This window comes from Oratosquilla oratoria, chromosome 34, assembly GCF_046742065.1.
Source record: "Oratosquilla oratoria isolate Oo_2021 chromosome 34, ASM4674206v1, whole genome shotgun sequence".
In the NCBI taxonomy this organism is placed as follows: domain Eukaryota; kingdom Metazoa; phylum Arthropoda; class Malacostraca; order Stomatopoda; family Squillidae; genus Oratosquilla; species Oratosquilla oratoria.
Genome location: NC_134810.1, coordinates 38670926 through 38732789, shown reverse-complemented (window position 1 = coordinate 38732789; position 61864 = coordinate 38670926). Strand labels below are relative to the sequence as shown.

The 61864-nt window shown below is 40.6% G+C and overlaps 2 protein-coding genes across 4 annotated transcripts in view; one reads left to right on the top strand and one right to left on the bottom strand.

The window, feature by feature from the left end:
• Positions 1-1904: 1904 nt before the first annotated feature.
• Positions 1905-5234, top strand: LOC143018388 (uncharacterized). The gene is made up of 3 exons (XM_076173745.1): positions 1905-2441; positions 2649-3131; positions 5199-5234. Exons 1-3 carry the CDS (start codon positions 1905-1907, stop codon positions 5232-5234), a joined length of 1056 nt encoding a protein of 351 aa, XP_076029860.1.
• A 31273-nt stretch (positions 5235-36507) lies between these two features.
• The window catches only part of LOC143018209 (uncharacterized), a 462052-nt gene continuing 436695 nt past the window's right edge, over positions 36508-61864 (bottom strand). For all 3 annotated transcript variants that reach the window (XM_076173410.1, XM_076173409.1, XM_076173408.1), the window contains 5 exons: positions 50407-50619; positions 48143-48555; positions 44326-44526; positions 42711-42816; positions 36508-39616 (listed from right to left, as the gene is read on the bottom strand). In XM_076173410.1, the coding sequence (XP_076029525.1) occupies positions 39533-39616; positions 42711-42816; positions 44326-44526; positions 48143-48555; positions 50407-50619 (1017 nt within the window). In that variant the 3' untranslated portion in view covers positions 36508-39532. The remainder of the gene's footprint in view (positions 39617-42710; positions 42817-44325; positions 44527-48142; positions 48556-50406; positions 50620-61864) is intronic.

The window sequence follows — 61864 nt, the reverse complement described above, 5'->3', positions numbered from 1 at the left end:
GTAAGCTTCGTCCTGTATCTTACATAGGAATGACGACCACTTCTCTCTCCAGAAGATTAACGTGCCATCTACAAGCTGGTGCCCCGAAGAAACATTTTTCGGAAAAACATAACTCCTCCCTGACTAGAAAGATCCTGGTGGAAAATACAAAGATCATCGACTCCGCACATAATTTTCATCGTCTGGAGATCCTGGAGGCCCTCCATATTCGAGAGAAGGCTCCATCCATAAATGTACAGGGAGGTACAACCTCCGTGGCTCTAGCTTCACTGGGTGGACAACTGACCCTCCCAGCACCCCACGGAGTGCCACGGACGTAATTCCCACATAAGATCTTTGATCTTTCTTCACTATTTTGTGTAAGCTTTCCCAATTCACCTATTGTCATATATATAAATTGTTTCTATTACCATTTAAATGTACTTGAAAATGCTCTAAGAAGGGCGAAACGTCGTATAATACACAATATGAACTTCGGCAATCTTTTATTCCGACTTCATGAAGAACAAAGAAGCACTATTAGAAAGGTTGAATCCTTCAACAAGAAGCTTATTCTTGCACAAGCAGCGGTCAAATTTAATTCTATATGTATTAAGGAAGATCTGCTACCTACCTTTACGAATATATATATATATACATATACATACACACATATATATATATGTATATATATATGTATATATATATTTATATATATATATATATACATATACATACACATATATATACATATATATATTATACACACACATATATATATGAATATATATATACATACATATATACAGACACACAAATATATATACATATATATATATATATATATATATACATATACACACACACATATATATTATATATATATATACATATGTATGTATATATATATATATATATATATAAATATATATATAAATATCTATATATATATAAATATATATATATATAAAGTATCTATATATATATTTATATATATATATATGTATATATATATATATATATATGTGCGTGTGTGTGTGTATATACATATATATTCATGTATATATATGTATATATATATATGTCTGTATATATATATATGTATATATATACATATATATTCATATATATATATATACATATATATACATATATATATATGTATATATATACATATATATATATGTATATATATATGTATACATATACGTATTACATATACATATAAATATATAAATATATATATATATATATATATATATATATATGTATATATATATATATATATATATATATATATATATATATATATATATATATATATATATATATACATACATATATCTATATATATATTGGTTGGCATCCAAATCTATGAAGCGCCTCCCACAGCAATTCCCTATTTATAGTATCAAAGGCTTTCGTCAAGTCAATGAAAACCATATATAGATTGCAATGTTGCTCAATGCACTTCTCTTGTATCTGGCGTATGACAAACACCATGTCGGTTGTGCTGCGTTTTTTTTTTCTGAAACCGCACTGGCTTTCAGATAAAACATTCTCAGATATTGTCTCAATGAGTCGCAAGAGCAGAATTCTGGCTAATATCTTGCCAGCGGTTGATAGGAGTGAAATTCTTCGATTATTATTGCAATCAGCTCTATCACCTTTATTCTTATAAATGCTGATGAGATCCGCATCTTTCCATTGTTGTGGGACGCAGCCGGAGTTCCAAGCTGCTGTGATTAGTGTGTGCAAGGCTCGGACAACAGCCTTCCCACCATGTCGAAGGATCTCCGCAGGAACTGCATCAGCTCCTGGAGGTTTATTGTTTTTTAACGAGGCCACTGCGTTCGAGACCTCCTGTATTGTTGGAAGTTCATCCAACTCCTCTAAGACCGGTAACTCTGGTACATTTTGTATGAATGAGGGGTCTACAGGGGTGTGCCTGTTCAGTAACTCTTAGTAGTGTTCCGCCCATCGTGCAAAGTTCCCTAAACGTAATCAAGGCCCTTCATGACGGTGCAATGGTGAGAGTCCTTGGTGACGGTATTAGATCTGATCCTATCAATGTGTGCACCGGTGTGCGACAGGGCTGTGTCATTGTTCCTGTAATTTTTAACCTGTACCTCGCAGCTGTTATGATCGCTGCTGCACAAGGCATCAGCCCAGAGGACGGTGTGTCACTTTCCTATCGATTGGATGGCAATCTCTTCGACCTACGACGACTGAAAGCGCCCACAAAAACTACTAGAGATTGCGTGGTTGAGCTCCAGTATGCGGATGATGTCGCAATTGTGGGATGCACTTCTGATGGCCTTCAGCGCAATCTTCAAGAACTGGAACAAACCTACACACGCGCGGGCCTTGTAATTAGCACCGACAAAACCGAAGCGATGACCACTTTGCAGCCCAATATTGAACCCGCCACCTTCAAAGTGTACAACACATCGATCAAAAATGTGAATAGTTTTAAATACTTGGGTTCAATTATCAACAGTAAAGGTAATATGACTGATGAAATACATCGTAGAATCAGCCTTGCCTCGACCTCTTTCGGAAAACTCTCAGGGAGAGTGTTTTTTTGTAGGGACCTCACTGTACGCACAAAGATCGCAGCTTACAAATCAATCTGTCTCTCAATTCTGCTCTACTCAAGTGAAACCTAGGTCCCTTACCGAGAGCACATCAAGAAGCTAGAGAGGTTCCACATAAGCTGCCTGCAGAAGATTCTTGGCCTTAAGTGGTGGCACCGCATACCTCACACGGAGATACGAATGAGGGCGGGTGTAGATTCTCTTGAAGCTATGATCGTGCGGAAACAGCTCAGATGGATTGGACACGTGTCAAGAATGCCGGAAAATAGACTCCCAAGGCAGATTTTATATGGAGAACTCGCAGAAGGACGACGATCAGTGGGTGGGCAGCGCAAACGGTACAAAGACTGCTTGAAGGCTAACTTGAAAAAGTGTGGCATCCAACCTATGCAACTAGAAACACTAACTGAAGACAGAGATGAGTGGAAGGCGACCTGCCAGTCGGGAATGACCTCATTCAACCAAAATTATGACAGAGTGGCTGAAGAAAGACGAGCTAGGCGCCATCGTCCAGCTCTCCCAGGTGGAGAGTACGTGTGTGACATCTGTGGACGTGTATGTGCCGCCCGCATTGGACTCGTCAGCCACCGCAAGACCCATCAACGCTGAATTTCTTTCATCTTTCAACTTCTTCGCATGGAGTGACGTCATCGTCGAAATCGACGGACAGCTTTAAGCAAGTAAGCAAGCATATATATATTACATATACATATATATGTAATATATATATATATATATATATATATATATATGTGTGTGTGTGTGTGTGTGTGTGTGTGTGTGTGTGTGTGTGTGTGTGTGTGTGTGTGTGTGTGTGTGTGTGTGTGTGTGTGTGTGTACAACAACGAATGGGTCCCAGTGAACAGATATACATTTTTATCAATCACAATACACTTTAATTCTAAGCCAACACCGAGAGAGACTCGAGGAGGCCAACATGCAGAAATTGAAACGTGATACGGCCAAGGACTCTAACCGGGGCTAGCACGTGAGAAGTATTAGTAACTTAACAGATTACGCCATCAAGAGAGATATAAGTTGAACGTGACTTTTCTTATATGTTTGTATGCTCGAGTTACATACAAGTACACGAAATTTTGCGTTCAACCCATCTCCACTATGATAGTACAATTGGTAAGTATACGAACGTGGGAAAGTATTTGTACAACACTGAATAGTCTCAGTGAACGGATATACATTTTTATCAACCATAATACACTTTAATTCTAAGCCATCAACATCGAGAGAGACTCGAGGAGGCCAACATTCAGAAATTGAAACGTGGTGCGGCTAAGGACTCGAACCAGGGCTAGCTCGTGACAAGTGTTAGTAACTTAACCGATTGCGCCATACAAATATATAAGAAAAGGTGCGCTCAACCCGACATCCATGAGGAACCAGAAAAAGAGGAAGAGGTGGTAATGGTAGGGGAGTTTGTGGGGATGGAATAGGTGGGAGTGGTTTTTATGCCATTTTTTAAGGGGGGAGGCTACCTACCTTGTAAGGGGGAAAAAGCTGTTAGCGCATGTATGGTATATGTATGTACACACATACACACGCACACAAAAATATATGCATATATTATATATATACATATATATATATATATATATAAATATATATACATATATATATAGAATACAAGCTTTGTTGAAGTCTACAGCTGTAGTGGGTGGCATTATTCAACTTGTAAGAAGTACTCTCGATATTTCTAATGAGAGAGCGAAGGTTGGAGGTCAGGGTATTGATAGAATCTCCAAGGTACACGTTGTTTACTCTAGACGTCTTTCCACCTTATCAGAGTTCATCTTCAGGAGTTACAATATACACAATGGTACAAGAAACAGGAATGACATATGGGGGGGGGGGGGTTGTACCCGTGAAGAAACTACCCACGGAGCGCCAACGGGTTGTCCGTAGGCTGGTGGTAAGATTTCCTCAGTGATGGGAATGAAACTTCAGGTTGTAGCTGGATAATGGTGGCTGGTTTATCAAGACGAGTAAAAATTGATTATGGCATTCTTCATCTCCTTTTGTCTTGTTCTCGACACAGTATCGATGTTTGTGTTTCTAGTTGTTGCCTGGTGAGGGAGTGTCCATGTGTATTATTAGTGTTGCGGAGTATGGCCCCGTCCTGCAAATGTGCCGCCATCTTTTTTGACAAGGTGGTAGTGGTTGAACCTACATACCGTGAAATGAGATTCACCTCTCGTAATGGCCTTGCCTATGGGAGGCAGCCATTTTTCATTATGAGGTTTGATGTCCTTTTTGTTTTGTAGAAAATTATAAGCTTCAGTTGGGGCATGTAGGGGTCACATGGTTGCAGATGATCTTTTTTTTTTATAGCCTTTTCATCTTCTCTGTATGCAGAAGACATGAAGTTCGTGTAGTAGAGGGAAATATTACCGGGTGGATAAACCAGCCATCAATATCCAGCTACAACCTGAAGTTTCACTCCCATCAATGAGGAAACAATACCAGGAACCCTCGGGTAACCCGTTGGCGCTCCGTGGGTAGCTTACGGACCTCCTCTCCCAGGGTACAAAATCCCCCTTGCCACACCCCATATGTTATTCCTGCTTCTTGTGCCATTGTGTATATTGTATATTGTAACTCTTGAAGATGACCTCTGATAAGGTCGAAAGACGGCTAGAGTAAACAACATGCACCTTGGAGATTCTATCAATAGCCTGACCTCCAACCTTCGCTCTCTCATTAGAAATATCGAGAGTACTTCTTGCAAGTTGAACAATGCCACTACAGCTATAGACTTCAACAAAGCTTATATATATATATATATATATATATATATATATATATATATATATATATATATATATATATGTGTGTGTGTGTGTGTGTGTGTGTGTGTGTGTGTGTGTGTGTGTGTGTATGTGTATGTATGTTGAGGAAGGGAGAAGGCAAGATGGAGAATGGTTATATTGGTTATGTATGGATGATGCTGTGATGCATAGATGGGAGTGTGTGGGGGATGGTGGGATGGGAGTTAGGGGGTGGTTATGTGTAAATCATATTTTGACGCAGCCCGAAGGGATTTCCCCCGTCTTCTCTTCTTGTGCATGAGGAAATATTGCATGCGTGGGCGAGCTGCCAAGAGAAGGTTGCCCAAACACGGAATTATTGCCTTCCTCTTTATTGGAAGTAGCTGTGAATGGTGCCGTGGTGAGAGGCCGACCGCTGGGGGAGTGTCCCTACAGGCCTTTGACCCTCGCCTTTACAGGATAGGCTACCATCCGTTGCCTTCAGTCCCAGACATCTTCCTTCTTCTCCTCCTTTCTCCGTTTCCTCCTTCTACACTTTCTCTCCTAAACTAATTCTCCTATTTCTTTCAACGAGTCCCTTCGCTACAGCCTTCGTGACTGGAATCGAACCCAGTTGAGGTGTTTTGTACTGAGGCTTCTGGCACTGAATATCCTGGACTAACTGACCGTAGGCCGCGTGGGTTTTGGGCAGCTTGTGGCGTTTGGGCTTGCCTTGCTTGACTCGGAGTCGTGTAGTCCTTTGTCTGATCAGTGTTTCACGTGGTTCCTCGCTCCATGCTGGATGCTTCACCACGATAGGATCGGAGAGGGGACGGGGGTCGCCGATTAAGTGAAGCGGCCTTGCTGTGAGCGCGCTGTGTCTTGCTGCATTTCTTCTGACCTAGGGCAATGGGCAACATGCAGGGATGATCCGTCATCCAGGAGAGAGAGAGAGAGAGAGAGAGAGAGAGAGAGAGAGAGAGAGAGAGAGAGAGAGAGAGAGAGAGAGAGAGAGAGAGAGAGAGAGAGAGAGAGAGAAGGGAGAGAGAGAGAGAGAGAGAGAGAGAGAGAGAGAGAGAGAGAGAGAGAGAGAGAGAGAGAGAGAGAGAGAGAGAGAGAGAGAGAGAGAGGGGGGAGTTGAGTGGGTGGGGATGAAATGGGTGGGAGTGGAATTATGCGTTTTGACTAAGCTCTCTCCCTTGTAAGGGGGAAAAAGCCCATGGCAACTGTATGTATGTGTGTATATATATATATATATATATATATATATATATATATATATATATATATATATATATATATATATGTATGTATCTATACTCGTATATATAAGTGGTGTGGAATACAGAGGTGGGTGAACTTGAAGCGACGACCGAGGTTGAGATGGATGGATGGGGTGAAGGGGGCGTTGAGAAAGGGGTGAATGTCTATTGAGCAAGGAAGGGAGAAGGCAGGATATAAAGGTGAGTGGAGAGTGGCTATGTATAGAAATTGATACGGGGTGTTTATGTGTGTATGATATTTTGACGCAGACCGAAGGAATTCCTCCCCGTCTTCTCTCTTTTCTGCATGAAGGGACGGAGAGGGGTGGGGGACGCCGATTAAGTGAAGAGCCCTTGCTGTGGATATACTGTGTCTTGCTACATTGCTTCTTATCCAAGGCAATGGGCGGGATACATAGATGACCCGTTATCCAGGAGGAGCTAACATGAGAGAGGCAGAAAGGCTGGTGGAAGTGAGTGGAATAGATGGGAGTAGGTACGTGCCTTTGACTTTGCTACCTTCATGATAAGGAGGAAAAAGCTCTTGGTATGTATGTATATATATATATATATATATATATATATATATACATATATATATATATATACATATATATATATATATCACAGGTGAGAAATGTAGTATCACATTTATAAATCACAACTAACACCACAGTCGGACGAAAGAAAGAGTTGCGTAAGCGGAACTATATATTTCGATTGCTACCTGCAATCCTCTTCAGTAGTACAAAGTGGCAGGGAGGAGGCTATCTTAAGTAGCAACCTCTTACAAAAGAAAGGGAACACGAGAAAATACAGAACATCACTGCCCCAGCCCTAGTTGACCTGAGGCTGACACGAGGTCGGGTCAGGGGGAGGGGGAGGAAGCTTGTTGACAATATTTTTGGTGATGAATAGTCATGAAATGATGTCTTGGTTCAATTGACCCTTGGAAATATTCATCGTGGGCAGATAATCAATTAATGTTGATTCCACCATTTTCCTTCTGAACCCACACCCTGATTTGTAAATGAGATCAGATTTCTCCCAGTCCAACCGGTGATTAAATTTATCAACGTGTTGAAACACTGCTGAATTTATTTGGCCATATCTAATCGACCTTTTGTGTTCATTTAATCTTGTCGGTAGGTCTCTTCCCGTCTGGCCAATGTATGAAAGGTTACAATATTTTCATGGTAGGGAGTAAACACCTGGGATATGTTCTTCCTTCAACCTCTGGTGAACATTAACAACTTTTTTATTAATAGTATTAGGGTAGTTATGAATTAAATTTACTTTCTCTTTGGGAAGAAACTTGGACAATTGACTGATGGACTCTGAGAAGGGGATGACTAGGGGATTTTGTCTCTCTATATATATATATATATATATATATATATATATATATATATATATATATATATATATATATATATATATATACATCACGAACTCCCCTCTATTAGGAGGCTAGGACGATGGCCCTTGCAGAGTTTTTTGCGGTGAGGAATTTTAATGACCCATCCCCTAGATCCAATTCGCTCGCGGCAGGGCTCGAACCATCGTCATCTCGACCTCCGTCGCAAATAGCGACGCATATACTGTACCCCTTTTGGCCCCCATCTATACGTATATATATATATATATATATATATATATACATATATATATATATATATATATATATATATATATATATATATATATATATAATCTTACTGATTTCTAATACCGAAACAAACTTCGGGATACAACGGATCTGTCCGGTATTCCCATAACGGATATAACGGATCCTCGGCTATAACGGATCTTCAGATATAACGACTGACGCCTGTCCCCATATCGTCCGTTATATCGAGGGTTTACTATATATATATATATATATATATATATATATATACACACATATATATATACACATATATACATATACATATATATACATATAGACATATATACATATGTATATGCATATATATATATGTATATACACGTATACATATATATATATACATATGTATATACATATATACATATGTATATACATATATATATACGTACATATATATATATGTATATATATATATATATATATATATATATATATATATCCATAAATATATATACATACATGTTTAAATATAACTCACAGTCGGAGAAACAAATCAAAAGAAACAAACGATCTGTATATTTCGACCACAACTGTGGCCCTCTTCAGCAGATGAGGATCACAGTTGTGGTCGAAATATACAGATCGTCTGTTTCTTTTGCTTTGTTTCTCCGACTGTTGGTTATATTTCAACATTTTACAAATGTGCTACATTTTGGTTTTGTGTTTTATATATATATATTGGTGTGTTTTATATATATATATTGGTGTGTGTGTGTGCGCGTGTTTTCAGGAAATTCTCCGGCGTTGCGGAATACATTTCGAAGGGAAGCGGTGACGCGGAAGGGACTGAGTGACCGTAAGTAGTTACAGGTATTTATTTTCTGACCGCAACTTCCTTAAGGTGGCATCACACTGGGCTATTGTTCCTCCAATTTCCGATTAATCGGCGATACCGCCCACCTCCAGGTCTTTTTCCGCCGTCAAATAGCCATGGCAAACTATTTTATTTTCTCAATAAAAAATACAAAGAATGTCATTTGATATGCTGGAGGAAAATCGTCTTCCTCCAGCATATGAAATTCCTTCCCGAAAACTGTGGGCCGAAAATTTGCTCCAGAAGTCGGAGGAAAAATAGCCCAGTGTGATAACGCCTTCGGGCTGAAGGGGGAAATCCTGTGTGGCAAGTTGGTGACTGTAGGAGTCGGAGGGAGAAGGATCCGGTTCCTGGAGGAAGAAGAACCTGCGTGGCTACATTTCCCCACAGCGAGCGAACTTTCACCCCTAGTGGTCACGTGACTGCGCGAAAGTGACATTAAAAGGAGAATAGTACAAATAGAATAATATCCTCTTTATGTGGCGTTGTTCTTAGTGGATGCGTGTTTCGGGTGGTCGATTGTATGTAGCTTAAGCAAGGGTGGCGAAAATGGCCCGTCGATGCGCTGTATGTCAACTAAAACAAAAACACCATTCAAAGCTTCAAAACCAGAGGCATGTTCAACATCGCCCTCCTATCATCCATCTGTTACCCGCATTATACAAATGTATGAAATGTCCCCCTTAGTCCACTTCAACAAACTGTCCGAAATGTCATCCTTTATCTCCACCAAGTCCCACCCGTACACCAAGTCCCACCCTCCTGATAACCTCTCCCAGTTCCTTCCCCGTCGGCCTATATGTACTCAGTGTTTGCCATATGTCTGTACTTGAAAAAACTGTAACAAGCGAAACGTCGTACCAATAAAGGTTTCGATCTCACACGGTGTTGATTCTCACAAAAACAAAAACGGAAAAGAATATTTATTTTTTGTAAATAAATACGTTAGTTGTCTTTTTTTTTGGGGGGGGTCTTTTGTATTTTGTGTTTTGGTAAACAATTACGTTGGCTGTCTTTATTTTTTGTCTGTTCACTGTATTGTGTTGTCATTCATTTATTTTGCCCGCTGTGAAAAAAATGTGATCTTTGAGCTAAAGGAATGTATTCTTGGCTCAAACGGACTCTCGATCTATCAAGACTACCTTCAAATCAGCGTCAACTTCTTATCGATCTATCAAGACTACCTTCAAATCACCGTCAACTTCCGTCAGTTGCAGTAGATTGCCTGTCTCACTGGGGCAAAACTTGTAAGTTCGTCTGTCTTTTGGAGCGATGGGTTCCGTCATTATTGTGACTTACTGTACAACTTTGTTGCAACAAACGACCAAAAGTTTAATCGATATTTGTTTGCTTGTTTATCTAATCATACATATATTACATACATGCATGCATTCATACATACATACATTAATACATTCTTTCATATATTCATTCATACATTCATAGATTTATACATACATTCGTACTCGTATATTCGTAGTCCTATATTCATTCATGCATTCATTCATACATTCATACACACATACATTCATTCATTTATTTATTTATTCGTTTGTTTATTTACTTATAAACTTATTTATCTATTAATTGATTTTTCATTTGTTTTTCTTTATATATTACCCCTTCAACTTTAAACTCAAACATTCCATCTCTGTTCGACTTGTCATTCACAAATATGTACAACAACTTAGGTTCATCTTTATATTTATCAACTGCACTCCTTTCATAAATTCATTTTCTCCTCTCTTCTAATTCTAGTGTATTTGTCTCTAGTACTTTTGTATTCTTTTGGATTCGTTATCTTATTCTTTCGTGCATACATCTTCACAGACGTTCCTCATTTCTGCATAATCAGTTGTATCTTCTTTATTTGGATAATTCTTTTTTTCTTGCAGGTTTCCTTACTACAAGAATGAATTCAATTGTTATATGATCTCTTTCATTTATCGAGTACTATTATTTTTTTCACCTCTGCTTCTTTTGTTAGCATGAAGTCCAATTTTGATGGTATGTCTTTGCTGCTGTAACTTGTTGGTTCTTCAATCCACTAGGATATTATTCATTGTTGTATTCATTTATGGCCTCATGGTTCTTCTCTTCTACTCTTTCATTTTACTTTTCCACAGATGAAATCTTCCACCAGTGTTACTTTTTTTTTCAGTCGTTCGGATGTATTCATCATTAATTTTTCATGATTTGCCTCACTCCACACCCTTGTCTTTGGTGGAACATATGCCACAGCAAGTTCTCTTTCCACCTCCTTCCATTACATTTTTCTCATTCATTATCTTATTCATTATCTATGTGTGTGTGTGCTTGAGTGGGTGTCTGGGAATAAAATGACAAAACGTGCTTGTGTGTGTGTGTTTGAGCCACTTGTCAGGTACCGTGAAATGTTCCTCGAATCTGATAACCACAATTTTCCCCAACTTCTTTAATGTGTACGTGCGTCGTGCCACTTGTCAGCTGATGCAACGTGAATGTGATGCATGAGTTCACCAGTTCATCAGATTTCTACTGTCATTCTTTTTAGTATTGGTTGACACGAAAATGTTTCCATCTGTTCATGATTTCGCGCATTTTAAAATCGCATGTCTTGTAGTTATACTTTTCATGGATTAAAAATCAGACTTTATCATATGTAGGTTAGCATGTCCTTTAAACTCATTATGGTGGCCAGTACTAAGCCGACTGCCGACGTGACGTCACACAACCTTCGTCCTCTCGACGACATAAACATCCTGTGATTTTAGGATCACAGCGTCCAATTTTTCTTCATCATCTTGAAATATATCTAAACTATATTTTCTTTTGAATTTATCTAACAGAAGCAGTATGTTTAGTAGGAGTTACCATAAAGAAAGCGGCAACATGAACATTTACTTATTCTATTCAAAGAGCCGGCTGTCCTACAGTCAAGTCCCGGCGCAGCAATCAGATACGGTTTTACCGCAACAGTTGCCTAGTCGTGAAAATCGTTATTTTGTACGTAGGTGACAATCACTGTGGTTTGGAAGGCATTCCGTAAATATTCCCAGCTGTGGATCTGGAGGCTCTACCAGGATACAAATCTGAGGTATACCACACGTGTCACAGCATTTACCTGTTGTAGGTATCATATGTGTAGGATGAACAGCGGGCGTTTCCCGCAAAAAAATATTCAGACAAACCAAACGCAAAATCTTTGACACTGCTAGTCGCTAGTTATTTGATTTAAATCTGATCCATAATATGACTCTTCAACCTTTTCATGCTGGTGAGTGAATATACAAATGATACGATGTAAATCTTGAACATATTTATGTACCGTAGCCCAAATAAAACTCCACCAAATTCTAATGTAAACAGATTCGGTCATCAAGGTGAGTGTTCAGATGGATACGATGCATGACTGCAGGCATGCAAGTCAGACTGCATGATTATTTAAATATCTGAGAGCAGACTTGCATTTCTCTGTTGATAGCTTGTTAATGGCACAAACGCATGTCACTGTTTCATTCAGAGATTTTTGAACGAGATAATGGATATAATGGCTATGATCTACCCAGTCTATTTGAGCGAGCCCGCCCGCCTAATGCACGCAGACACGCGCGCACACACACATGCACGTATACACACACACACACACACACACACACACATTTTAAGTTGCAAAGGATCGGAGGAAGGAGAACATGGTTTGTTGTAGTTGTTGTTGGTTTTGATATAAGACGTTGGAGTGTAATAGTTTATATAAATAAGAGAAACAAATAAAAACACAATGCAGAAGTTAAATGAAATCGTAACTTGTTAATCATGGTGACATGGGGAAAGAGGTAGTATTACTGATTTTCATACTGGCACTAAGCAGGAACAATACAGTGATTACGAAATAATTACGATACAAATAACTTAAAATGACAACAACAAAATTATAATAGCCACGCTAATGAAATGCTGAACAAGGTAATGTGAAATATGATATAGACAATTAAGAATATTGAATAAACAAGTAAGTGACTAAAGAGTGAAAACAAGAGAATACCATGTGATATGACGGTTAAGAAATTCAGAGAATTTAAAAAGCTGAAAGAACATGACAGCTTACAAAAAAAAATAAGTTTGAGGAAAAATTGAATAGAAAATGGGAAGGTTAAGGAAAACAAAGAAAATATAAAGGATGAAACAAGGACAAAATTATACGAAGCTTTGAGTAATATGACACAAACACGGTCCTGGTCCCTGACACACCGGAAAGAAAAATTGTCGGCCATTGTCTTCTCTCCCCGCTCATCCCAACCCCGGTTTCCCGCCTCACAAGTGGACAGTAGTTCTCACCACAGACTTTACATGGAGTGTAGAGAGGTAACGATGGAGATGGTGGTAGTCTCAGTGGTGGTAAGATTAATGGTGATAGTAATGATGGTGGTGACAGATGCTGACGGTAATGTAGAGGTTGTGATTGATGATGATGATAATGATGATGATAATGATGATGACGATGATAATAATGATGATGATGATAATAATGATGATGATGATAATAATGATGATGATGATGATGATAATGATAGTGGTGGCGGTGTCAAGGAAGGACACGTCCCGCTGGCAACGTTGGCGTTTAACACCATCCGCCCCTTGACAATGCAGTAATTTCCTGCTGCATACACAACGGACGGACGAACAAGTCTCTCGGGTTGATGTTCACTATAGCATCGAAAGCAATGGAAGTTCGATCTGATTTTTCATTCAGCAAATAATTAATTAGAGCCAAAGTGTACACAGTGTTAACGTAAATCTTGTCGGGCCCAGCTGTGCCTCGCTGCATTGGGTTACAGTATTATAGACTTCCGTAAGAACATCTCAATTTGACATTTAGAATTTTGAATAATAAAAGATCGTAACCGAAGTCGTTTATTCTCAAACGAAGTAGCAAAAGCAAGTAGCATGATAGCGAGAAATGTGTGCCGTCTCCTTAAGGGGAAAGGGCCTTTGGTATATATTATACAAGTAGAGACCGTTGGCCATCTTCATTGAAAAATTCATGTCTGTTGAAATATTGCAAGCAAAGAAAGAAACTCGATCAAATACGATACCTGTTGCGTGAATTTTCCGGGTGAAGTATTCGAGCCGCCCACATCACGATGTCCCCCACCCTATCCTCAGCAAACGTGTCCGGTCTATTGTAAATCGACAACACAGAATGACGCCACGTCGCTCTAAAACATTTCAAATCTTCTGCGGATCTTGTACAAAGCAAATGATCAAGAACTTTTTACACTAGACTGGTTTTCCTCATTAAATACCCAGAATGCAATAACGATATAGCATATTTGAAAAATAAACAGTTAAATGATTATATTCTCTTCACAATTTTGGAGAAATTACATTGTAAAGGTTTCGAAACTCCGTCTTGAAGCCTCAGAAAGGAAATTATTGAAGCTTTAGCAAAACTTCTTGTGTCAATAGTTTGAGCATTAATTTCTATACACAAATATGAATCACTCTGTATCAAGAAATATGTTCTCAGCCGAACACAATCATCTGAAGTTATCTAGTATAAAATACTTCAGCCAGAATAAAATGTCTACATTGTAACACGAACACGACTCAAGTTTATCTAAAGGGTTTATGAACCGCATTCAACTCTCTAAACAAACCGAACCTTTTCAATTACGGAGGTTCTTTACAGCTGATTTAAGATAAACCGGGTGGGAGCTGGAACAGACTAAGGCAAAATGCAGCGAAATGTATTGTGTCTAATGACTCACATATTGCAACTTAATTAATGGAATTGTTTAATTCCTCTCCAGACAATTCTATTCAGTTGATCAAGCCTTACCGTACCTTAGGGTCATCATGCTGGGGTTCCACTGGCTTCACCACTTCACCAGTGACGACAGTTCAGAGTTCGTTTGAGTAAAAACGACTTCGGTTCCAATTTTTTTTTTCTTCTTTCAAATCTCCAAATATCAAACTATCTTTCCGTCATATGTGACAAAACTGAATGATAAACTAAGATTGTAAACCTATAAAGATGTTAGACATACTGTTGAAATTTTCTTAGAGAAGTCTAGTTGTCTTTAAGCGAAGCCATACTCTAGTTATTCAAATGGAGGTTGGAGGTAGGATATGGGAGGAGAAAAGCCCTGTATCATAACCTCTTCAGTGGGATAAGGTGTCTCAATAATACTTTCTCTGTGTTGGTGACTTCTACGTATTAAGCTTCGCTAAGGAATTGACATCGTTTTAAGGGGATTAAAACTGCTGTGTTCAATCAAAATGACGACATTTTGATATTTCAAATAATCCCAAATGCCACTATGTCTGTATACCCCGGTCCCCTTCCACCTTTCTTGACCTATTAACCTTCCTCTCTTTCTTACTCCCTTCCTCCCTCCACACGTGCTGTCTATCTATCAAAGAAACGATCTTGGATGAAAATAAGATAGGAATGTGTTTGGGGAGGGTAGAAAGAAGAAAGGGAGGAGGGTCGTATTAGATATTCAGTCAATAAATCGATGGAAGGTAAATGGCAGGTGGTGATAAAGAGGCGAGGAGGAACGGAGGGAAGAAGAGGAAAAAAAAAGAGAATGGGGGAGAGATAAGAGGGGTGAGATAGTATGAACAAGCGAACGTGACTTTTGTCGCGTAACCAAACAGTCGACCGGAAAAAGGACGACGACGCTACCTGCATCTCACACGACGTGCGTGAAGATGTTGCGTCATATTATATTTATACCGGGGGTGATTTCGTCATTGTGCAGGCTATACAATTCATAGGAACTGTTTCGGTCTACCACAGGCAAGGAGGTTATGCTCCTGTTGAGTATAACATCAAGTAGAATATGCAGCGCGCTAAGGTTACACGGTATAGCATTTTTGTCACTGTAGAATATTGCGTCATTTTTGGGGGTTTTATCCAGAAGATTATTGCGTCATTGGGTTGGGGAATAGAAGCTCTCACTGGCTGGTATGCTTAGGGAAGAATGGGCAGTGACGTGCCTTCGTCTGAGTGGTTACTATACCATGGGAAAGTGTGACGTAGTATCGTCTGATTGGTTTATTTGTTAACGGAGCCAGGGAACGCATGCCAAATTCATGGTTAGTTTTTAATGTACAATTAAAACAGACTGCATTACACTTAATACAAAATAGAATATGCATTATTGTATTGTTATGTGGTTGGCATAATGTAGTATTTACTGTAATGACAAAGGTATATAACTAGCGTTTCAAACATGGAAGTTACATGGGGTCACCCAGTAGAGAATAAAGGCTATGACGCATCCATGACGTCACAAAAGAGGGCGGAGCGACACCGGCTTGCCCAGCTGCTCGATTGCCGTTGAATGTTTAATCGATATTTATTACCAAATGTAGGACATTTACTACAACGCGAACCTGTATTGCCTTTTTCTAAAGATGATAGACGAATCAAGTTGTTTGCTACCAAATGGGGTGCCACACAACCGAATAGAGTAGGCTGACAGCAGCCTGAATAAAAGGAAAAGTTTAGTTAGGTACGGAAGCTGCCCGAACTTGACTCATTGTTGAACATTTATCAGTTTGGTGAAATTTCAGTAGGTCATATATACTCCTTTTGGAATGACATTTCACCTCGGATTATGCTTATTTTTCCGGTTGTCAAACTATTTTTTTTTCTATTCAGCTGAGCGAAACTTTGTCTTTTGAAGGTTGAAACCAGTCCCGGTGGGTGGTTACACGTTTTGCGTTCCTGGCATCTGTCTGTCAATTTTAGTCAGCCAGAGAGAGAGAAAAAAAATATTAGTTTAAAAGATCACAGTTCTTGGATCAACTGAAGAATTTCCCCCCCAGACCCACCCGGGGGGGAGGGGGGGAGATTCTTCAGTTGAATGCAGTTGGGGGTGGAAATTCTAATTTAGTTGATCTCACCCGGTGATCGTGTCAGGGGGGAGATTCTACAGAATAAATATGCTAAAACCAAAGATGGTTATACCTGGAAATGCCAGTACAAATATTGCACAAAGTATAAATCAACAATAACGATAAGATTTGGATCGTTTTTTCACCAAAACCATCTTGTCACGTCATGGGTTCATGCCATGTATTTGTGGAGTGAACGTGCTAGTGAAACCATGGCTTACCGTCAGGTTGGTGTCTCCGAGAAGACTATGATTGACTGTTACATCTTTTTCCGAGAGGTGTGCAGTAGATACCTTCAAGCAAACACGTTAAAACTTGGTTGTCCAGGAGTGGTTGTACAAGTAGATGAATAGTGTTTTTCCCACAAACCGAGCTGCCTAGTGTAGGCCTTATGGTCTCTTGCCGTCTCCTTCATTCTTATGTTCTTATGAAGCATTATCGCGGCTGAGTCCCTCACACTCCAATATGGGTCTTTGTTGTCCTCGATGCCAGCACCTCGCCACGTATAGGATATATGGAAATTGTGAACAAAAGGGATGCTGCCACCCTTCTCCCCATAATACAGTCAGTCGTGCAACAGGGATCAATAATTCACAGTGATGGATGGAGGGCATATAATAATATCCAAGGACATGGCTTTACACATAGGACGGTTAACCATTCTCTCAGTGTTGTTGATCGGCAAACTGGTGTACACACCCAGGCGATTGAATCACACTGGAATAAATATAAATCACATATAAAAGACGATGCGAGGATACAGGCGGAACATGTTGCATGAATATCTTCAAGAATTCATGTGGTGAGACCGGTTCTATAGGAATGCTTTTGACAACCTATGCAATCATATTTCCCCTCAGTTTCTAATGTAACTGCTAAACATGAACTGAAATTAACGATACAGTTGCCTAATTAGAATTAGAATAATTAGAATAATCATATTGTCTTTGCTTTCTCTTCATATTTCCCCTCTTCTATATAATAAATGCACGGTCTTGAGTCCGGAGTGGAGATTCTTCAGTTCATCTTAGTTCTTTTTCTTACCCTGTACTACCGAGAGTCTTCGAGAAAAATCAGAATTGTTTGACATTGAACAGAATCGCATAAATGAATCGCCCTGGAAGGGTGGGTACCGGGTATCTGCGTTCTCTCAATTATTTTTCTCAGTGTTGTTGTCGTTCTCTAGACAATCGGGCTAAATGGTCCCGTCTCTCTGAGGAATGGATCAAAGGCTATAACAAGGTTGATGCAAACAAGGTCATCATAATAAAACAACAGGGCAGGACTCGCAGTAATGGGTATAAACTGGACAAATTTAGATTTAAGAAGGAAATAGGCAAGAATTGGTTTACTAATAGGGTGGTCGATGAATGGAATAAACTTAGTAGCCATGTAGTAAGCGCTGAAACTATCAGTTGTTTTAAAAAACGATTAGACAACTTTATGGATGGGGATGACAGGTGGTGATGGATACGGAGCTGCCTAGTGTAGGCCTTATGGTCTTTTGCAGTCTCCTTTATTCTTATGTTCTTAATGCCATGAATGGTACGGGGTTTTCCCACAGATCCCTTATAGAATGTATATTGTGCTGGCGTGGATAATTGTGTACAATGCTGCCTTCCATATTGTTTTACAACCTGATGCAGCCGCGTCCTCGCCGTGGGGCCAGACCGTCATAAGCTCTTGCCACCCTAAAGGCGTTCTCACTCTGGGCAATTTTTCCTCCGATTGTTAGAGCATATTTGCAGCCCGCAGCTTTTGGGAACGAATCTGATATGCTGGAGGAAAATAATTTTACCTCCAGCAAATCAAAAGACATGCATTTTTGTCGAGAAAACTAAATATTTTGCCATAGTGATTTCACGGTGGAAAAAAGTTCTGTCGGTGGTCGGTACCTCCGATTAATCAGATGTTGGAGGTAAAATAGCCCAGTGTGATAACCCTTTCATGGATGACACGCATCTCTGTGTTGCGTTGTGTGGTAAAGTCCCTCTGCGCAATGCACCTGCCTGGCCAATGAATGTAGGTTATATGGGACTAATCGATGCTGTCTCAGCACAGTTCAGACTGCACAAGGTCTAACAAAGGACAGCTCTTCTCGTCCCCAACAAAATTTGCTTCTAGTGTCAAAGGGTTATTACACTGGGCTATTTCTCCTAACATATCCTACCTCCAACCTCCATTCGAATAACTAGAATATGACTTCGTTTACAGAAATCTAGACTTCTCTAAGAACATTTCAACAGTATGTCTAACATTCGTATAGGTTTACAATCTCTTAGTTCATCATTCAGCTTTGCTATATATGACGGAAAGATAATTTGATATTTGGAAATTAGAAAAAAATATTATATTGTAACCGAAGTCGTTTTTACACAAACGAACTCTCAACGGCCGGCGTTGGTGAAGCCCGTGGAAGCTCAGTGAGACCCCTTCAGACATAGCAGAGTCTGTAAATTTCGTAAACATTGCAAGTTACTTTCTTTTTCTCTCGCCAGGGTATAATTGTTTGGTTGAAGGAAATTCCCTCTTCATTTCAGTTATAAACGACAATCTGGATCAACCAGTCAGCGTCGATTGGCTTCCTTCTGTGTTTTCCTGTATACCGCGCAGCAATTTTCTTCCACTGGTGGACTCTCTACGAAGCAACAAAGCCTCCGCCCCCCATCCCCGCCCCCACCCTGCCCCTGCTTTCGCTAAAGCAGCGGTTCCTAAACTGCTGGTAACGATCCCCAAAAAGGTCATGACCCTTTATCTAGGGGTCATAGATACTGTGTGTACATTCAGCCACACAGACCAGCATATTGATTTACTTACATAACAAAACAAACGCGCCCTTCTCCATAAAACACATGAATAAATCAATACCTGTTAATAAACGTTAATAAACAATAATGTTTTTTATTTCTCTCTGCTGTGATTAATCTTTTTGATTTTTAGAATGCTGTATCTGCGATATTAGAAAATAGTATGTTTGGGTCATGGTAGATTTGGTACTACTGAAAGAAGTCACGTACTGGAAGAGTTTGGGAAACACTACGCTAGTGTCATCATCATATTTACAGTATTTATCCTGGTCACTGCTGGGAAATTCTCCCAGATGAACAGAGGACACACCCTCACTGCCCAAAGAGTTTTCATTCATGGGCTGTGAGACACCAGAGGTTACCTGACACCATCAGATGGAAAACGTAACGATGGACTTCACAGAACGAAAAACATCGTGGTCCGCCTACGTCTCAATAGTATATTATAGTGGTTCTCAGCCTGCTTTGCCTCTTCCCCTCCAAGCACCATACTCAAGTGTTATCCTTAGTCCATCCCCACACCATACACACACACACACACACACACACACACACACACACACACACACACACACACACACACACACACACACACACACACACATTATATCAACTGGTCCTACTCAAATGGTGAAATGTTTCCTCCTAACATGATGTGACATTTAAAAGAAATGTCTTATAGGTTATGTAGATCGCAGAACCTTTAGGATTACGGTTTGTAGAAAGATCAGTATTTCGACAGATTGAGTCTGGTCCTGAGGTTCTATTTCATGAAACCGAATTTATAAAATATCCTAACCCCTAAGTCTAGACATAAATCTTCAAAATGGAGGAGATTTTACCTAAATCACTATGACGGCGACCTAAATACTTATGTCTAGACATAACCTCGACATAGCACAAAGTCTAGTGAGGAATAAACATAGGGATTTAGGTAAATTCTCCGCCATTTTTGAAGATTTATGTCTAGACTTAGGGATTAGGATATTTGATAAATTCAGCCCCAGGGACTTGTGGAATTAAGGTGCAAGACCACAAGACAACGCCCAACATTGACGTCTACCGTTGACTGCCACTTGCCCCATTGCCCCTAACACATAAGGCAAAGGTGGTGTTTTTCTGTCACAACTAAATGTGGCGGCACACTAGGCTAGCGTGTTACTTGCTTTTGCTACTTCGGTTGAGAAGAAATGACTTCGATAACAATATTCTAGATTTCCGTAAGAACATCTCAGCATTATGTATAACATTCGCATTCTAGGTTTAACATCATTTAGTTCGTTATTCAGCTTTTCACTATATGACGCAGGAGTAATTTGACAACTGGAAATTTAAAAAAGAAAAAATCGTAACTGACGAAGGCGATGGAAACAAAGCTAAGGAATGCACATAGGAGAATGGAGAGTAACGGAAATAATGCTGAGAGACCGAAAGAGAGCAAATTGGGTAAGAGAGCAGACCAGAGTGAATACATTGAGGTGATAAAAGGGGGAAGTGGAATTGGGCAGGCAAGTTAGTACGAACGGCTGATGAGCGATATAGCAAGTGTGCTACTGAGTGGACGCCGCGAGATGTGAAGCATGGAAGAGGGAGACCAGACAGAAGGTGGAGAGATGAAATTGAGAAGTTTGTAGGAGTGACATGGCAAATGTTGGCGGGGTTGTGTGACTCATGGAACAGTTATGGGACCTTGGACAGTTCCCAGTTTCAGCAGCGGCCAATATATTGAACCTTTGATCTCTGTATCCCATCACAACCCTGAGGACTGTCATAAGACTTGGAGCGAAACGTCATGCAATTAATCTCCCACTTTGAGTCTGGTGTTTATACCTCTCCCTTTCATCATAGATCCCAGACTTATATATAGACCTTTATATATATATATATATATATATATATATATATATATAAATGTATATATATACTGTACATACATACAAAGGAATACAAAGGATTACAAAGGCGGAGCGTGCCGACAAGAGACCTTTTGGTCCAAAACTAGGTCGAATGCGAAAAAATATGTATAATAATGATAAAAAAAACTAGAACAAAATAAAATAAAAACAAGTAGAATAAAATAAAGATTATAACAATATAAATAATAATGAAATAAATATATATGTGGAATTAAATTATACTGGGATTCGAACCCTCGTCTGAGCAGCTTGCTTATTATAGGACGAAGGCCGTACCATCGTGTCACGACCCTTTATTGGAGGTAAACTCATCAATTGTCGAATGGGAACAGAGCAGAATACATTTGTCCCACGAAAATATTTTCATCCCTTATCTTTCAGGGTTAACGTAACAACCCTGACCCTGAGAACCACAAATATCGAATGACGTCATCGACTGTGCACAGAGGACCGGAAATGACGACATTGAATGACCTTGTGTGCTTGCCGGGCAGAATGCACGTGGAGCGTAATTCTACGAGTACGTGCAGTTCGTCTCGTCTCAGTTTCCAAGCCGACGCGGCCGACTCCATGTTCACCTCCTCCTTCCCCTCCTCCTCCTCCTTCCCCTCCTCCTCCGTTTCCTCGCTAAACCTGCCGCGAATCACGTCCACTCAAAATATGGACTTCAATACCTTTAACTCCCTTTCCTCTTTCGAGATTTCCGATTTTCTTCTGCTCCTCTTGTTTTCCTCCTCTTTATTTTCTTTTCTTCTTCTCTCCCTCTACATCCTTCCCCGTCACCTCCTCATACGTCACATCCTTCTCTGTCGCTGCCTCCTTCTACTCCTCTTCTTCCTCCTCCCATCCCTCTCTCTCTTCTCCTCCTACTCCTCCTTCTTCTCCTCCCACTTCTGTTTCTTATCCTCCTCATTTTCCTTTCCCTCTTCTCCCTCTTTCTCCTCAACTATCTCTTTTTTCCTCCTCCTTCTTTCGTTTCCCTCCTTCCTCGTCTTTCTCCTCATCCACGTATCCTCTTTTTCCTCCTCCTTCCCTCTTTCTTCTCCTCAACTATCTCTTTTTACCTCCTCCCTCCTTCCTTTCTTTCTCCTCATCCTCCTACCCTCTTTGTCCTCCTCCTTCCCTCTTCCTTCTTCTCAACTATCTCTTTTTACCTCCTCCCTCCTTCGTTCCCCATCCTTCCTTTCTTTCTCCTCATCCTCCTACCCTCTTTCTCCTCCTCCTTCCCTCTTCCTTCTCCTCCTCCTCTTCCTTCTCCTCTTACCAAACGTACACCGCGTCCACTTTGAACAAGATCCATATTCCTTCTAGGCCCCTCTCAGCACAGCCTCCTCACTGGTGTGTGTGTGTGTGTGGGGGGGGGGGTAGGGAAATGAGTGGGCGAATCAGGTGTGGTTGATGAAAACCCGGCCTTGAGGCAGGTAATAATAGGTCACGTGGTAACAACAATAGGACAAACAAGACTCACCAGATGACGAAGAAGCCTCAGCGTGTCGATGGAGAGTGTCAGTGTTCAGCTGAAGGAGTTTCACCTCTCTCTAAGGCCAGGGGTCACCTAACTACGACACGCGGGCTGGATCCGGCCTGCGAAGTCAGTTTGGCTACGGACACACGAGAGGCTGTTTAGCCGCTCAACCGCTGCGGCTGTTTAGCCGCTCAACCGCTGCGGCTGTTTAGCCGTTTTTATAGAACACACTACTTTTAATGGAATTGCGCGCATTAGTTACTTAACCGCTAATGCGCGCAATTCCATTAAAAGTAGTGTGTTCTATAAAAACGGCTAAACAGCCGCAGCGGTTGAGCGGCTAAACAGCCTCTCGTGCGTTTCATCCTTTTATCTGACCCAACGCCGCACTGTACGTTTGGTGGCCCTTGTACTAACTAGACAGGCAGTTTGAGGTGTGGAAATTGCTCTTGTGGGTTCCCTTTACACCGGCCGCTTCTTTGGACATAATAGTTCCGTCTACCAGACTGCCTATGTAGACTAAGTACCAATCAACACCTTTGCTATCGAAAGTACCAAAGATATGACGAACTTAAGGACCCAGTCACACCAAACTTACGACCTGTTTCCGACTACCGGTGGTCGCCGACCAGTTGCAGGTAGTCTTTGGAAGTCGCTGGTAGTCGGTAATAAAATAGATAAATAGATGGATCGATAGATAGATATATTACGACCCACACTGAATAGTCCCCAGTACGCAGATTTTCATCTTATCAACCACATTAACTTTTTTCAATTTCAATTCCTTGCATAGGTTTTGTGTCGCCGACCGATCGCTGGATTTTCGGTCGAAGGTGGTCGGAAACAGGTCGTAAGCTTGGTGTGTGAAACTAGGCAATGAGTCCCAAACTATTTTTTTGTGTAGCTCCCTTTTGGTCTCCAACAAACCCACAATCCCCCCTTTTTTTTGTATTCAAATGAAATTATATATATATAAATATATATATATATATATATATATATATATATATATATATATATATATATAGATATATATATATATACATATATATATATATATATATATATATATATATACAAGTATATATATTCTATTTGTATCTTAATAAAAACGACTTGGGGTGATTGATGGAATTATAATTTACACGTACGGACGGATGTCTGCAAGGGGCGATTCAGCGAAATAGATGTCAGAATGAATTAATCATCCATCTGCTACCCATCTCCAGTGCCTACCAACACCACCTCGGTCGGAAGGAGCAGCCCCGACGGGCTAGCACTCGATCACCGAATCGGGGCTCAATTTTCTCATCAATCGAATGGATTATCTTGCCCCTCTCCTCATCACACGAGGAAATCTGACAATTGGTGATTGCTCTCCTTCTATTACAACAAAAAGGTTTCAAACGAAGAGCCCCATGCTATTGCAGTAAAGACATCAGTTCGACGCTACGCTCTTGTTCCGGACCGTAGCCTCGTAAAAAGAAGAAGAAAAAAAAAAATAGAGGCCTTTGTCATCGCAGACATTAGATAAACTCTGTGCTATCTGTGGCAGCGCTATCTCTCCGCTTCGGCCAGACAATGTGATTCAGCACTGGGTGTATCTCCTCCAACCTAGTAACATGATTTATGAATTTCTGTTCATCCACTTCGGCCAGACAGTGTGATTCAGCATTGGGCGTATCTCCTCCAACCTAGTAACATGATTTATGAATTTCTGTTCATCCACTTCAGCCAGACAGTGTGATTCAGCATTGGGCGTCTCCTCCAACCTAGTAACATGAATTATGAGTTTCTGTTCGACCCAGACGATCTCATTCAGTCGAGGGACACTTCATTTCTTCATCCTCAATGATTGAGACGAACTCGATGGATCCTTTCCATCCAGGGATAGAGTTGGAAGACTGAGTTGCCAACAATTGATTTTTCCTTTCCCTCCTCTTCCTCATACACAAATATACTACAGATTTATCTTGCTAGCGTGGATTAGTCTTATCATTCTAGAATGTACTTTGGGTACTCTATTTCCCAGAGAGTATTAGCTAGAATTCTAGATCAAGTATTCTCAACCTGACTTCTCGCGTGTATTGTTTTTGTTCTCTAGTCTTTTGGAGACTTATGAAACTCTGTTCCCGTAGGAGTCCACTCAAAACCTAAGCGCAAACATACGGTGGTATTCTTAAAAAAAATCTTTACCGTCCAAGGTTTTGTATAAGATTTATGTAAGGACTTTTTTTTTTTTAAAGAATGCCACCGTAAGATTCTTACGTTAGTATTCTCAAAAAAAATAATTCCCTTCCAAGGATTTATATGAGATTTATATAAGGAAAGATTTATACAAGGAAAGATTTTTTTTAAGAATACCACCGTGATACGCTGACATGTGAGACAGATGACGCAGCACAGAGAAAAGTACATTCTGAACTTCTTTCTCAATTGAAATGTTAAGGATGTGCATCTAGAGGTATTTCAAGTAAGAGGGAAGTTCAAACTGTACTTCACTTCAGCAACAGAAAGTCTGTCTTTGATCTGTACTGTGTCGCCTGCTTCTCAATTTGTGCTCAGGCTAAATCTTTGCCAATCCAAAGGATTACAAAGGTGGAGCATGCCGACAGGGGATCTTTCGGTCCATAACAAGGTCGGATGAAAAAAAAAAAAAAAAAAAAAAAAAAAAAAAAAAAAAATATAAATGAAAAATAATACAAAATAAATAAAGATTATAATAACATAAATAATAATATATAAAATAAATGCATGTGTATAGTTAAATGATAAACAAACAAGTTAAATAATAATAAAAAAACACGGTGCGATATAGTCCTCAAGTACAGAAGCGCTGGCTATTACTGACAAAATGCAGTTCATGGGAATCCTCGAATCCTAGGCTGAGAACCGCCAATCTAAATGTCAAAATAAGATAAACTTTCCGTTATGTAACGAACCGACCAAGGACATAGTGTAGGTCCTCTACGAGAATTGTTGTGAAAGAAATCAGGAATATTATGTCATCGAACCTCTCTAGGTCTAGCGAACCCACGAAAGCTACAGGAAATGCTTTAGACCACAACTGTCTTCCCTGAGGGAGTTGATTGATTATCATCAATTAGGGGGCATACGCCAGGGGGCGCCTTGCTTCACTCACACGCCGGCTCCAGGTTCCACGATCTCTCCGAGCAAGCTTCCGTGCAGACACCCTCCCATCCCATTACAAACAACTCTCAACTGGTTCGATCATCTTGCCCCCAGCCATGAATTCTTCTGTGGTCGTTCCCTTCTTCGCCTCCTCCATCGAGGGTTGGCTCTTGTGGAAAAAACGCTGAATAGGATCACCATCTGGGAAACGTGCCACGTGATGCCTATAGAGACGGAGTTGACGTTAATCAATTTGGGTGAATTTTATTTCCTTCAGTCTCCGGAGTTGACGCTCATCAATTTGGGTTGATCTTATTTCCTTCAATCTCTTCCCATTTATCACACTTTAGTTCGATTCTGACGGCTTCCGTTGATTACCACAAACTCCGGACATTTGATCAAATATGTCAAACGAGTTTAACATATTATAAGTTTTGCCATGGATGACGTCAACTGCCTTGTATCAACTGAGGACAGGCCCCCGTGTTCATGGAGTTACTAATCCCCTGTTCACACTAGCAGTTTTAACCGCGCGGAAACCGCCGCGCTTCCGCATGATAAAAAAAAAATGCACGGTTGTGTGTGACGACTTCCACTGACTTATGTTGTAATTGAACAGCCGCGGTTCAAATCGCTAGTGTGAACAGGGCGCTCTTTACAGACTTGATTCTGGTTAACGCCTACCGTTATCACACTGAGCTATTTTTCCTCCGACTGTTGGAGCAGATTTGCAGCCGGCATATGCTGGAGGAAAATATTTTTCTTCCAGCATATGAAATGACATTCTATGTAAATTGTTGAGAAAACAAAATAGTTTGCCGCAGTGATTTGACGGCGGTACCGCCGATTAGTTGGAGGTTGGAGGAAAATAGCCTAGTGTGATACTGTCTAAGGGAAAGGTTTGCGCAAGAGCAAAATCAAGTAAGTTTGGGTGGAGGATTTGGGCTTACGAGATGAAGGATTACAAAGGATTACAAAGGAAGAGCATGTCGACAGGTGACCTTTTGGTCCATAACTAGGCCGGATGTGGAAAAAAAATAAGTAAACAAATAAAATAGATAAATTAATAAAACAAACTAATAAATATGGATAAGGATACTCATGGACTTTATATTCCATTATCGGAGAAAAGAAAGTTGTACGAAGATGTGTGTATTACGATCACTGTCTGTGGTCCTCTTCATATTTCGTCACTAATCATCTAATGTCACAAATAATCTTAACGTATATCTATATATTGATTTCCTGTGTTCAAATACACCATAAATCTTTTCATTACGGAAACACGTCAAAAAAAAATTTCTTTCCATCTATAGTTATGACACGTTAGATTTCTTTCTCATTTTCTACCACATGCTCAATCTCAACACATGACTAACTCTGGCAGTCTAAACACGTAGGGCAAAGGTGATTTTCTATTGTGATATATCTAAATTGGACAAATCTAAGTTAAAGAAGGAAATAGGCGAGAACTGGTTTACCAACAGAGAGGTTAACGAAAGGAATAGACTTGGTAACGTTATAGCGATCACTGAAACAACTGATCGTTTTAGGAGATTAGACAGCTTTATGGGTAGAGATGGAAGGTGATGTAACTGCCTAGTGTAGGTCTTATGGTCTCTTGTAGTCTCCTCCATTCTTAATGAGGCACCCAGGGTTAGTGGAGATTGAGACCAAGATTTCGTTTTGATCAATAACAAAGGATTATAAAGGGGGAGCATGCCGACAGGAGACCTTTTGGTCCATATCTAGGTCGGATGCGAAAAAAAATCAATAATAAAATAATAAATAAACTATAATAATGTAAATAACAAATAAAATACATAAATGCATACGTATAGTTAAATAATAAACAAACAGGTAAATAGTAAATAATAATAAATTGACATATAACTAATAATAAATGAAAATCAAACAGACAAATGATAACAAATAAAAAACAAATAATATAAAATAAATCATAATCATTACAGCAACTTGCTTAGGTGTTTATCTAAATTATCTGCCCCAAAAGTTTGTTCAGAGTCAAAAAGAAGAATCACAAAAATGGTGCTCTGGGTATATTGAATTGGACCAAAACTACGAACAAATACATCGTAAATGGCAAAGGACAGAAAAAAGCAGCAGTTTATAGATTCTAAAAAAAAAAAGAGGGAATATGATCCAAAGACGTTATTTAATGGTTAGTAAACTGAAATGGAGAGTTCTTTATTATTAAGACAAGATATAACATACCTTTTGTTTCTAATAGGAACCAAAGAAGACAACTGATGACATTTTCTTTTTAGATTCGCAGCAGTAGACCAAGACTTTTTTTCTTATTCATACAGCAAAAGGAGAATTAAAACACTTCTTTTGATTGATAACATTTATTTGTCGTAAGAATGATGTGAGCACTGAAACGCCGAGGGATGAAATAAAGACGAGCGAGGAGAAATAACAATGGAGAAGAATAGGGAGAATCGTTGAGAAACTTGAGAAGAAATTATCGAGACGTTGGAATAATAATAATAATAAAAAAAAGTGATATTCAGTGTAGGGTAAGGACTGGGCATATGATCGGCGACGGGAATTATAGCTCCTTGTCTTACCCCTGAAGATTTTCGCGTTGCTTGTCACTACTGAACCAGATTTGTCTAAATATTCTGTGGAGCTTGGCAGCTGGTGGTGCGTAGAGTACGGGGTATGGAGCAGTGAATGAAGAAATTTAAGAAAATGAAGTTGAAGAAGTGAAGGAGTGGGGCAGAGACTAAAAGGATGTAGAGGATGGTGAAAGGACTAGATGTAGCGACATATGAAATAATGTGAAGGAAATAATGTACAATAAGGATTTATTTTCTTCTTTTTTTCCCCGAGAGCAGACGCTTATTCGACTGGCAAGTAAGTCTGCCTTATCTGAAGAATTCAAAGAAATGGACAAGTCAGTCATGTGTGCATGGCACGTGCTTGTAGATACTTGTGTGCGCGTGTGCATGTGTATGCACACATATATTTGTGCACATAGAGGCGTCCAGAAACAGAGGGGCATCCCCTCTACTTTTACTGGTGTCGAGTTAAAGATGGATCGTGAAAGGCATAAGTGCCTATATATATATATATATATATATATATATATATACATATACATATATATACATAAATATATATGCATACATATATATATATGTATATATATATATATGCATATATATATATATACATATACATATATATGTATATATATATGCATATATACATATACAGTATATACATATGTATATATATGCATATATACATATATATATGTGTGTGTGTGTGTGTGTGTGTATGTGTGTGTGTAAAAGTGGCGGTGATGCCCTCTGTTCTTTTATATGGGTGGATTTGTATATATATATATATATATATATATATATATATATATATATATATATATATATATATACATATATATATACATATATATATATACATATATATATTGTTTGTGTACGTACGCACGCGTTTATGTGTATATGCACAGGTATATACGTGTAGATGTGTGTACAGTCCCCTGCTCGAGATTCTTGGAGAAACACGTGAGAGGACCTACCTGTAAGAAGAAAAAGAAGAAGAAGAAATAACCTAATTGTGGAGTACCTTGGGTACATTGGCGCCCCACTTGCCAAATTCTGTTTGGACAAAAGTGAAGCGATTTGTTTTGAAGAGACTCCGTGCTGCTTAAAGAACTGGTGAGTTCGAAAGAACATTTCGGTTTTTTTAGCTACAAGAAAGGTTAAATACCCAAGGGGAAATAGTTGAGTTGTGTGTGCATGGATGATTGGATCCATCTCTATGAGGTACAGGTATATACTTATTTAGGTGCTAATTTAGACGCCCATTTATGTGTGAGCGAACGTGTATATGTTATATTGTTTCCATTGTAAATGTCTTCGACGTTGTAATGTGTGTGTGTGTGTGTATGTGTGTACGTGTGTGTATGTGTGTGTGTGTATGTGCGCGCGCGCTTGAGTGACTGCACATGTGCATATGTGTACATGTGAAACTATGCATAAAAAAAGGTGCGCACACATCCTTAGAACAAATGCCTTGGCATCGTCAGTGGGCGGGGGGGCAGTGTTTACCGAACGCCGAAGAACAGGAGTTCGACCGTGTTACCATGGTAACCCCAAGACACTACTCTCTACGCTTCGTTTGCGATAAACCTGATGGAAGGAGCCTCTGCAACAAGTTCTTCGTGCACCCTCACGACCTGAGCTCGACTCCTGCCTACCCACGGCTGACGTCAGGAAGGGGGGAGACCGCCTGAGGCAAGGGCTACAACGCTCCAACAGTCCTGAATAGGGACTCTTCCCCCCGAAAGGAGCACGCCCAGAGTCATCAGTAAAGCCTGATAGGGGAGTATTGCCGCAAGCGTTTGGTCGAAGTCGGCAGACAGTATAAAACATCATGGAAAAGACAAAGTGGTACAAAAACGTGCGACGATAAGTACGAAATATAAAACAGCTGTCGGGCAGGGAAGAGGGAGGGGGACTTTCTGTCTGCCTGTCTACCTGCGTGGCTGTCTTCTGTGGATGGTTATATGTCTGCTAAGCTGTATTGGATACATTGGTTGACAGTAGACTCTTGACTGTTCAGTGACACTCACGTTTCTTTCCTGGATGTTGCCAGGTGAGTTTTCCGGTTGAAGGTGCGCCTAAAGACGTTATCACACTGAACTATTTTTCCTTCAACTGTTGAAGCAGATTTGCAGCACGCAGCTTTCGGGAAGGAGTCTGGTATGATGGAGGAAAATCCGAAGTTAAGTGATATTCCATGTAAATTGTTGAGAAAACAAAATAGTTTGTCATAGTGATATTACGGCGGAAAAAGTGCTGGAGGTGGGGGCTGCCGGCGACTAACTGGAGGAAAATAGCCCAGTGTGATAGCGCCTTAAGGCCCGGTAAAGGATCACAGGAAACTATCGACAATTCTGCCGAATAATCCAAGAAATCGAATGAGACCTTGATGATGTTAGGGCTTGGCTATTCCTCGCAGGAAGTGCTCTCCTGGGGAAGGGTTGGAAATGTGAACAACGATCTCCTGTCAAATGCAATCTTCCTTTCTGTTCCTCTTGCTCATGCACATACTGCTGAGGCACCGGCATTGATTTTCGAATCGACGGAGAGAGCCTCACAAAGAAACTTGCCGGTTTTTATTTATCTGCGCCCCGATATTCGCCCACTTTCACAATTCTATTCTGATTTTGACTTTTCTGTTCTCAAATATGTTTCCTCCTGATCGTTATTTGTGTATGCTCAGACTTCTTTCTTAACCGTGGGCTTCTTAGGTATTGAATTTCCTTTTCGTTTTCGACACTCTGACTCTCGGAGTTCTTGGATCTAGAAGGTCACCTCGAAGACCAAAGTCCTAGGTTTTCGAAATCCTCTCCAGACATCGAAGCCATCAACCACAAAGCCCCACGAGCTGCCAGACTTTCTTGACCGCGTCTCCTTGTGCTGCAAGGAGTGCATTTGCATGACTTCAAATGGCATGAGGTCAGTGACCCTAACATCTAAAAAATGCTTAATGGGATAACATATACTCTGTCTTAGGCCGTTCTTCTGTTACATCAGAGGACTCTTGCACAAGCTCAAAGAATGGTTCCTGAATAGATGTACTTGATCTCCGTGATGCAGCTCGCTCTGTTTGAGACCCAGCCAAGAGTCTTGACCTCTGTAACATATAACGTCGTAGGAATGCAGGTCTTATTAGGGTTCTCATGACCGGTAGCCTCGCACAAGGGTCCTTCATACTCCCGGAAATTTTTCCTTAAAGGAACACGTCATCTTGACGGGACCTTAGCAAGACCTGTAAGTAGGCTACCCTATAGATCAAGGGTTCTCAACCTACTTTCTCACGTATTCCATGCTGTATGAACTGCTGTTGTAAATGACTTCAACACTGAATAAATTTGCCCGTCATTCATGAGCTACCACTAATTTCTGGTCTTGTCCCATATGTTAACCACTCTGTGGACCACTTGAAGTCTACAGACCCCAAGTTGAGAGCCGCTGATATAGATGAACTAGTTGTTCACGTCCAGGGCTGCCCTCCGGACAACTAGCCTCGCACGTGGGGTCTGCTCTGAGCGCTTTGGATGTCAGGCAGCAGTAGATTTACTCTGGCTGATAATCTATACATTTCCGCCCGAGATCTTCGCCGTCACATCTGTCCTTACAAGTTTACAGTTTCTTAACTGAATCATATTTTCATGTTCCTTGAAATCTCTTCCTCGTATACTAGTGTGAAAGCAACGGGGTGGAGATGGTCTCTTACGAATGTAGTCAAGATGCCCATCAAGGAAATCCTGCGGAACTGACGTCACAAAATGGGTCACGGGTCTTGGACCTTGTGCATCGAGGTCAACACTACATCATCAACTCACCCACTCACAGTAAATTATCACATTTCAGATGAAAACATTTAAAGTAGGATTAATACTATAAGTAGATCTAATGTACAATAGTAACAGTCTACAAAAATATCACATATAGCATAATATAGAATACGTCTATATTCATATATATCTATGTATAAATACATACGAGTGAATGTGTGTGTAACAGTGCTTGTTAAGCTAATCACTGGGAGTTTGCTGATGAGCGACCTGTGCTTTTGCCAGGATACAGTTTGACTTCCTCAATGGTTGGCCTCTTTTTGTATGTGGACTACTAAGCTCTGTAGAACTTCATGGAGTCAGTTCACTCGTTCAGTTAAAGTCTTGAGGTTTATTTGCATCTTCGAATTCTTTTCCTGAATAGTTGATGCGTTAGCTGAAAGTCTTATTATATATATATATATATATATATATATATATATATATATATATATATATATATATATACCACAATTTACTTTAATTCTAAGCCATCAACACTGAGAAACTCGAGGAGGCCAACATGCAGAAATTTCTGCATGTTTACCTCCTCGAGTTTCTCGAAGTTGATGGCCTAGAATTAAAGTGAATTGTGGTTGATAAATGTAAATATGTTCACTGGGACTCATTTAGTGTTGTGTGTGTATATATGTATATATATATATATATATATATATATATATATATATATATATATATATACATGCATACATCTCCCTGGAACATTTTCTCTGCACAGTACTACCCTGCGACGTTGGTTCATGTACCAAACGGCACCTTCCTTCCGAGTCGGTTTAGTTGTTCCAAAGAACCTCCAGAAGCTGACCACGCACCAGGCGACCCCTCCAGAGGAGCAGGTATGGCTTCTGTTGACCTTCCAGAGTTGGTTCATGTCCATTTGAATCTCCTGTAGATGGATCAGGAGACAAGAGCTTCAGTACAGTTACTCTGTATAGCTCTTGCAGTGTTAAGTGATTCTATTATGCAATCAAATGGTGATTCCTGGCTTATGGTTAAGCCAGGATCTATCTCTCAGCTGGAGTTCCTCGAAAGATGAGCCATGCAGCATTCAGCAGAATCTTCTGGGTTTATTTCTGTGCGTTCCATAAAAAACTTTTTGGAGAGGTCCGCGTGTTCATCCTACATCTGCTCAAGTGGCGCGGCGGGTAACTGAAGATCTCATGTTCCATAACACCGGGTTTTGTTTTTCTCAGAAGTCCCTATGGATTGGTCATCATACTACGCCCAAGATGCCTAAAATAAAGTGGTGCCCATTTTCCCCACATTAATGGAGTAAATTGGACAAATTTAGATTCAAGAAGGAAATAGCAAAGAACCGTTTTACCAATAGAGTGGTTAACGAATAGAATAGACATAGTAACCATGTAGTGAGCGCTGAAACTATTGGGTGTTTAAGAGAAAGCTAGATAACCTTATGGATGGGGATGATAGGTAGTAATGGACATAGAACTGCCTAGTTTAGGCCATATGGTCTCTAACAGTCTTCTTCATTCTTATGTTCTTTATCTTTAATGTGGTTGAGATAATGGGTGTTTCTTTGGCACCAACTTGGCAAGCTCACATTACCACCTCGTTATCTGTTCTTGACCTAACTTTCTTCTTCATTCAGTCAGCTGCAAAGTACTCTGTGACCAACATTTTTTTCTATAAGCAGACACGTTTTTTCTTTGCAGTTAACCGGTTAAGCATCTTTCTCTCGACTCCCTTTCAAGCACTCTGTAAGCTCCAGGCAAGCTTTTGGGATTTAATGAGTTCTTGAGACTTCACTGGCTTTTTCTTCAGCAGTGCAAGACCCTCTTTCGGGCAAAGAAAGTTTCCCTGGCTATCTGTAAAGGTTCGTTTTGTTCGGTGAGATTCTTAGCCTATTACAGCCAATAGCGACTGACGTACATCCTGCCTGGCATCCTATTTGTGTAAAAGCGTCAGTAGGTTCGGTTAGAATGATCCACTTCGTACTTTGCAGCTCGAAGCAAAACAGCCCCATTAAAAAAAAAAAAAAAAAAAAAAAAAAAAAAAAAAAAAAATAGTGCTCTAGACAATCGTTTGACGATCATCGCTGAACCATGAACGATCATCGTTGATCGGTGATCGTAATTAGCAGAACGTACCTTAAAACCGCTTCTGTATCATCGAAATGATCTTCTGCCAGTGTGTGTCTCAGGGGCGGAGAACGCCATATTTGAAATATGGGTTCGCATGTACACGTGTAGTCGTCTGCTTCGGGCTGCGTCCGAAAGGCGAGTAGCCTACGCTCACCTAGCTTTAATATCTCAGCACTTTCCTTTTCATTTCATTTATCCTGAGGTGCCAACCACAGTGCTCAGGCGTCTGTCAACTCGCCAAGCAAAACCTAATAGCTACAAATAGAAAATTAAGGGAAAAAAAGGAAAGAATTCTCGAACGTGCAGTATTGCCAGGGAATGTTGAAGGGACACTGACCACCTCACACATCTCGCTGTACTGTTGATTGCCAGAGTGACTGGTACTGCAAAACAAAATAGCTTGATCGCCCAGCGGGGAACATGGCTCATGAGGGCGACTTGAGGGTAAACCAGCAAAGGTGTCTAGCCACAAACCTATTCGAAAAGTAGTTAAGGCATCACTATTAGAAATATATGGAGCTAAAGTAGGCTCAAGGCAAAGAATGAACTCGTTTGATTCAGTCAAGCTGGAGGTAACCCTGACTTACCAATGTCCCTCCCTCCCTCCCTCCCTTCCTCCCGCAGGTGTAGAAATAATCCAGCATTCCTGTTTAATACGCAGGTTCTGTTACACCTTGTGAGGAAACCTTTCCGATGGGGTCCAGAGATTTCTCTAGCCTTGTCATAATTCAGGGTAGACGTATTCATGCGTGTGTACAAAGTATTATGCATACATACATGTATATATATATATATATATATATATATATATATATATATATACATACATATATATATACACACATATATATATATACATATATATGTGTGCGTGTGTGTGTGTGTGCATGTAATGTATATACATATGTATGTGCATATGTACATATATTCTCTATATATGTATATAAACTATATACACATATACATACATCATAATATATATACATATATATATATATTATATATATATATATATATATATATGTATATATATATATATATATAGTTTAAGTACACATGGCAATATTTATACACAATACATTTCTACACAAGTATATTGTTCTTCCTTTATAGATTACTTCTTTTAAAACATCAACCATTTCCTCCTGAAGATGAGAAATGTTGATCCATCAGATATGGATGGCAGGCTCCGGAAGAAATGTCCATATTCATCATTCTTCATCGTCGTCTTCTTCCTTTTATTCTCCTTTTGCTTCCTAATCCTCTTCCTGTTGTTACTGGAACGCATGTAAATCCTATTCCATTTTTTTCACAACCTATAGTTCACATGTTTCCAGTGAACGAAATACAGTTTCTTCACTGTTTCTCATTTTCTTTTTTTCTTCCCGGGTTTGAGTGTATTGGGTACTAGGGTTGACGGCGTCAGTGTTTAGGGTATATTTCTTCAGTGTATATTTACAAGGGAAAGGGTCACCTTCCCACCCGACTGTACGATTTTATCTCTTTATCGTGGCTACTGGGTGGTCAGCGTGACTCCAGTTTGGTAGTAAGAGTCTTCTGAGACGAAGGAACCGCCTCTTCTGGACACCCGAAGAACGCTCAGTGAGTTTTCGTAAACAAACAGAACCACCAATCTCTTCAAATCAATTTTCCAGAAATCGCAGTTACATGTATAATCAAATGAAGAACCTTAAGAATTGCAATCAAATAATTTATTACCTTTGGCTACTTCGCCTTAAGGGAAAAAAAAGAAAAGGTAAAGAGGTAAATCAGATGTATGATCAAACCCAATCGAAGAACTTTCTGAAGACGCTGTCCAGAAGGAGTGACTCCTGAAGTCAAGCGACATGCTGGTCGAAGCTCAAATACTCCACACATTCTCCCTGTTCAAAAAGGGGAGTAGTGTGTCTGCACAACCCCAGTCGAATCGAGTGATATCACAGCTATCATTAGACTAATTAGGATAAAGTTTCCACAACGGCACTCGCGGCGGTGTCCCAACTCGTGGATTTGACCTCGACTTAGGCGTCGGCTAGGAGACATGGCAGGCCAAGGATTCGGTGGTCAATAAATCATGAAATGGAAATATTTATCTACGTTTTAGTTATGCACAGAGGTATGCAAACTTGCGTGTTGTTCGGTGCATGTCAAGGTCTACGAATTTCTGTCCACTTACGGACAAAGTCGTCCTGCAGAAGAAAACTCAAAAATGGCTCGGATTATAAACGAACATAAACATTCTTTTTTTTTGTTTCTTCATGAAAAAAATCCCTCTCCTCTTTTGGAACATCGCCCCCTCTCTGCCGAGGAAGGAACTAGCTCGCCCTTGGCCGGCCACGCTCCTTAGCTGTCGAGGTGCGAGGGCGAAGCGAGGTCGACTGGCAGAAACAATATGCTTCCGTCGAATATCGACCTGTACTTCCTTCTTCGTTTCCGCATGTGACCCACCTGGCGAACCATCTGCCATTTGCACCCACCTGGCTGAGGGCGCTCTCCTGTCTCTGCCTCCAGCGCCAGCTACCGAAGACACGAGTGAAGAGGCATAACTCCCGATCTCTCGAACTCCCGACCTCTCGCATTCGACCTTCTCGAACTCCCGACTCTAAAGAACTCAAAATTTCGACTTGACGCTACGTGTTTGAAAACACCTTCCCTCTTTAGTGACAATGATTATAATGAATTTATCAACTGCGGAAGGTTTCACCTAAAACAAATATCTAGCATCTGGTGATAAAACTTAAAACTATTCAGGATCGGTTTCGAAAACGACTTCGAAACCGTAACAGTTCTGAGAACTCCAACTTTCTTTTGTTTTTTTCTTCTACTCATGTCTTCGGTTTCATGCGCTTATGGTGCACCAATGGCGTATATCCCCATGCTTACTTAGACTTGTAAATTAAAATTTTTCTTTCATTTATGAATATATATATGTATATATATATGTATATAAATATAATAAATATATGAGCCAATATTTCTCTGAAATAATACCTCTGGAAACACATCGTAGAACGACACCAACCTAACATAATCCCGATTGATTGGTCAAAGTATATATCACATACAGATGTGAATGTCTTCATATTAATGCTAACAATCACTCTACGGCCACTAACCAGCGATGGTGCCTGAGAATATTACGCCCTGTGTTCCCAGACATTCCTTAACCCATATCACAAATTTCGAATGACAAGACTTCATGACAAAGAGTCTCCAAGAATCAAGACACCTTTTGGTCCAAGGTCTTCAGCCTCTTCAGGGAAATAGAACCTTCTGGCGTCACTCAGAACAAAATGTATAAAGTGCAGTTCTTGATTCCCTTCACTTCAGCAGTGACCCTGGAGGGTAAGCCTTCTCCTTCTCCATCTTAGCTTCCCTCCAGTCTAGCAAGGGCTATGGAAGTCACTCCAGATTTTGGCTTCTGGAGAGAAGTATCCTTCGGATGGCTTTCCAGTGTTTTAGTGAAGTTCCGAGAGATATAAGAAAGTTTGTGTATGTATATATATATATATACATACATACATATATATATATATATATATATGTATATATCTATATATATATATATATATATATATATATATATATATATATATATATATTTATATATATATATATATATATATATATATATATATATATATATATATAGCGGTATATATTATATGTATATATAGGTTGGGGAGAGAAATACTCAAGAAGGATGATTCCTAGTTTCTTTGAGACTGTGGCGCACTTCATAGATTTTGTTTTGACTAATGGCAGACGATTCTATTCAAAGGAGAGTCAGGCCTCGGCTTAAGGGACCTGGGGGCCTTGAGAGAGACCAATTACGCTGTGAAAGATGACGTCATTGTTATGACGTGTTCCTCGAGTGAACTTGATGCCAAGACACTGTCTCACAACGTTCCGGTCCCTGAGCTGCCTGGCCCCGAGGAGGCAATTCAAAGCCACGTCCTTAGTGCGAATTGCTCTTTGCTGGCCCAATGTCCGGACTGACGAAGGTACAAGACCGCGTGAACGTGTAAAAGCTCCTCATCATAGCATAGGAGTTAGTCAAGACGGTCTTTATCCCGCCTTCTATACGATGACATTCCTGAAGCTGAATCGAACTATCTGGTAATAGCCAGAATGATATTACGAGGACATGTAATCGTGGCCAAGAGGTTATGCCTCCCTCCAGAGACCTGAGACCAGGAGTTTGAGACCCAACACGCGTTATCATCATCATTCTTTGAACCGGGAACACGGCAGAACGTAACTCTCTCTGACACCCTCACCCATTAGCTTCCCAGAGGTCGTCGGTACTGATAAATCACATGTTTTTATATGCCTGTAACAACACGTCTCGCCATCGCACCCTTACGAATCTAGCACCCAGCCCAACGCCCCCCGAGAAGACTCTCCCAGGGACGTCTCCGAGACACTTCCTCTTTCGTGTCCTTTTGCAATTCCACAGTATGGCACGTTTGGTCAGGAGAGACACCGCGCCAGGTAGGTGCGGCAAGGCTGCGGCAGGACGTCGCCGGAGGCTGCGGCTGGAGCGAAGTGTGCATATAACATTACACTTCTGTGTTTCTGCGGACGATCTCCCGGGGATCCGACACCCAGGCTCGAGGCTGGGTCAGGCTCCTCGAGTGTCATCGTAACTCGCGTGTTGGAGTTCCACGCCGCAGCCCCGTTGCGGCCAAGCTGCTCTTGCAGCTGCGGCCTGAGGCGTCGCTAAGTGTTCTCCTGGATCTGCGGCGCCGCATGCCGGGCCTCGCGGTTGAAGAGCGCCGCAAGAGCCTCGAGGGATTGCCGCACCTGGAAATAAGAAGAAAATAAATTGCGGCACCGCAAATTTACGGCTTCTTTAAGGCAGATGGATCACCCTTCTGTGGTGTACATGTACACCACAAGTAAGCTTGTAGGTGCAAATTGATGCATGATGAGTTGTATGGTAGTCTGACCTGACTCAACGCCCGAAGGCTAGGATAGGTCACCCCTATTAGGTCGCGTCTAGTCAAGGTGTCAGATTAACCCTGGGTATATACCGGATGTCCCGAGTGGATAGCGGATTCATTCAGTCAGACAGTCAGTCAGTCAGTCTAACCTCTGTACTGTAGAGCGTCGCTAGGTCTTCGTGGTCGGTCCCCCACGTGGGGATCACGCCACGTCAGTCCTTAGGCCGACGCACACGTATCTTAATCAGAATAAAAGCGCATAAGCCAAACCGGGTGTCAGTCTCTCCCTACGTCACCTAATCCAGTAACATACGCCCGTATGTTAAACTTCCGTAAGAGAGACACTATTTGGTCGTTCGTGTAACCGCAAGGTAGATGATATTATTCAATCTAGGCATAAAAATATATATAATAACAGCAGTATCACGAGTATACTGAAAAAATGAATTAACACATAAACAGATAAATTTATTATTAAACTGATGAACAAATAAATACAAAAATACACAAAGAAGGGGATAAAGAACAAAACAAATAAATATACATAAACAGATAAATTAATTATTAAACAGATGAACAAATAAATTCATAAATACACAAAGAAAGAAGGGGATAAAGAAAGAACAAAACAGGTAAGTAAATGTAAATAAAATACACAAATAGATAACTCGACAGATACTAGAACAGGTAAATAGAGCACGCATTGAACCGGTGCTAAAGTCTCACGACAAAGTTCCAAATAAATCACCTTTATCTTATGTATTTGCACAGATGGGGAAGGTGTGGGTGTGTGGGGGACACCAGTCATGCAGTGGTTTGGAATGGAGCTGTGTCCTTCGCTCTCTCTCTCTCTCTCTCTCTCTCAAAAAAAAAAAAAAAATAAAAAAAAAATATATATATATATATATATATATATATATATATATATATATATATATATATATATATCACAGACTTTGCTTACGAACATTCGAATTACGAACTTTCAGAGATACGAACGAAGCCTCAAACCTAATTTACCAGATTCAACATTAAAGTATTAGCATAATTTTGTTTTGTTTTATGTATCATTAGTAATGTGTTTTAGGACAAGAAAACATGTACTGACTTTATATCGTACTTGGTAATGCATGTAGACTTGAACACCTTTAGAATGATGCTGAATAACAATTTACGAACATTTCGAGTTACGAACATTTCGAGCTACGAACTCGTTCGTAAGTTGAGGAGTGTCTGTACCTATTTGGTACGATGATGTCATTAAGGGATTTTGTTCTGGCTGTTGTCAGACTGTTTCATTCATTTGAGGGCAGATCCTCTTGCTGACAGGATTCGAACGAGGACAGAGGACATGGCAAGAGAGTAACTCACGGTGGTATTCTTAAAAAAAAATTCTTTCCCAACAAAAATCTTATATAAATACTTGGAAGGGAAAGATTTATATAAGGATTTTTTTTTTTTAAGAATACCACCGTAAGATTCTTACGGTGGTATTCTTAAAAATAATTCTTTTCCTAATATAAATCTTTCCCTTCCATGGATTTAGATAAGATTTATATAAGGATTTTTTTTTTTAAGGAATACCAGTTATTCTCATGTCCTGGTGCACAAGAGTGAAAGAAGAAGAAAAGGGGGGGGGAAGAGGAGGAGGAAGAGAAGGGGGATGAGGAGGAAGAGGAGGAGGAGGAAGAGAAGGGGAGGAGGAAGAGAAGGGGAGGAAGAGGAGGAGGAGGAGGAGGAGGAGGAGGAAGAGAAGGGGACGAGGAGGAAGAGGAGGAGGAGGAAGAAGAGAAGGGGAGGAAGGGGAGGAGGAAGAGAAGGGAGAGGAGGATAGCTTATCGGACATGACACGTAAGCTGAGATAATGTCACGTGATATGGGTTATTTTTTTCTAAATGGGGGTGGCACCGTGTGGAGCTATATGAATGTGCACATGCACTTGCATACGTACACACATTCACATACATACATACACACACACACACACACACACACACACACACACACACACACACACACACACACAAACACAACTCTCATGGGCGGGGAGTTGGGTGTGTGTGCGTGTAAGGTAACAACATTACCCATAGATCGGTCATATATGAGTTCTGGGCTCTGAGCTCTCTTCCGGGAGGGAAATAGCTGTTGATCACGAGTCCAACACGTGATCCAAGACCATGGTGAATCACTCACACACACACACACACACACACACACACACACACACACACACACACACACACACACACAACTCTCGTGGGCGGAAGTTGGGTGTGTGTGTGTGTGTGTGTGTGTGTGTGTGTGTGTGTGTGTGTAAGGTCACAGCATTACCCATAGATTGGTCATATATGAGCTCTGACCTCTCTTCCGGGAGGGAAATTACTGTCGATCACGAGTCCAACATATGATCCAAGACCATGGTGAATCACACACACACACACACACACACACACACACACACACACACACACACACACACACACACACACACACACACGCATTACCCATAGATCGGTCATATATGAGCTCTGAGCTCTCTTCCGGGAGGGAAATAACTGTCGATCACGAGTCCAACATATGATCCAAGACCATGGTGAATCACACACACACACACACACACACACACACACACACACACACACACACACACACACACACACAACTCTCGTGGACGGGGAGTTGAGTGTGTGTGTGAGTTCTCTCCCGGGAGGGAAATAGCTGTTGATCACGACCTCAACACGTGATCCAAGACCATGGTGAATCACACACACACACACACACACACACACACACACACACACACACACACACACACACACACACACACACACACACACACACACACACACACACACACACACACACACACACACACACACACACATGTACACACATGTTTAAACACTACACGAAGCATCTCATGACACACAAAAACGAACAGGAGGATCTCGTACCGTAGCAATGTGTTTGAGCTGCACGCCTAAAGTCTTCTCCACTTCGGTGGTGGCAGCTGTGTGTAGACGTTGCTGCATCCGTAGCACCTCCTCGTACATCCCCTCCCTGCCGAGGTACAGCATAGTCAGCATAGTACAGCATAGTTAGTATTTCTATATGTCAACAATGTGCGTGAACGTTCGGTAACATACAAAACGTGAATGTCGTGAAACTGGATACATGTTCGCCCATACGCGACTCAAAGTGAGTTCGTTTGAGTAGAAACGACTTCGGTTACAATATTCTATTTTTCGAATCTCCAATTGTCAAATCGTCTTTGAGTCATATACTGAAAGGATGAATGACGAACGAAGAGAAGTTAAACCTAGAATACGAATATTAGACACAATGTTGAATTAGACTTAAGGAAGTCTAGAATATTGTAGGCGAAGTCGACTTCCGGCCTTTCAAAATCACATTTGACGAGCATCGTGATTGTGTGACGGGGGCTTCTGAAGACCAGTCGCACAGTAATTTTTTTTTATTATTCTAACCACTTTTTAACTTCTATTATCCCAGTTCTATTATCCTCCTTAGCTCTCTCCTTTACAACATCTATGACTCAAACTCTTCAGTGAGATATTGTCCTCAAGGACAGAAGCTTTGGTTTCTGCTGACGAATTACTAGATACAGCTAGACGAGTGTCAACCTATTTTCCTAGAATTACATCAGTAGTTCTCCACTTGGGGTTTATGGATCCCTATTTAACCACAGAGTTTTACGAGTGAGGACTCAAAGTAAAACCTGGTGGTATTCAGTAAATCTCTACTGATTCTATTCAATGTTGATGTGATCTGTAAGAGGTTAAAGAACAGCAGTACATAAGTATGGGGACACATGGGAAAGAGGTTTGAGAATCTCTGAATTCTACATGATCGTTCTCCGGTAGGAGTGGCTATAACAATGCGTGGCTCTATACAGTCTGCAGGAACTTACTTTCTTTACAGAATTCAATGTTTTCCCTGTAAGATTACCTACTGGGCTACTTTCCCAGGGAGCTGTCAAAAAACTGTTCCTCTGAGACGTAATCACAAGAGTGTCTACAGTTTTAATCATGAAGGATTATCGGCAGGACTGTTTCTCTACAGGTCCGTACAAAGTACAAATCTCCTGAAAGACTATCTACGGAAGAGGTTCTCAACCTCTTTCCTTATGTATCCCGTTCTTATGTTTTACTGTTGTTCAACCTCCTAGAACCTCCACTACTAGTGTATAGAAACCTAGTGCATCCTTTAACTCTCACTAGTTTTAAAATTGTGGCCCTTTTTGTTGACCATTGTGGCCCACAAGTGATCATTGAACCATGGGTTGAGAACCAATGGTCTATGGCAGTGGTTCTCAACCTTTTGTCCATGGACCCCGAGTGACCCACGGGGGTTCACAAGTGGAACCGCGAACCGAAAGCCACTAGTAGTTGGTGGATGCAAAACGATTAAATTTAGTGTTGACGTCATTTCCAGGTGGTTAAAGAATAGTAACCCATAAGTATGGTGTGAATGTGAAAAAGGTTGAGAACCAATGGGACTCTATGGGACAACTCCCTAACAGGAGTGCTACAGGAACTCTATACTTACAGCTGTTCGTGTCTGTCTTGCTGCAGCATCTGTCTGCTGAGGATATCGACACGGTGGAGCATGAAGGAAGCGGAGGCAAAGAGCAGGAGGAGTAGGAGCGTGGAGAGGAGTAAGAGGAGGGAAGTGCGGGATAGAGCACATAATTCTCTTAGTCCTTGTCCCACCAACCGGAGAGGAACGCTCCCAACACGACACCACACTGTTGGATGAAGTTAAAATTAGTAACCAATCACGTACAGTTAAGGGATCTGTGGCCTCGTTGACACGGGGCTAGTGTAGCAGCCGCTAGTGCTAGCTGCAAGTGAACTTACCCGGCAAGTAAGTGTTAACACTAGGAGGCAAGTTTAAAGTTTCCATTGACATTGGTCATGTAGAGGGATAGTTTACAAGTGACTTGCACTAGCGGTTACTAAACTATTCAAGTGTCAACGAAGCTTACGGGCGTGTTGTGCATCCATTCCATTTTGCTTAGAGGAAAACATACATTCAATAGAACACGAATGAACAAGTTTTCTTTAGATTTCATATTCGACAAAGAAGATGAGTGATCAACGAGTCACGAGTGGCGATTCTAGGGGCACTACAAGGAACACGCAGTTATCAAGGGATGTGTATATCTAACCAACCCGTTAACTATCCACAGAATAAGAACAAACCTTGTTCTGTATATAGCGCCAGACGATTTGATTTAGCTCTAGGAAGAGCCCAGAACTGAAAAGGATTACTCCAGTATCATTTTGACTGATTCACTGCTACCGGCTCAACGGTGCAGTGGTACCCTTAGGGGACCACTGATTCGACTGTCCGAGTTCGATTCTCGCCTAGGGATGAAATAGTTTCAGCATCGCTGCATTGCGAGCCGGTGCTCCAACTCTCGTGGGCAAGGAGTTAGGGGCGTATGTCTGTGTGTAAGGTCAAGCAGTCCCCATAGATCGGGCATATATGAACTCTGAGCTCTCATCCGGGAGGGTAACAGGTGTCGATCACGATTCCAACACGTGATTACATAAACAAAAACGAGCACAAGGCTGATGCACAGTTAAATGGAGTGAAAATGTAGTAAGTGGAGAATGTCTGTAATGTAGAAAATGATTGATTGATTGATTGATTGATTGACATGGTTTAACGTCACAAATCCTCCCTATCGGAAGGCTAGGACGGTGCCCCTCACAGAGGGCTTTGTAGCTTGGAATCTAATGAACCATGCCCTTCGCCGATGGCAGGATTCGAACCGCCATCCCCTAACGGAAAAAAGTGCTGGTGTAAAGTTCATGTAAATCTGTCATAATTTACAGTACTTCTGGTAATATACTGAAATCATTAAGATATTGTGAAATATTATCTAAAGTCGTAAATCATAGTATAGTAACTTATTGAAACTTGGCATATCATCTAACAAAGACGGACAGAAATGAAGAAGGACGAGGAATGAAATGACGGGGTATAGATTTATAGATTTTGTGTGACAACTGTTAACCACCTGCTGTGCCGGGTGGTGGATTGGGGCCAGTCTCTCTAACAAGTACAATAGCAAAAATTTGTGAAAGAATTGTCAAAAGTAGATGGGTAAAATATTTAGAAAAAAAAAAAAGTGCTAAATCCAAGGCAATTTGGATTCAGACAAGGACGATCATGCGTCACCAATTTAATATGTTTCTATTCAAGGCTAATAGATATAATACAAGAAAGAGATGGATGGGCTGATTGTGCATTTCTAGACCTAAAAAAAGCTTTTGACAAAGTACCACATAAGAAGTTGCTTAAGAAATTAGAAACTGAAGGAGGAATACAGGGCAAACTGCTTAAATGGATGGAAGACTTTTTGCAAGAAAGAAAAATGAGAGTAGTGATAGGAGACCAACACTCAAATTGGGATGAAGTAATAAGTGGTGTTCCACAAGGAACAGTTCTGGCCCCAATAATGTTTGCTATATATATTAATGATATGGATGAAGAAATTGAAAGTTATATGAGCTTCTTTGCAGATGATGCAAAACTATTAAAAAAAGTGAACACGGAAGAAGATTGTGAGTCACTACAGAATTATCTAAATAAAGTATGGGAATGGAGTAGGAAGTGGGAGATGGAGTTCAACACTAAAAAGTGTAGTATAATGGAATTTGGAAAAAGCAAAAACAGAATAACAGGACCATATAAATTGGGAGAAGAAGGAATAAAAAAAGTTGAAAATGAGAAGGACCTGGGAGTCATTGTTATGAATAATATGTCACCTGAGAAACATATAAATAAGATTTTTGGAGAAACTTATAATCTAATAAGAACAATCAAAGTGGCATTTACATACCTGGATGAAGAAATGGTGAAGAAAACACTAATCACTCTGATAAGACCAAGATTGGAATATGCAGCAACGATGTGGTCACCAAGTACAAAAAAAATTATAAGAAAAAAATTGAAAGAATACAAAGAGCAATTACAAAATTGGCACCAACACTCTCAAAACTATCATATGAAGAGAGACTAGCAAAACTTGAGCTACAGACACTAGAGCAAAGAAGAGAGGAGATTTGATAGCTATTTACAGAATCATGAAAGGCATAGAAATTATTGATAGAGAGGATTTAATAAAATGGGATGATAGAAATACAAGAGGACACGGAAAGAAAATCAAGAAAGACAGCTATAGAAGAGATCTGAAAAAGAACAGCTTTCCTCACAGAGTAATAGACAGTTGGAACAAGTTAGATGAGAAAGTGGTGTGTGCAAAAACAATACATGAATTTAAAAATAGTTTAGATAAAATGAGATATGAAGATGGGACACCACGAGCATAGCTCCCCTTACCGTAAAATACAACTAGGTAAATACAATTAGGTAAATACACACACACACGCACACACAAATCGAATCCATAAAAATGACAAAGTTTCCTCGATAGGTAAGTTTGTATATAATGAGGCGACGTCAAAACTGCACACGTAGTATGTGGAATTCAATAAGGTGACGTCAAAACTGCACATGTAGTATGTGGAAACTGGCAGTCAGAGAGGGTATTTACAAGGTCGTAAGAATTCCTTATTGTGTATCCATTGGTGGTAAGGCTACCTAGGAGCGGAACACAAAATTTCGAGAACCCAGAAGAGGGAGTATTTGAATCTGTCCATTCGTGTGTTTGGTCACGAGGTGAGGCGAGGAGCGGGGAAAAACGTTAGTGAAGGCGAGGGACGGGGAACACGGGAATGTGGAGACGGAGAACAGGAAACACAGGGAGATAGGTAACAGGTGAAATGCGATGGTAAAGGGGTTATCACACTGGACTTACACGAGTTCCACCAGCGCCAACAGTTGAGAGTTCGTTTGAGTGAAAATGACTTCGGTTCCAATATTTTATTTTTCAAATCTCCAAATATCAAGTTATCTTTCCGTCATAAACAGCAAAGCTGAATGATGAACTAAGAAATTGTAAACTTATATGAATGTTAGACATACTGTTAAAATTTTCTTAGAGAAGTCTAGTTGTCTGTAAGCGAAGCCATATTCTAGTTATTCAAATGGAGGTTGGAGGTAGGATGTGGGAGGAAAAATAACCCAATTTGATAACCCCTTTAGGTGGCGGGTAGGAACAGATGGACAGGGCACTAACATCGAAAACCATAGCCACTCCCGTTCTCCCGCCCACACGTAATAAGGAAAGTGTATTTGAAAAGAGAGAACGAAGCGACTGGAAATGTGTTAAAAGACATTAAAGTGGAAGTGCAAGGTGTTTACAAACTACTAAAGAACTTAGGTGTAAGAAAAGCTCCAGGACTTGAAGATATCTCAAACTGGAATTGACAACACCTGCCAATACTTTCCTTTGAAGACCCAGATGATGGGGAACCAGCTGAGAACAGTTGTGTCTTCCGGGCTAATCTTCTGGTCTTCCGGTCTCTGCTTCCCTCCGGACCCCCAGACCTCGCTCGTACGTCCGGGGGTGGCACAGGCGGACGGGTTGGCCCCCAGGGAAGCTGCAGGGTTGGTACAGTTCACAACGGGGATCTCAGGTCCTACTGGCGAAGTCTGAACTCCCCTTGGAGGGTTGGTGCTTGTGGGCGTGATGGAGTCAACCTCTACACCACCACCGCCCACGCCTCCTCCGCCCCACGTGGGCAAGGTGGTGGGACGGGCACGCTCCTTCTTGTCTTCGTCCTCCTCTTCTTCCTCTTCCAGAAGACTCTCCACACTGCCCGAACCGGAGTCTTCTTCTTCTTCGGCTTCGTCGGCCATTTCCTGAAAGAGATGAAGATGGAGTCAGGAACTACCGAGTTCGGAGGAAGTCCCGTATAGGGTTGTGTACCTCATCTACAGTGTGTCCTGTCGCCAGAGTCCTTACATGGCTAAGTGCCGCCCCGGGGTAAAGTTCTCAGTCACGCCCCCCCTCCCCCATCACTGTGGCAACACGCCACTACTGTAGTTTCCCCTTAACGCATATAGCATTTTTGTAAAATAAAATTACTATGATTGGGCAAACCATTGTGCGTGTCCATAATAATCAAATCATACATTGTAAATAATGTTGACACATACTAGAATAGCCATTATAAGGTGAAAAGCATCTGAATGTAACATTATTGTATAAATGTACAAAGTAATAAAATATTGATTGTATTTAGTTTATGTCATAGGGGGGCGGAAATTCAATAAATACTCCAAAGAAATTTGGAGTTTGTTTTAATCCTTCTCTTACGGACGATTACCATTCACCATGGAGTGGTAACTAATCACATCATCACCACTTCCCATCTCCCCCATTCCTTACTGTCTATTATAGCAAATGGCTTGCAAGATAATTAAACGGATTTTAAAAACTGTATTTAATGTCCCTATTGCAGAAAGGATAAGGGGAAAAAATTTTCATTTTCTGTTGATTCTAAAGCAAAATTCGTATATTTTACGGTGAAATATTCAGGGCTCCTTCGACCTCTTTTTTATTAGAATTATTTTGTCAGCCCTGTGGGCGGCAACATGTCCAGACTAGAACTGCCGCCCCCCTAAATGTGCGGAAGGAGGAGGAGGAGGAGGAGGAGGAGGAGGAGAAGTAGAAGAAGAAGAAAGAGAAGAAGATGAAGAAGAAAAAGAAGAAAGAGAAGGAGAAGGAGAAGAAGAAGAGGAAGAAGAAGAAGAAGAAGGAGGAGGAGGAGGAGAAGAAGAAGAAGGAAAAGAAAAAGAAGAAGAAGAAGAAGAAGAAGAAGAAGAAGAAGAAGAAGGAGAAGAAGGAGAAGAAGAAGAAGAAGAAGAAGAAGAAGCAGCAGCGCACCGAGTAGGTCTAGAAATTAGTAACGGTTGGTGACAACTAAAATTTCATCCTCTCGCCTATTTGCTCCCTTGTGTTCTTCCCTTGCATAAGACTGTTCCGAAGAAAAAAACAGATTCACATTTGGCTTTGCTGGAAAAGCACGTACAGGTAGGGTCATAGCAAAAAGTGGCGGCACACTAGGCTAGCATGCTACTTGCTTTTGATACTTCGTTTGAGTAGAAACGACTTCGGTTACAATATAGTAGACTTCCCTAAGAACATCTCAACAATGTGTCTGACATTTGTATTTTAGGTTTAAATTCTCTTAATTTGTCGTTCAGCTTCTCACTATATGACACAAGAGTAAGTTGACATTAGGAAATTTGATAAACAAAAGTTCGTAACCGAAGTTGTTTCTACTTGAACTAAGTAGCAAAAACAAGTAGCATGCTAGTGAGAAAAGCCTAGTGTGCCGCCACCTTAAGTAGGGCGGAGGTCCTGACATTTATAACTGTTAAGATTCAATTGGATGAACATCTGTTGGTTGCGATAATGTCTCTCAATTTGTCTGTTTGTTCATTTACTTGTTTACGAACGAAAGGTTTCCTGTCATCATATGTCATTGCAATGTACTGTAATACATGTATCTCTCTCTCTCTCTCTCTCTCTCTCTCTCTCTCTCTCTCTCTCTCTGTATGTGTTTGTGTGTGCACGTGTATATGCATGGCTATGTGTATATACGAGTGGAAAGCTGGTGAGGTAAACACAGACATTTCAACATGTGCATATATGTTTACTTACTTCAACATGTGTATACATACATGTACGAGACATACAAAACTCACCGCCTGTGCAGAGGGAGGCTCGCTGTCACTGTCGACCATCTTTTGCGTCTTCTTCCACATGTGGTTCATGAGCTTGTAGGTGGAGTCTCTTGAGAGGAGGGAGCCGAAGACGTAGCTCTTCCCGTCGAGCGTGGAGAGCCCAACGGCATTCGGGATGATCTTCGCTGTCCTCTCCTTCTGTATGGCCGAGACTTGGTTGATGGGGATGAGAACCTGCCGAAAGAGGTGCAAGAGTGAGTGACTCCTTTTCCTCCCAATAGTTTTCAGTGTCTTGCTCCACCCTGAATTAATATTTTTCCCCAATAATTTGCAGTGTCTTGATGCATTGCCTCTGACTCAGGGCAATGTGCGGGATACAGGTATGACCCGTCATCCACGAGGAGCTAAGATGAGGAGGAGGGAAGGGTGGTGAATGGGAGTGGAATAGATGGGAGTGGGGTGTATGCCTTTTGACTTTGGCTACCTCCCTGGTAAGGGGAAACATTCTTGTTATATAGAAAGAAGTTTGCAGTTACATGAAACACTCACTGACACTCACCATAGTGACAATCATATCAGTGAATGGCACACGCTTCCATGTTCTTTCAGTGTAAACCATCCTTCTTTACAATGAATTTCAGGATATAATCATGTCTGGTGGGGATGGGGTGACTACTTACAACTCTAGATAATTCATAGAATGTCTAGTTTAACTAATACATCAAGAAACTGTATAAATGGCAGTGTATAATCCCTGGCAGCTGGGGGCATATTTGATCATCTTAGAACATAGAGATGTCGATGCTTAGAAATCATTAGAAACCATCAGAAATCGTCACTAGAAATCATCAAACACATGCTCTCCAAACAAACCATTGAAAATCATCAGAGATCATTAACTAAATACTCTCCAAACAATGAAGACTCGTAAAAGCATGGGTTAATGAAGCCATGGTTTGGATTGAAGTCAAATATGTATTTTCACACGTCATTGCTACATGTAAAGATGATGCGGAAATCTATGCTTTCTCTATTTCTTTGACAACGCATCAAGCTCCATGTGAACCATTCACAGAACCTGGATGGAACTAATTTATTTTATAATGTACCAAACTGAATGATTTTCTCAATCTCCACGCGAACCATTCAGAAAACCTGAATGGAACTCCATCTTATCCACCGGTGAGAATTCAAGATGATGGCGTCTTCAGTCCGGTACACAATATGTGTGTTGCTGGACTTCGCGAGCTATGCTGCTCACACATCAACGCTGCGTTTGCTGGTGAAACTGCGGTCAGACTAAAAGCAGTGAGTTCCTGTAGAGTCTGGATCAAACTAAATCAACCTCCATTAATTCCCGTATTTACCGACGTATAATCCACTCCCTCGCATAAGACGCATCCCCGATCTTAAAGGATATTTTGTGGGGAAAAAAATGGTACGTTTCATCATATATCTATTGAGAAATATTTTAACGTGGTTTTGTAGTGAAAATGTATGGTTCTACGCACCCGTAATACGGCCGCATTAGACGCAGGGTAATTTTGAGATACATTTGAAAAAGCGCGTCTTAGGCCGGCCACACACGTGCAGTTTAAACTGACAGTTACAACTGTTCAGTTATAACTGTCAGTTGAAACTGCACGTGTGTGGGTATTTATTTTACATATTCATACCCACACACTGAACAGTTGTAACTCAGTTTAAGGGTCCGTCAGGGGCAATTATTCGAAAAAATCTGGTACATGAACGAATTTTAGGAAAACATTTAAAAAGAATCTCTATGATGTTAGCAACACTCCTACAAAGTTATAGAGCTGTATTTCGTTTCTATCTTTTTATACAGAATAAAATAGATAAATTATTGGCAACCTCTGGCAACCCCATTGCGTATCAAATATTCTGTATATTGGAATATCGTTAATTTTTTCTATAGCTATTTTGTTTTTTGCTACGGAATTGTGTTTATGGAGGTATTTAGCAACTCCTCCCACAAGCGTAGATCCAGAAATAGCACACATCAGGGCATCAGTACCCATCCAAACGTCAAAGTGAGGTCACGTTCTTTTGAAGCTCTCACCGTGCTTCATATTTTTGATTCCTCACTGTAATTTCTTGCGGTAATCATGGCAAGATTGACGAAAAGCCAGCGAGCAAGGAGGAAGAATGCAGTGAAGGCCCTTGCGTGCCAGATGAAGAAACGAGAAGGAAAAAAACAAACAAACGAAGAGGACAGCATCCAACAATGTTGGTTATAAAGAAGGATTTGTTGTTCCTCTTCTTGAAGAACCCTACACCCATATTCATAAGTCTGCCCTCGAAAGAAGAGAGGAGAAAAAAAGTGAAAAGTAAAAGTGGTAAAGTGACCAAAAGCGGGGACTATGGGGCTGGGGCCTTTTAAAAATGTCGCGCAAAATTTAAATGCCTTCTCATGTACATTTAATGTTTCTGTTCTTTTTGTTGTTATTTCTTCGGTTGTTCTTGATGGATTTTTGTCATTTTTGTTTCATTTGAAAGATAAAATTATACTCTTTATTTCCTATATTAAAAAATAAAAGAAATTTTATTTTATTTATTTTTTTCTATTTATGAAACCTGAATTTTGCAGCATCTTTGAAATGTTCAGAAAAGAAAATTCACAAAAAATCAGAGGTATAAGTTTGGTCAAATGTACAATATAACAAATATTCCCCAGAATCTAAGCTTGCAATATATACCAAGCTTAATTATGTGGAAGGATTTCCATATGATTAATTACAGCTTCATTAAACTTCATTATAACTTCATTATATCTTCACTACACTTTATATATACATGTGAGGAATACAATACCCAGGGGAATTATAGACAAATGTAAATGGTAATTATACCTAAGTTCATCAAAGAGATTCAAAAAGTTATAGGACATGCTCCCTTATAAAGCAACCTGACGGTCCCTTAAACTGCACGTTTATTTCAGCCTTTATACGCCCATAAATACGGTAAGTCTGACTTTGCTGAGACTGGGAAAGGTTGTGGGGGCGGGAGGAAATTTCGGAGAATACTTGTATAATCTAATGTAATTGTCTTCGATTTCACTTGCTGTCGAATTTTTGTCTTCATACATTGTTAACGTGGCGGCATACTAAGCATTTCTCGCTAGCATGCTACTCCCTTTGGCTGCATCGTTTGAATAGAAACGACTTCAGCTATGATATTCTAGACTTCCGTAAGTTCATCTCAACAATGCGTCTAACATTCGCATTCTAGGTTTAACTTTTCTAAGTTCGTCATTCAGCTTCTAACTATATAACGCAAAAGTAGTTTGGCATTTGGAGAATTGAAAAACAAAAGATCGTAACCGAAGTTGTTTCTACTCAAACGAAATAGCAAAAGCAAGTAGCATGCTAGCGTAGTGTGCCGCCACTGTCTAAGATACTGCGATTCTTCGTGTTCATCATCATCAACTTTACCATCAAATCCAAGATCACGTACACAGATAAAAAATAGACTCACTTGGCAAGGTGGAATATTTATGACCTCTATCACACATATCTAAGGATCAACATTCATTATCCTGCACGCCAAATCTGACTGGCGTTTTTGACAATAGTAGTAAAAAAATAATAACAGATAATTAAGGAAATAGACACATAAATAGATGAATAGATAGATAAATGAATCAATCAATTTGGTCGAAGAACGGCACAATAATGGTACACATATCTTTGCAATAGTATTGTCAGCGGTTACATTTTTTGTAGAAGTGGTACAAGCGTGGAATGGTGATGATTGGTCTTGTGGTGACAAAAATTACGGTGGTGAATGTAGTGGGGGTTTTGGATAATAGCAGTATCGTGATGAAACAGACGAGGGTAATGGTGAGTGGGGTTTCACAGATGTAAGGGATAAATATTATAGGCGAGAGTGGGTGGTGGAAAGATCATGGTAAGAGAGTAGGCGGGGGAGGAAGAGAGGGAAACTCAAGAGGCGGAAGAGATAAAAAAAGAGGATACTTTGTATGTGTTCGTGCGTTCGTGTGTGTGTGTGTGTGTGTGTGTGTGTGTGTGTGTGTGTGTGTGTGTGTGTGTGTGTGTGTGTGTGTGTGTGTGTGTGTTCGTGCACCTGTGTAGGTGCGTGTACCTAGTGTGTGTGCGTGTAGCTGTGTGTGTGTGTGTGTGTGTATGTATGTACGTGTGTGTGTGTGTGTGTGTGTGTGTGTGTGTATGTACGTGTGTGTGTGTGCGTCTTTGTGTGTGTGCACCTGTGTGTGTGCGTGTGCCTAGTGTGTGTGTGTTTGTGTGTGTGTAGCTGTGTATGTGTATGTGTAGCTGTGCGTGTGTGCCTCTCTCTTTTTCTTTCTCTCTCTTTCGTGTGTGTGTGTGTGTGTGTGTGTGTGTGTGTGTGTGTGTGTGTGTGTGTGTGTGTGTGTGTGTGTGTGTGTGTGTGTGTGTGTGTGTGTGTGTGTGTGTGTGTGTGTGTGTGTGTGTGTGTGTGTGTGTGTGTGCGTGTGTGTGTGTGTTTGTAAACTAAGCATTTTCAACTTCCTGCACATGCGTTCATATCATCAATCATCCACGTCACTCCCTGAATGGTAACAGAACGGTAACCTTCAGAACTGAGTCGCATGCTTTTGCAAATTAATTTATGGGAGGAAAGATTGAGGAGCAACGACCGGGGGGAGGGGGAATGGCGATAACGGGAGAGATGGGAGGATGAAAATTAATTACTAAGGGAGAAGTGGAAAAAGACAAGTATAGAGCCAAGAGGTAAGGAGAGAAGAGGAGAGGCAGGGAAGGGGTAGAGGAAGAATTAGGAAAAGATAGAGGAAAGTTAGGAGAGACAAAGGGAAGGAAGAAGAAAGGGAGGGAATGAAAAGTAAAAGGGAAAGAAAGAAAATGAAGACCAAGGCTTCTCGAAAACCATTGGAGGGAATTTAATTTCAAATTACTAAATGTTGCGAAGAAGTCTGAGAGTCCTGGGTTGGGTCATTCGAATTCGCACCTCGACAAGATATATTCCGAATTCGACTCATGGGTGTAAATCTGTTCGATATAGATAAGAAACTAGATGTTCAAACGACATATGTTCTCATACCTGCGCGCGCACACACACACACACACACACACATACACGTGTGTGTGTGTGCAAGGTCATAGCATTACCCATAGATCGGACCTACGAGCTCTGAGCTCTCTTCCAGGAGGGAAATAGCTGTCGATCACGAGTCTAACACGTGATCCAAAGACCAAGTGAATACACACACACACACACACACATACACACACACACACACACACACACACACACACACAAACACAAACACAGACACATACACACACACGCACGCACGCACACACACACACACACACACACACACACACACACACACACACACACACACACACATGATGGCGCGGTTGGTAAAGTTCCCGGCTGCCACTACGGAGGTCCGGGTTCGAATCCCACCCAGGGCTGAAATAATTTCAGTGTCGCTGCGCTGTGAGTCGTTACTCCAACTCTCGTGGCCGGGGAATTGGGTGTGTGTGTGTGCGTGGAAGATCACAGCATTACCCATAGATCGGTCACATATGAGCATGAGCTCTCATCCGTGAGGGTAATAGCTGTCGATCACAGGTGAGACACGTGATCCAAGACCATAGTGAATCACACACTTTTTTATACGAGACAAACCTCTTTAACTATTTCAGTTGCGTGGATGTTGAAGAACTTGAGATTTTTCTTTAATATGATCTCGATATTTGGTCTGAGAAGACAGAGATATATATGGTTTCCAACACATTTGGTAAGATTTGTCATTAGGGGAAAATTATCGTGTATAAGTACACCCTTTTCACACGCAAATGTACATACGTGTGCGCGTGTAATTTATCTTTCTTCAATCCCCCATATACTGTATATACATATATGTATAAATATATATGATATATACATACATACATACATATATATATATACATATATATGTATATATATATAAATATATATGATATATACATGCATATATTTATATATACATATACATATACAGAGAGAGAGAGAGAGAGAGAGAGAGAGAGAGAGTGAGAGGGTGTCATAAGCAACTACTAAACAGAGTACTCACAAATGTACTCACAATATAAATGCACTTTTGGGAACACCCTATATATAAGGGAAAGACGATACAGAAGACTGGGAGGATCCCACGCCAGGAGTCGCTGAGTGGCTGCGGCAGCCAAAGCTGTATCCGCTTGGACTGTTGGTGGCGTAATCGGAGACGTGCTGGTCTCGCATTCGCTTGTTTGTGGGTTCGAGTCCCGCGCTCTTCTCCGATTCCCAGCATTGACTGTTACCTGCTCCAACGATCCAAGCGTAAATGGCAAATGTGACGGCTTCGGCCGCAGCTACACGCCATCTGGCGTAGGCTCCTCCCTTTTAACTGTATATACATATATATATATATATATATATATATATATATATATATATATATATATATATATACATATATAAACTTCCTTTTCTTGATGTCCTGGTTGATTCCACCTCTACTAATTTTACTACCAGTGTTTACCGTAAACCCACCAACTTAGATAAATGTATGAACGGTAACAGCGAATGCAGTGATAGTTATAAGAAAGGTGTTATTAGAGCATACGTCAGAAGAGCTATAAAAGTATGTTCGTCCTGGGAAGCACTACATGCAGAACTCCAGCATGTACGACAAATGCTCACCAATAATGGTTATGCTAACTGTGATTTTGACCGCATAACCAATAAATTACTGTGTGAACTTGTGTCCAACCAAAGCGCCAATAAGCCTAATTTTATTAACGTTTTTTATCGAAACACCTTCAGTGATGCCTACAAAAAGGATGAAAAAGCAATCAAGGACATAATTAAGAAAAATTGTCACCCCACTAAAGAGAACCATGAGATCCGAGTCCTTATATACTATCGTAACCCTAGAACCTGTTCAATGGTGATGAAAAACAACTGTAATAGTCGAACTGACTTTACATCTAAAGCCAACGTGGTGTATTTATTCAAATGTCCAGCCGAGAATTGCACGTCTCGCGATATCACATACGTCGGGCACACCAGATGTACTCTCAGCCGAAGACTAACCTTTCACCAACAGGACGGAGCGATCAAGGACCATTATTCAAAATATCACAATAGAAATATTGACAGAGACACCTTAGTTCAATGTACCAAAATTATTGCGTACAATGAGGACCCTAGAAGGCTGAAACTCTTGGAGGCATTCCACATCAGGGACTCTGCCCCCACTATAAATATTCAGTCGGACATGACGTCCAGCATTAAACTGTACAGTAGCGCTAACCTGAGACATATATAATATATATATATATACATATATATATGTATATATATATATATATATATATATATATATATATATATATATATATATATGAGTGGGAAGGGTGATGAGGTAAACGCCAAAAAATGTAGGAGTTTTATTACTAACGTTTCGTCCTTTAGGGACGACAGGTTAGTAATAAAACTCCTACGGTTTTTTTTGGCGTTTACCTCATCACCCTTCCCACTTATTCTGTCATACATATTTCAATATATATATATATATATATATATATATATGTGTGTGTGTGTGTGTGTGTGTGTGTGTGTGTGTGTGTGTGTGTGTGTGTGAAAGGTCGAAGTTGAACCATGGTTCACTAAATTCCACGCTATGAATTCCTCTGTAAGGGACACCGTCCTGGCGCCCCGATAGGAGGGAATTTGTGACGTCAAACCATGTCATCATATATATATATATATATATATATATATATATATATATATATATATAATTTATTTATATATACACACATATCCACCTTACCGCAGGCGTCATAAACATTTGCAAAAATCTTCTTGTAACACCTGCGGCCGTTTTAAAGATAAATAGTTTCATGTGGAATGTTTTAGATTCATTCAGCGACGAGTTACAACTCCGATCGATGGACGAACACCTGTGGGAAAGACCGAAGCGGAGATGAAACATTATGGGAACGAGCTGCCCATGAGCGAGTGGTCGTGAGTTCGATTCCCGGGACCCGCTACGTGCTTCCTGTGTCGCTTCCCGACAGCCCTGGCCAGGCGGGGAGGCGACCCAAACATCGGCTTGGTCTAGCAGGGGTTTTTCACTTCCCTCTTCGTGGGGAATGGGATGGTGAGTTTTATGGTGGGTGAGGTGATCAGGGCTGGTCTGTCATGGCCCATGGGCGCGCGGCCCGGCCATGGGCGGCTGTGGGACGCCCGTGGGCGTCTGTTTCGTCCTCAAGCTTTTAACTCTGACATGACTGTTCGGTCAAAATATTACTATTTTGGATCGTCACCAAAGACTGATCTATGTCCGTATTCTCATTTTTTAATTTTTTTTACTCAAGCATTCATTCATTCATTCATCAATTTATTTATTCATTTACTTATTTAGTTATATATAATTTTATTTATTTATCTATTAATTCATCTATTCACTTATCTATTTGTTCATTCAATTATTGATCAATCTATTTATCTATTCACTTACTAATATTTAGTCATTTACTTATCTACATATTAATTTATTTATTAATCTACTAATTCATCTATTCATCTATCTATTCATTCATCTATTTATGACACGTGATGGGATGCGAATACTGTCAGAATGGAATCTTGGTCGATCCCGCGCCAAACGCAAACCCCACAGCATATATTCAACAGCATATATTCAACAGCATATATTCAACAGCATATATTCAACAGCATATATTCAACAGCATATATTCAACAGCATATATTCAACAGCATATATTCAACAGCATATATCCAACAGCATATATTCAACAGCATATATTCAACAGTATATATTCAACAGCATATATTCAACAGCATATATTCAACAGCATATATTCAACAGCATATATTCAACAGTATATATCCCACAGCGTATATCCAACAGCACATATCCAGCAGCATATATCCCACAGCATATACCCCGCAGCGTATATCCAACAACGTATATCCAACAGCATATATCCCACAGCATATATCCCACAGCAAAACAAAATTAAATATAGAGGACCCGTCACTGTACCCCTTGAGTCCTGTGACTCTCAACAGACCTGTATGGACTATCATAGTGTGACAATGATTCATGTGGGCTATCCTAGGGTGACAATTCTTCATGTGGGCTATTCTAGGGTGACAATTCTTCATGTGGGCCATTCTAGGGTGACAATTCTTCATGTGGGCTATCCTAGGGTGATGTGACATGTATTCATGTGGGCTCTCCTAGGGTGACAATTCTTCATGTGGGCTATCCTAGGGTGACAATTCTTCATGTGGGCTATCCTAGGGTGACAATTCTTCATGTGGGCTATCCTAGGGTGACAATTCTTCATGTGGGCTATCCTAGGGTGACAATTCTTCATGTGGGCCATCCTGGGTTTACGATTCTTCAGATATATAAGTTGATGACAATAAGCATAACCCTCATTCAACCTAATCTGACCTAATCTATATTCCACTGTTGATATTCGGCGTACTGGGGTGACCAGTCTTCATGTGCCCCAGCGTTTCCCAACCTGGGGTACTGAAATCAATTACAGGCTGTGCTGGAAAGTGATGCACAAAAAAATATATATCACATTGATATATCACAACAAAGTTATGTTGTAGCACATTTGTAAAATAATACTGATGACCCACTTTCGGAGAAGAATAAGCGAAGATATAGAGATCTGTATATTTCGATCACTTACTGTGATCATATCTGCTGAAGAGGATCACAGTAAGTGATCGAAATATACAGATCTCTGTATTTTCTCTTATTCTTCTCCGAAAGTGGGTCATCAGTATTACATTGATATATGTATAATTGATTATCCATTTGTGCATATTTGACTTTTTCAAAATGATTTTATTTTCCTAGGGTGTTCTTACTTCTTCTACAAACAATATTGTCAATTTGTTTCAGTTCTAAGGAATCAAGAAAATAAATCATCAAGCAGTATATTTCACTTTCTTTCATCCTTCTAATAACAAGATAGGGGTGCTGGACTGCTTAGACATGACAACAGGGGGTGCTATGGTCGGAAAAGGTTGCGAAACGCTGATTTATAGCAAAGGTGGCAACCTATTATGTCCCTCCCCAGGTCCTCGTTAAAGCTACGCCCCCTCAGTGACGCCTTAATAACTCTCCATTTCATGTGAGAATATCCCTGCCCGACCTACATCACCCGTGTGCACACACGCACACGCACACGTAAACGCACACGTACACGTTGATGTCTGGAGATGAATAAAATCGTCTGGCGTCAGCCATAAAAATAAAAGGACAATGGGCTTTGATAAGATAGAAAAGGACATGAATTTATGTTCATCCTACACACACACACACACACACACACACACACACACACACACACACACACACACACACACACACACACACACACACACGACTTGACGGCGCAATGGTAGCGCTCGTGGCCGACACTACGGTGGTCCAGGTTGATATAATTTCAATATTACTGCGCTGCGAGTCGTTAATTCAACTCTCGTGGGTGGGGAGTTGTGTGTGTGTGTGTGTGTGTGTGTGTGTGTGTGTGTGTGTGTGTGTGTGTGTGTGTGTGTGTGTGTGTGTGTGTGTGTGTGTGTGTGTGTGTGTGTGTGTGTGTGTGTGTGTGTGTGTGAGGTCACAACATTACCCATAGACAGATCATATATGATCTCTGAGCTCTCATCCGGGAGGGTAATAGCTGTCGATCACGAGTCCGACACGTGATCCAAGACCGTGGTGAATTACGCACATGCACGCGCGTGCACACACACACACACACACACACACACACACACACACACACACACACACACACACACACACACACACACACACACACACACACACACACACACACACACACACAAGCGAGTTAAACGTTCTAAGACATTGGCCAGATGAACTGTAAATCTCGCTATCGGAGAAAAGAAAGAAATTTATAAAAGGATACATGTACCACTCTCTTCAGCATACATGTGCACATTCGTACGCATGCACATTCGTACACATGCACATTCGTACACATGTGTGCAAGCACATCATCAGCCAATGCTACTGACCAAGCTTTATCTCTTATCATTCGCCTCGTTATATAAGCCAGCTGGTGTCTTATCTTAAATACTCATCAGCAACGCCTCACGGATCCCAGGTTCGAACCCTCTCCTAACGCGGTGACGTAACTATCAGCTGACGATTTTGATTAATTTCAGACGATTTTATTCTGATGAAGGAAGGCCTCGAGACGGAAAACTGTTTTGATTGGTCGAGAGACATTGGTCGGTTTTGATTGGTCACACTAGGCTAGTTTTCCGCCAACCTCCGATTAATCGGAGGTAATACTCACCTCCAGCACTTTTTCCACCGTCAAATCACTGTGGGAAACTATTTTGTTTCCTCAACAATTTACATAGAACGTCATTTGAT

What these genes read in the sequence shown, in the direction of transcription:
- LOC143018388 (XM_076173745.1), top strand. Translation starts at nt 1,905, where the DNA reads ATGAGGGGTCTACAGGGGTGTGCCTGTTCAGTAACTCTTAGTAGTGTT. An exon ending in ACAACACATCGATCAAAAAT is followed by an intron (nt 2,442 to 2,648) that starts GTGAATAGTTTT and finishes AGTGAAACCTAG; the next exon opens with GTCCCTTACCGAGAGCACAT. An exon ending in TGTGTGACATCTGTGGACGT is followed by an intron (nt 3,132 to 5,198) that starts GTATGTGCCGCC and finishes TAACTCTTGAAG; the next exon opens with ATGACCTCTGATAAGGTCGA.